A 72089-nucleotide genomic window follows, 5' to 3' on the forward strand; every position below is an offset into this window, starting at 1 on the left:
AAAAAAATATTAAAATTATTTTTATCATTTTATGAATCCTCTTCTATATTTATATTTTTAAATCATAGCCGCTATAATAGAGGATGCATAGGACTAAAAAAAAGAGTGTTTTTTTGTTATTAAATTTTTTTATAATTAATATTAATATTAACATTTTCTGAATCCTTTAAAGAGCTTACCATGATAAATGTTTAAAAAATAACGCATAATTAAAGAGAATACTAGGTGTATTTATTTTAGAATTTCATAATTTACCATTATTTTTTAAATTAAAAAAAAACATTTTCTAAATCAACTCGATAAGCTAAACACGATTCCTTATTAATATTATCATATTTATGCTTCTATAATATGGAATTGTATTTTAGGGTTCCCTGTCAATTCAACGAAACTTTTATGGCGAAACTTTTTTTGCGTCGTTTATAACGAATGAGTGTCATAGTGAAACTTTTATCCCGAATCTACATAAGCGAATACTTTTACGCGAAGACAATTTAGCGAATACTTTTACGCGAAGACAATTTAGCGAAAACTATTTCACGAAATATATCGCAAAGATATTGTAGTGAATTATATATCACGAGGTCAATATCGCTATAATTGTTAAGTGTTGATAGTTCGTAGTCGGAATAACTCGACCAAAAACTTTAGCTACTAAATTAGTCGACTAAGTTGATCAATTTTGTCGGCGTAATCGATCCATTTAGTCGACTAGATCTAATTTTTGAACCGAACTTGCATCATTGTATGGTCGGAGTGAAGTATAAATTGTAAACATGTAATATTGGGATCAGTGGAGATGAACCATAGAAAAGTGACAATTGTCGTATCGTTTTATTTAAAAAAGATTCTTGTCTCAAATGATTGAATATATTAATTCTAAACATGTATAATTGGGATTTCAGCAAATATGCACCATAGTAAAGTGACAATTGTCATAATCGTTATTTTTAAACTTTTTTGAAACACATTAGCAAAAAAAAAATTGTAAACATACTAAATTGAAATGTTAGGAAAGATAAAGCATAGAAAAGTGAAAATTTTTATGATCCGTATTTTTTAACTTTTTAGAATTTTTTTGTAGCAAATGGGTAAAAAATATATATTGTAAACATGTAAAATTAAAATTTAGATGAGGATGTACCATAAAAATTGACAATTGTCATAATTATTATTTTTAAACTTTTTTTGAAACAAATGGGTAAAAATATAAATTGTAAACATGTCCAATTTAAATTAGGATATACCATAGTTAAGTTACAAATATAAACTTTTTATTTATTTATAACAAATGGGTAGAAAATAATACTTAGCTGCTATGACTGACTAAAGATATTCGCATATAATATTATTAATTTTTTTTCTTTTTTGTGTTTTAAAAAATTATTAATAATAAAAGCAAAAAAGTACTGTGTAGAAATATATAAAGAATAAGAATAAAAATAAAGGTAATAAAATACTGTGTAGCGTATATATAAGAAATAAGAATAAAAATAAAGTAAGAAAGTATCGTGTCGAGATTATATTAAAAATTAAAGAATAATAAATTTATTAAATTATCGTAAGAACCACAACATATCCAAATAACTTTTCATATTTATTTAAACAAATAATTACTCTCTTTTATTGTATTAATTATCTTCAACCCTTATTTTTTTAAATTTCTCTCCAACTTAACAAATTATTTAATCAAACATCACCAGTTTCCTTCATCATGAAACATTTTTTTTTTAAATCCCCCAATTTTTACAAATTCTTTCCGTTAAATTCCAAATTAATTATTTTAACTTTTCTTTAAATTCAAAAATTCATTTCCTAACCCCCCTATTTTCTTTTACAACTCACAATAATTTAACCTCAACCCATATATTACCTTTTTTCTTCTCTTTACACTTTATTACTTAAATTCGGGGTATTCTAAACATTTTTTTTATTTCAACTGCAATTCATAATCGTATCCATTTATTCTCTTAATATTTTTATTTCAAATCAATTAAATTCACAACTTTTATATAAATATAATTCTATCCTTTAACCTTTTCACATCACATTATCACGACAAAACGCACTACAGATATCAACAACCGTTGAGCTTTCACTTGACCCCCATATCTCACTTATTTTATTCGCTTGATTTTATTTAACATCAATTAAATTCCTTATTTTTTTTAGATATATATATATAAATTTACCCCTCCTTGACTTTCTTTATACATTTACATAGTATAACACATAAAATATTAAAATGAATCGAAACGTAACCCAGTTATCTCCATTCAAAAGGCAACCTGCGCACTGCGCAATACTGTGGAACGTACCCTTCTTTTAAACTTATACCACCAAACATCCCAATTTTTTATCAAAAATTTTCCCATATTTATTATTCAAATCCGCCACTACTTTTTGCAAATCTGTCAAATTTTGATTTACTTTATTTTTATCCATTACTACATCGTCCTCAAATTTTTTTCCCTTACTAGTTTCGCTAACACCGGCCACTTATCTCTTTCAAATTTTATTTCTTCCTACTGATGATTATGCAAATATTTTCTTGCATCATTGTTTCCCTCCCCAGATATCTTCTCAATCTCCAAAATATTCTATATTTCATTATTAATCATTTTTTCAATATATTTATTTTCCATTTCCATATTTTCAGCAATCAAATCGCCCTTCCCAATACAACTCCTTTTACTTCACCTATCATCTTAATTTCTTCCTCCATATTTATCATCTTTAAAATTTTTGTCGAATCCTTTCACAATTCCATATTGGTATTATTTATACTGTCTACTATATCTTCCTTTTATACAAAAAATGATTCTATTAGGATAATTCCACAATTTATTATCTCTATATAAAAATGTCACATGATACAAATCTAAAAAAAAAACAAAAATAAAAAATGTTATATATCTCTTATTCAAAATCAATTGAAAAATGTCCATAAATGTCAATTATATATCAACAGATACAACACCTTTCATTTCCATACTTCATTTTTCCCAACGTATTCGTATAAATTTACTCTTGGTTATACATTTTTTTATTCTCTGTTGGCATTTATCACCACTGACAGATATCAAAACACCAATATCCCTCTTCTATCCTGATGCCATACCAACTTATACACCCCGTTCTTACCAATCTAATCCTCCCTATTGCTCATAAGGCCAAAATAGTTTCAAATAAAATGAATAGTCTAGTCTTAAGATAAACTCAGCCCTTTGTGCTATGACATTTGAAGACTCCTTAGCTCCCAATAATGAATCCACTCTAGAAGCTTTGTTTCTAAAACACCCTATATGTGATTCATTATTCGTCTACTCAAGCCAAAACAGTCATTTAGTTCCTGAAATTAACATTAGACAATTAAAACCGCTAGATATTTAAAAAAGACTCTTCATGAGGCCTTAATAGCATTAATGCTATCTTCACCCAAGACATTTTATATGCCAAGATTTCATGTAAGCTTTTTTACAGAACCTCAGGTTATAAAATATAATTCTCAATGGGCCCTTTCTATCACCTATCATTAATCTCTTTGGCGCCCGTCTCATAGCCCTCAAAAAAAAGGACGGAGGTATTCTTTTAATCGCTGTTGAGTTTTTCTTCCGAAGAACTGTCTCTAAGATCATTGCCTCGCGAATCAAAGAATCTCTTTCCTCATTCCTGTCGCAACCTCAATTAGAGTTTAGTGTTTCCAGAGGTACTGAAATTTTAGCTCAGCTCGCTAGCATAAAACTTGATTTTAATAATGCCTTTAATCCAATAAAACGTCAACACTTGATTCCTTTGTTTTGCAAAAAATATGGTTAATGATGCTTGGTACCTTAAGGTACCATCTATCAAATTTGAATTTTGTTCATTTTTCATTTGGATAGGCACTACCAAATATATTTATAATATATATTTGAAAAATCGTGATTTTTGGAAAGCCTCTATGGCCTAGTAGACAAGAGCTTGGCTTACTTATCCTATGCTCCTGGGTTCGAATCCCAGGATTTTTTCTTCTTATTCTAACTTGGTGGTTCCATCCTTGGGGGGATGATATATAGAAGGCCGGACTCGACCACGTGATTCCGTATTAATATATTAAATAATAAGGGTCTTATTACATTTTAATAAATTTTGGTCGGTATTTAGCAAATTAGTTTGATATTTAAAATATTTCCATACATTCACTTGGTAGTAAGCATCATTAACCAAAAAATCCAGAGGGCGAAAACGCTTTTATCACGTATCACGTAACCAAAAAATATCCAGTATACTCTTTTACATTCCACATAGTTATTCAAGCCATACTATTCTAAAATATAATAACAACATAACAATCAGGAGGGAATTCAACAAGGAGACCCCTTAGGCCCAACCTTTTTTTGCATTGGGATCGACAAAATAATCCATTAAATTCAATCTTAATCTATCCTTACCTTAAATTCCTGGTATCTAGATGATGGCATTGTCTCGGGCAATCTTTCCACCCATTATCGAGAATCTCACACATAATACAGGACTATCACTCAATCTCCCCAAATGATTTGCTTCCTATTTCCTACATCCATTCCGGATTCTGGGGTCACCGATAGGGAGTGAAAAGTCCATGAAAACCTTTTTAAACAAATCCTTTAACAATTTATCTAAATTAAACACATTATTTAATTATAACCTCCCTGCCCATCAATTATTTTTTTTATATAAAAAAACTATTTCAAAAAACCTATAATCCTCTACGTCCTGAAATCCTCACCGATCTTCAAATGCAGCGACTAATCAAGGGCCTTCTTGAAAAGATATTAAACTTAAAATTTTCCAATTCACTCTGGCTTCAGGTCACCCTCCCCAGCAAGTTATGTGGTATTGGTATCCGATACAACTTTTCAGCAATCAAAAAGACTGGGATGCTCCTCTGCTCTCCCGTTCCATTGGATTCCTAATTTAAAACAGGCTTTTTTAGGACAATACCAATAACATAGTTTTATATGCAAACTCAGGTAACGAATAGTTGGAAGCCATTCCCACAATCTTGGCCACTTTATGACTGGCGAACAGCTATGCATTTTCCCTCCGCCTTGGCTGTAATGTCCCTCCATTTGTCTCGACTGTGGTCAGCCCATTGAATCGAAATCTTATTATCCCCTGCACTGCAAGATCTCCCATGGATGACAACCTCGTCATAAATCAATCAACATTCTCCTAGCTGCCCTTAAAAAAGTTAATATTCCACCCACTCTCGAACCAGTGGGTCTGTCAAACGAAAATAGCTCCGATGGTTTATCCCTCATTCCCTGGACTAATGGTCTCTCGCTCGCGTGGGACTTTACCTGTGTCGATTTTGCAGCAAAGTCTAATTTCTCATTTTCTGCCATCGAAAAGGCAGAAATCCTAAAAAAACAAATAAACAGGCCTCACCAACTCAGTGTTCATACTAATCGTTCCCATTACCCTAGGTATGTTAGGAAGCGAGGCCCTCAATTTCATTAAAATCACAGGGAAAAAAAGAGACAGATTACAGGGGACCCCAATGAAGGATTTTACCTTAGTCAGCAGACTCCGTGGAAATCTGCTAGTCCAATTTTTTAAGTATTCACTCTCCTCTAGGGTGATATGTACCCTTTTTTAAATATTTTTGTTTCTCTTAATTCCTTTTTACGCTTTTCTTCATAGATTTATACATATAATTAAAATTTTAATATATCTTCATTTCTTTTTTAATATATATTTTTAATTCAATTGTGTTTATATCCTCTTTTAAAATAAAGTATTATCTATAAAAATAAAGTTTATTTATTAGTTTTTAATGTAAATATATTATTGCAGTAATAGCATTATCATTATTTTCTAATAATTGACATGTTTTTTTAAATTATTTTTCTTTCTCCCAATTACTGGAGATAATAGATGTATATAAATAGAGTGAATATTGAAAATAAAAATTATCTAACTGTTTCGTCGAAAAATTAATTTTGTTTTTAGGCCAATAAAGAAAAAAAGTTAAAGGAAAATTAAAATAAAGGTAAAATATAAAAATATTGTCAACGAAAATACCACCAAAACTAAAATAAAACCACTGATTCCCCTTTTTGTTAAATTCAATACTTATTACATTTCAAATTTTATTTTTTAGATTTTAAAATTTAACAAATATATATATATTAATAATGGAAAAATTATAATATCCATAAAAGGTGTTAAATGCATAAATATGAAAATATCATCTTAGGAAACCAGAATGATTATTGGTTAGTGTTTTTTTTTATATTTGTGTGTAAATACAAGTGGAAAACCTAAAAGTTAAAAAAAAAATGATAGGGTTTCTTTGATATTTAATTCATGAGTAGGTTTAGAATCGTAAAATAATAGAAAACTTGTGTACAATTGCCGGCATTATCCATGCAAAATTCTTTATTTTTGGTTTATAAGTATACATTTATGTGTTAAGTGTTATATATTTTTTAAAAGGTTATAATTTGAATATTATATTTGTAATAGAATATTATAACTTTCATACATTTAATATTATTATTGAGGTTTATCAAATTGCATATTATTAGAAGTTGATAATTATATAAAAGTATATTATATACAAAAGAATTACAAATAAAATTCATTGTTTTTAAACATAATCGATACAATAATAAGCATTATTCTAAAAAAATATTTTGAAAATAATATGATTTGACTATAGCTCAAAACCGACCACTCACTAAATATTCAATTCACCAAATTTACTAATAATATATATTGAAAAATGTCAATTTTTGTTTTATATTATAAATAAGTTGTGTTATTGTCACAATGAACAAATATGAATTCTCTTATATGTTCAAATATATTTACAAATGAGTTATGATTGATTATATATTTTTTTTATATGTTATAAATAGATACTTATAATAAAAATATTAGCTGAACTGAAACTTTTATTTTGGGGATATTGATCCAAAATCTTTTTACGGTTTCATATGGTATTAGAGCATTCCTCATTTCTTTATTTTAGTATGCAAAATAACTAAATAAGCAATTTGTAGATTTTTGATATATCACCACCTATCCATAAGTAGTATGATAAAAGGGACATTATTTATAAGGTTTTAGATTCTATATTATTTATAGAATTTTAGCATTTGAGTATATTAATTGCTGATTTAGTTGCAAATGTGATAAGTTTTTATATATTGGGAATCAAAGAAAATTGAATATCCAGAATTGTGTAAACCTACTCATATAATATTTATTTGCTAAGTTTCTGTTGAAAGGGGTTTTTGGGGATTTTAAGTTATGGTTAAAAAAATTAATACATACATCTTATAGATATTAAACAAATATTTTGATCATTTAACAATTATAAATAATAATGCAGATATGGTAAAATATGTAATCCACCACAAGGATAAAAATGTAAATTTATTTTTGTCAAAACTAATTCAAACTTTTTATAAAGGTTCTTTTTATTCCTTCAAAAAATAATTATATCGGTTTGGTTACGGTTTAGATATTTATAAAGGTTTAGCAGATCATAATGGTTCACTCCAGATACATGTGCTAGGTACATCATTTCTTCATTTTTAAATAATTTTATTAAAAAATTTTAATTCACCTATACAATTAAATTGGCCAATATGTTAAATGTATCATGCTCATCCATATTATTTCTTATTGTCACTATTTATACTATAAAAAAGAATAATAATTCCTTAGAATTTTGCGATTTGTATATTAAATTTATATTGATTGGTGAAATAAAAGAAAACAACTTGCTCTCATATATGCTATTTTCATCTTAACTAATTTCAAGAGTAAATTATAACTGATTCTCTAAAATAATGATTCATATTTTAAAATGCTTTTATTGCTAATTACAATATAAATTATGTAATTTTTTTAAAAATATGCTATAAAATATCTTGGTACATATTAAATCAAATCAGCATTTTATTAGTTTAATTGCATATATATATATATATGGATATAAAATTAATTATTAAGAGTTTGTTTGTATAAGTTTATTCATCTTTTTCTATAAAATATTTTAACTAGTTTTCTTCTGCCGAGGGTTGAGCCCCCGTAATTTCCATCAACTGAGTTATATTCCCTTCAAGTTCATCAATTTTGGTTCCCATCTGATCAATTCTTTGTATAATCTGATCTGACATACTTTCAAATTTATCTTGCATTTGTTTCAACAAATTTTGAACCTACAAATATTATATAAAGCATGCTACCATATATATTCTTAAGATTCAAACATAATTAGTAAGGTCTTGAGCAGTTTCAATTTTATCATTAGATTCTATACCATTTTCTAAACAAGATGAATTTTCAACTTTAAGATCACCCTCCATAATGTGAAAGACTAATATTAATATAGATAGTGAGTTACATTTACTGTCTTAAATGACAGCTGATTCGATTCTTCTTTACTTTTATTTTTTAATTGTCAAAAAGCTGTTCCAATAATCAATATAATATATCGTAGTGAACAGAAATGTATGTAAAATACGTTTCATACTCGTTTACTTTTTATACTAGTTGCATGGTTATTCTCTAAGATGTATGTTAAGTTTATTCCGTTTGTTTTATCCAGTATTAGGTACGAAATTCTCTAACTGAAAAAAAAATACAGCTTAAAGATATGCAATATTTTAAATTTCAATGATAATAATCTGCTCCAACATCTCGATATTATTCCAGAATCTGATCTAGAAATACTTGCTCTTAGTTTCTATATTTTTATATATAAAATTTATGTACGTGAATAGTAAGGTGTAGAGTATTTAATTAATATTTTTCTTCACTTAGTGAACAAAAATAAGATAATATAATATATTAAAAATTATTTTAATATTATAAATTCATGAAAAAAATTTGTAATTACTATATATAATATTATATTCATAGATTATATCAATTAAATATTTTTTAAGAAATTTCAAATCAGACGTCTAATCTAACATTTCCCAAAATTTTTGCAAAATTTTAATACAATTTCAAAAATAATATTCATGAAATTAACTGTAAAGACAGTAACTAATAAAGTATTTCATGTAGATGCGAATTCCGATGATACGGTAAGATATTTTAATATTTTTTAATTAATTTTAAAAAAGGTTGGTGAATTAAAATTAAAGATAGAGTCACAACAAGGTGATGACTACCCTGCAGCTGAGCAAAAACTTATATATTCTGGTACTTTATATAGATCTATTTATAAAACTTCTACTTTAATAGGTAAAATCTTAAAAGATGAAATAACAATTGGAGAATACAAAATTGACGAAAATGGGTTTTTAGTTATCATTGTTTCAAAACCCAAAACATCTAATCAACCAAAAACTATAACACAACCAGAAGTTAAAACTTCTTCATCAGATAGCAATAGCAGTAATAATCCATCCAGTCTATCATCAGCATCCTCTAAGTTGTCATAATAATTTTAAATTCTATTTTATATATAAGTATGCTATATGATCCTTATTGAATATTGTGACATTTTAATAAAAAATTTAAATTATACAATTCTTAGATTTATATATTTTTTTTCACATCCTAGGGGCAATATATCCGAAGAAACTCAAAAAACACCAAATATTACAGAATCAACTTCTACATCAGATCCTCCTTCAGCTATTGAATCAACATTTATCACTGGTAATTCTCAAATGCAAGCTGTAATTGACAATTTAATGAACATGGGTTTTGATAAAGACTCGTGTATTAAAGCCCTTAAAGCTTCTTTTAATAATCCTACCAGGGCTGTAGAATATCTAATCAATGTAAGTATAAACTAACTATATTTATAATATATTTTTAAAAAAATTGAAAGGATACAAAATTTGCTCCAAGGTTTTCCTTCTATCTTTAAACATTTAATATATCTTTTTTGGCACTAATAATCATTAAATATTTATTTTCTCTATTAATAAATTTTATAGTTTTTAATACATCTATTTTTATTTAAGTTTCTTTAATCCTTTTATGTGATCTAATCTAAAACTTGGTCACATACCTGCCTAAGTTGAGCAAATGTGAATACTGATTTATTTGCTCAAGGATACTAACAAACCTTGTAACACAGATGCATAGTTTAATTATATAAGAGTGGAACTACATTCTACCAAATTGAAGTATTGAAATGTGTATAGTTGTGAATAAGAAAGACCTACCAAATATACTTATAGCAATTAAATTTATATTTAAACCTAGTAAATTATTATTACATATTGTTAATTGTGTCATACATTCATTTACCACCCATCGCACTTAGCGTGAACACTGATAGATAACTGCCCCTATTAAAAGTCAGATAAGTGTAATAAAAAAATTGAAAAACCATAAGGCTTGTGGATTTCTAAATACTCACCTATCATTGTGTGTGGAGATTCCTTTCCTTATTATGACATGGCATGAAAGGACATACCCTATAAATTGGCTTACGATCATCCTAATTTTAACTTTCCAAAAACTAATGATTCCAAATATTTTAAAGACTGGAGGGATATTTCATTGAATCCAGTGTATAAGATATTATACATATTTTGAACAGATTAGAGCTAATAGTTGTACCAGACTATGTGGGATCACTTGTGTCATTCAGGAAGGGTCATAATACACTCGAAGCCCTTAAAAATTTAAATTGAGAGAGCAGCAATACAGAAAAGCCAATTATTTATTTTAACATTAGATTTTAGACCGTTGATTCCAATATTCATTCAAGTTTGAGGAAGGCACTGTAGTAGGGTTGGACGCCTAGTATATACAATAACTACTCGATACTGAGTATACATGCCAGTCAGAAATCCAAAATCCCTGTTAAATTGGGCTGAAACAGGGATGTTTTATCCCTGCTTCTATATAATTTCATTACAAACCATATAAAAACCTTGTGCTCTATCTAAACAGTTGGTACGGTATAAATATACTAGTGTTCGCAGATGACCTTTGTCTAATGGGGACATCAATGCCCTATCTTCAATACTTAGTGAATAGTATAATTGTGGAAGTTAGGATTTTTGGATTGAAAATAAATGCTGAAAGGATGAAGGTGATGATCTCAACTTCCACTTACCCCATAATGAGGAGAATATTGTGTAAGTCGAATACTTAAAATATATGAGAGTTATTTTTGACAGGAAAGGAAGAACTAAACAGGACTTGGTTGTAAAACTAAGCAAGGCCTGTGTTAAATATCGATCATTTATTAAGATATGGGCTTCAAATCAATTATCTACACTAAGACTCGACTATTTATTTTAGTACTCTCCTTGCCTCTTAATATAGCATTGAGATGTGGAATGACAAGAAAACACATCATTTATTAACAAATTTCTTTCCTTTCAATATATCCAAAGTATCATATGGTCTAGATGTAACACTCTTCCATTATATAGGTTGATAGAATATTGAAAGATAGTGTTTGCAGGTCATATCCTTAGGCAAGTCCCTAATAATCTAATCTATCAATCACTCTTAAAAGTATACCCGAAGATCACATCCCTCAAACTTTTCTTAGCATATAAAAATAGTTGGTTTGTCAGAATATCTAAATTAATAGCTGTGATAGGTCTTTCTTGGAATTCGTCAAACGGACTGCTGCAGATAGATGTACATTTAAAGGACTTCTGCTGAGGAGGAAGGTAAATGTTTGTTTTTATAGTGAGATCTCAAATACAATTGGCCTCTAATTCTTAGTTAATGTAATTTTAAATTAAAATTAAACATATTACTATTCATCATGTAAGGGTTATTGGTCTTTAAAACCAGTTTTTTTAGCCGCTGAGTTAAGTAGATTAAGGGAAATTAATGTACACATGTTCCCTGATTACACTAATAACAATACAATAATGTAATAATAATTTAATGGGTTTAATTATAAATTTAATTACTATAAGTTTATTTGGGAGGAATGCTTCTTGCTTCTTGTTTTCTCCTTCACAACTATACTCACTCTAATATTTCAATTTGGTAAGGTGTAATTCAACCCTTATATATTTAAACTATGCATCCGTGTTACAAGGTTTGATGGTATCCTTGAGCAAAAAAATAGGTATAATAATATGGAAGATGGACCTCCATATGACTTTCTTTAGCTCATCTTTGTCAGGAAGGTGATCACGTGTTAGATAAGATAAGATTTATAGATTTTTTTTAAAATAATAATTAGCAATTTTTATTTACATGATAAATTTTGAACCTGATATCTCCACATGTCATACTACACGAATCCAATAATTTTGTTGAAATAATATAGGAATGAATTAGTACAAAATGGCATATAATGGAAATCTTGTGGACACATTTTTATGTGTTATTGAGTTGCTTATTAACGATTTGAATAATTTAAAAAATACAGCATATTTATATAATAATATCTAAATTACAATCAAGGGAATCCCAGCTACATCTGAAATAGTTGCTAGCGGAGCTGAAGCTACTGCCGAACACTCAGATGATCCAGAGTCAATTGTTAGTGATCCATCCATCCTACCATCTACCGAAACAGATGCTCATCCAGCTGATTCACAATTACAACAAAACATATTGCCACCTAGAGGTAATTTGTTTATTAAAGTTTGTCTTGTATACTTTCCTTTTGAATTACATAAATTTTATTTCATTAAATCGTTTTTATTTTCTACATACTTTTAATGAATGTTTCTAGTAGGGATCTGAACTCTAACAAATATTGGTTTGGTTTAGGTTATTAAAACAACGGTTCAGGTGTTTGTAAAAAATAATAATAGCAGTTTGGCTTGAGCATCTAAAAATCGGTTTGAACAGTTTTCACACAAACATTTTAGAATGATAGAAATCAGTAATAGGCGGACTTTCAACCTAAATAACTCTCCTACCATCCATTTTTATAAGAAAAAACCTGTCTGGGCCTGCCAGCGGCTACTAATCCTGAATGGGAGTATGACAAGATCGTTATAAGAATTTAACGGGGGGTAGGTAGTTATGACAACACTATCGTCATTGGTAAAGATTGGAGTTGGGTATGGAGGTATTTTTTAAAATTTAATAGGAGCTACGAGGGGTAAAATTTTTGTGAAATGTAAAATCGTCATTAGCTTAGGGTGGCATAGAAGTCCTTGGGTTTGCTTGTTTTTCGCTAAAAATAGTTTTACCCACCTATCGCAGACAAAGGACACATTTTATCTTTTAAACTTGGAAATATACATTGAGCACGATTTATTAATGAATCACTATAATATAAACAATTAAACCACCCATGACTTAAAACAGGGTTAAAGGTTAGGGCAAAACCCGATGTATATTAATGATCTGCTTTGGACCTGGTATTTTTTCAAATTTTGTTTATTTTTATCGAGAGATGAAAAATTTTGTTTTTTTTTCATGGGAAAAAATAAACACTACTTAATATATATTATTTGTCACAGTTATTTAAATAAAATTTTAATAATAGACAATCAAGCAGGTTTGGAACCGTTAAGAGGTTTTGTTGCATTTTGTGGTTTAGAAGAAATTTATATTGGTTCCTTCCAGTGCTTATTCTTGATATTTCTTTCCTCGAGAAAACAATTTTTTTTAATAATTCATATTTTTTTTATTCTATCTCCCATTCTTTCATTTCTTTTGTAAGATTTTTTCTTTCTATATTTTTTAAAAATAAAATAATATATATATAGGCCAAGACTCTTCAGATCCTTTAGCTTTCTTGAGAAATCTTCCCCAGTTTCGGCAGATGAGAGAATTGGTTCAACAGAATCCCAACTTGCTTCAACTGTTTGTTCAACAACTAGGACAACAAAATCCTCAATTGTTACAAGTTTCCAATATTTATATTATGTATTGTGGCCTGATTAATTTCAAAATGTTACTTTACATCTTTACCCCGATTTTAGTGACACTTTGAGTTAAGATTCGATTCCCCTTTACTTCTAATACACTTCACCGTCTATCAGAATTAATTTATTAATATCTTGCTTCCACTATACAGTGAAATCTCTAAAAATACCCACTTTTAAATATTTCGATAGGAATGTTCATATAAAATGTTTTATGTTTAGCAGCACTTCTATATAGACATAAGCTTAACCATAACCTCCATCACGTTTAATTTTAAGGACTTAATCAGTATTTTTTATTGTATAATATTTAGTTAAAACATAACGTGTTGCCTGAGAAGTAAACGTCACAAAACGACCGTGACAAAGACCAAACCTTAAATTACAATATAAAAATTAAAGTTGGCTTAAAAAAAATCAATTTGATTTAAATAACTTAACTAAATTGTATTAGTAATCATTATTTTAGATGCGATTTATTTTAGTTTTTAATTATCTCAATTTTTTACATGATCTGTGAAATATTTATATGATTCTAATCTCTCAATCTATTGAGAAATTATCAAAATTCTAAATTTATAGTATAAAACTAAATAATATATAACATGCTTAATTTTTTTTATTATTTGTTAATGTAATACTATCTGTTTTCCTACACTAAAGAAATAATAAGTTAGCAATAAAGGGTCATTCCATGTCAAATCGATTAAAAAAGCCATATTTTTGGCCGATTCCTTTTAAAATTGTTTAAAAATTCAGGAATTGCCTTTTTCTTACGCTAAATTTCATATAGTTTTAATAGTTAAAATTTAAATATAATTTGCCAATCTCGATAAACTGAATTTTTTCAAAAAATGGTTCATTTTTCACATTTATCTTATTTCATAAATTAAATTTATTAAAGAGGATAACAGAGAACCAAGAACGCTTCATTCAAATGCTCAACGAACCAACTAACGCGGATTCAAATATTCCTTCTTCCGAAGCCGGGAATACAGGGGCCAATCCACCTATAGTGGAAAATCAGATTGTCGTGACTCCCGTGGAACGGGAGGCAATTGAGAGGGTAATTTAGCACTATTTATTATACTTACGAAAATTGAAATTGTGTTTATCAAAAACCATGGATCCGAACCGTAGCCGAAATTGATAGACAAAGCTAAATTGATGCACATCTTTTAAAATTAGATTAAGATATATACAATAAAAATCAGAGCCGTTAAAGTATCAAGATACATAAATATGGTATCTGTAAAAATTTGGAGAGACACCTAACACTTTCGACATCCCTGGGTAAATTGCTCCCTATTTGCTACATTTTATTGATATATCTTTTCTCATTTTCAATTTAAAAAAAAACAGCTGAAAGCCATGGGCTTCCCTGAGGGAATGGTTATTCAAGCCTATTTTGCCTGTGACAAGGACGAAAACTTGGCGGTCAATTTTTTGCTTACCCAGAACCTCGAAGAATTTGAATGAATCCATTTTGTCCTATCATCTCCTGACTTTAAAATAAATATGTTTTTATGGCAGAGATTTTTTCCGAGATGATTGAATTTTTTTAGAGGATAGTTTAGATAACAAGCATGCTTATATTATATATTATATTAAAGGTAATGCCAACTTAAAAATATTTTTAATCAGCTTTGAAATGCTATTTATAAATTATTGGTCCCGATTGTTAAAATTACAAATGTAAAAAAAAAATAAATTTTTTTTTTCAATAAAAATTGCGAAATTAATTTTATTTTGACTCTTCTCAAGACTGACTGCAATATTTCGAAATATGTTTAAGGTACTTTACATGGAAAAAGTTACATGGAAGTTAGGGAAACACATTTATTTTCTTCATTGGTTTTTATAAATAGCAGATGTAATATAATATATAGAAATAGATACCTTTGTTTTGTTTATTTGAACGATGAATAAAAGGGAAAAAATAAATTTTTGCACATATGATATGAAAACTTGATTCTAATTGACGAATTAGATAATAGCTATGAAAGTATGTAAAAATGGTTTAAATATTTATATATAATATTATATTAGCATTATATATTTTTTTTTAAATTTTATTTTACTTCAAAAAACGATATTTCCTAATAAAACACCTGTTGTTTTCTATATTTTTTAAATTTAAACTGTTTATATTTGATCGGAGTAATATTCCCACCTAAATCATTTTGTATTTAAAAAGTAATTGTATTATTTAACGTCCTCTATTTTATTCATCGCTTCCAAGCATTTGAAGAATACAACATGTAAAATACATCTAAATATTATACTGGTTTTTATATTATTTATATTCATTAATTTTATATTATTTGAAATGATACTAAAATATTATTTCTTGCATATCTTTAAATATCGGTATTTGATTTTAAATTTTATAATATTTTCTTAAATTGAAATATATATATATAATAAATTATACAATGTCGAGGTCATGTGTCTATTATAATTAAGATTACAAAGTTTAAATTGCAAGTATATTATAATTATTATCGTTGCTTATTTGTCTTAAATGATACATAAAATAATAGGTAAATATCTAACATTAAACCGGATGAATTGATCATATTTTAGGATTGATAGGTATGACTTCTTGTGAATGTAGGGCTAACCCATAGTTAAAATATAACATTATTATTTATCAACCGTCTTTGATTAAACCTTTATATAAATAATATACGTTTTATCTTTTCACATATTAATTTAAAAATGGGCAAAATGTTAGGATATGGGTCTAAAAGCATACTTTTCTACAAGTAATATAACATCTTTGAAAAAATTGCTAATTTTATAATTGTGCGGAAACAAAAAGAAATCATCACGTACTGCTAGTTTTAGATAGAGTTATAATGAAATTTGGGTTAGTTAATTATTTGTACCTTGGGCATGGTTTTGTTTTCTTATTACCGAGAAATATACTTGAGTTGAAGAATTTGAATAACATTATGCAAATTGAATAAGAATGATTTTTTACACCTATTATTTATTTGATAGAATTATGCGTATAGAATTATTTTATTATATTTGGAAATTATTCTTAAATTTAAAACTATTCCTATTTGAATGCAATTATAAGAAGAAAAATTTATTTAAAAAAAAATCAAGTAAGATATTAATTGGCAGATTTACATATCTTAGGATCTGATGATTTTGATCAAAGATTCGCCGACTAGCTTTCCCTTCTAAAAATTTATAGGAGAAAAGTACTTTAAAGAGTTATGATGGTAAAAAAAGGCATATACTCATGACATATATTTTATATAAGCTCGTTTATTCAGTTTGGCAATCCAATCGAAAAATATTCAATTAAAAAATTATTTGTCAGTATCTTTTTCTAGAAAAATTACATTTTGATGAATAAATTGTCATTCAAATTACTGCTATTTATATGCTTTTAACATTAATCGCACCAAAAAATTTGACCTTATAAGTTTTATTTACTTTTACCTATAAGTGAAAAACCCTCATTTACATTCTATATTGTGGTAAATCATAAAAATAATTCCTAAATACAATATATCCAATTAACAACAGGGCCAGATTGCATACAAACTCACCCAAGGCTCAAAAACTATTAGAAATTAAACTTCGATTAGAATTAAATAAATATTAAGGTTGGTTGGTGTAACATTCTTAAATTCAATTCTTAACTTTTTTTGAAAGAAAGGGCACTCATGGCCAGTCAATTCTTTGTCGATTCACTTAATAATTGCAAACTATATCGCTTAGATCTCATAAATAGAGTTATAGGAAAGTATAGACCCTATTTTTTAAAAAAAAATCTGATTCAGTTATGAAACATGGGTTAAAATAATTTTGAAATGATGTTTATAAAGTTATTGAGCTTGAGCTAGTTGGTCACACCGCTATTTTTAGCTCATTTAAGGTTATTACACAATACAAATGAAGGCATACCAAAATTTAAGGAAAGATAAGTTAATCTCAATCTTTATAATTAATAAATTTATTACGCATTAGAAGGTTTTATCATTTATTTTGACTATAAATTTGTTTATCATCTTGTCGTGTATAAATATATATATATTTAAAAAAAATATACAAGTAAAATAACCAAATTTTTTTTAAAAAAAAGATACATATTTTTATACAGCGTATGATGAAACCAAAAATTAAGTTGCTACATTGGGCCATTTTTTTTATTGTTCCTTTATAAAAGTAGGGCGATTACAAAATGCATTATTTGATCCGTATTCCCTATCGAATAATCACGGATATCGAATAATCACGGATATCGAATAATCACGGATATCGAATAATCACGGATATCGAATAATTCATATGTTGACTCGCATAGGGATATCAATTTTAGTTTTTGAAATTTAAAAAAAAAAATATGAAACCTACACAAAGATTAAAAATAAATTAATATAAAAAGGGAAAAAAAAGATTATTTAATTTTATATAAATATTTTACATTATAATTATGTTCTCGATTCATGATTTATTTATAATAACTAGTGATGTTAAAAACTCAATACTTCGTCCAGAAAAATATTACTCAAGCCTGAAGATTTTGCTTTGTAGAAGGAACAAATATCTAGACATATATTATCGAAATCTCCAGGATTAGGCAATATTTTTCTGGCTAAAATATTGACCTAGCCGTTTAACAACACTAACAATAACAATTTATTGACCAAAAATTATCAAGGTGATCCGTTTTTCATTTTTCTTTTTATTTTTTTTTAGCATGTTGTATGGATTGTATGGAATAAAAAAACAAAATATCCATCTTGTATTGAAGAGAGGATGCACAAACTGAGCCTTTATATTTACAATCATTCTACCCCAAAAAATAACACCGTATCTTCTCAGTTATTTTTTTTTTTTTTACAATATGATGCAGCATTCGAAATTATTGGATTTGTCATAATTTTTGCCCGTTTGGGTGTGATCTACAGTAACGTTATTAGCAGTGGAATTTGTTATGATAGGGCTTCTGGGAGGCTTAACAGTTCTCACACTCAAAGCGGGGTCGTTTTTGCTGAGGGTACCGTATGGACTCTTGGAATCTTCGTCTTCTTCTTTCTTGGACGATTCCTTGAAGTTCCCTTCTTTTCCGGCTTCAGGATTGCTATTACTATTATTACTATCATTCTTTTCTCCCTCTTCTTCGATACCGTCTTCGTAAAGTTGAAGCAGTGACCAAGAGGCTCGTTCGGTCTTGGAATCTCCTTCCTTCATAGCGCGCCTAGCTCTTTTCAGATCAGGCAATAACCTTTTTTCCGTACAATCACCGGCTCTAAGTATCTCCCCGTTAATCGCGGCCTCTTTACCGCAACTCGCTTCGTAATTATCGTAAACGCTGACCTTGGCTTCCGACAAACTATTAGTTTCGGTAGAGACTAAACCCGAAGCGGCACCGTGACGTTTCATCTTGGATACCAACCGGAGAGCTTGAAACATTATTTTCCCCTTCGAGGGCTCGGTTTTAGTTCCCCCTTCGCTATCGCCCTCCACATGGTTATTATTTTGCGCAGCCGTATTATTATCAGCAACTGTGGTCCCTTCTTTATTATTGTTGATTGACATGGTTAGATCTTCTGCATTCGAGTTCACAGGATCATTTGCCTTCGATTGTTGCACCAAAATGCCTGTCAAGTTTTTATTTATCGGATGTAAATATATTATTCTCACTGACTTTGAAATGATAAATACATATCAGAGACCTGCAGAGGTACCATTTGCAAGGCCCGGCTAGGATTTTGATAGCTAATAATGGCGATTTCAAATACTTGGTTTTAAAATATACGGGCCGGGCCGGATATCAGACCCGGCTCGGATCGGGTTTAACTACATTAAAGAGACTATTTCCAAAAGGTGCCCATAAACTGAACGAAATTTTAAAGAATTTATATTGTCATATTTTTTTTAAAATCAAATTTTTTTTGTCATCACGTTTCTTTTTAAAACAATTTTTATTGCAAAAAATATTTAATTAAAGAATCAATACGGTAAGGAATCAAATCGATACATTTACCTAGTGTTGCTAAACGGCACGTTTCGACCTGTCTTTTCCCAAAAACGGCTAACTCAATATTTTAGCCAAAAAAAAAATGTCGCCCATAAACCCTCAAGATTTAGCAAATTGATGTCTAGACTTTTGTGTCAACCAGGAGCAGAATCTTCGGCTCGCGCGATACTATTTTGGATAACATATGGGTCTAGCGGATAGGATTCCCGGGTTTCACCCAGGCGGCCCGGGTTCGATTAGCCGTTTTTTAAAAAACCGGCTCGAAATCGAGCCGTAAATCAACACTATATTTAACAAAAAAAAACTCTACTGAATCATGAAATACAAATAGATTCATTTAAGTATTCCTTCACTTCCTGATCAAAACTTTTCTCTTCTTGTTTTTTTGGCAAAAAAGGAAGTACAGAATAAAAAATATTTTAGGAACCAGGGGGGGGGGTTATTTTAGATGCTGACAAAAATTCGATCTTGAAGGAACAGCTTATTCTGCCTTCCTGTCAATCTCATTTCCAATTTTTATATATAAACGATGTAAGGTTAATAAATATGATTGATTTTTTTATTTAAAAAAAAGGTATACTTTTGTGGTTATTTTGATTTGATAAATAAGGATTATCGATGGAAGAATCTGGAATTTCGGTGGATGAATCTCTCAAGGGAGTTAACTTCTCCAGTTTAACAGGCTGTTCTTTTTCGTCCATTAAAGACTTTACTCGCCAATTTTAGTAAATATATATAAAAAATTATTTATAATTGTTATATAGCTTCTATTACTAGTAAAAAAATAACCTGTTACTGTCACCTAATTAAATTATTAATGTAAGAAAGTAAATTTAACTCTAGCGAAACTTAAGTGGTACCATAATCCGATCCAAACTATTGTAGATTTTTTTAAAAAAAAACTTTATAAAAATAAATATGTTGGTGATATAAAAAATTGTATCTATTTTCATGGAGTGCAGTGCTAATTAATCTAGGATTTAGCTATGAGTTAACGATATTTAAGTTTAATGAACATTAATGTAAGATATAAGCCTTTGATAGGACTAGCAATAACGAAAGCTAACTATACTTCATTTCCCTCTAATTCCATTTGAAAATAATTATATCAATAATCTGGCATTAATTTAAGAAAAATTAAAATTCTATTACTTAAAAGATTATCATGACCTTAAAATACTCAAATTCTAGTGGTTATATTCATAACCCAAGGCCTAAACCGATCTATAGTTACGAAATTGATATCATCTATGTATTTTTAAATTTCTTATAACCTACCTGTCTAAAAAAAATTTAATAACTAGGTTAAAACTAATAGAATAAAGATTTTATAATCTTATAATATGCTTGGATTGTCCAAAAATTTAAAATATATTTTGAACATAGTTTTATATTTATCATCGTATTTTTCTTAATTATACAAGTTAAAATGGCCATACATATCAATACTGGCTCCAATGAAAATGATGCTTTCTACTGGAACTAGAGACGTAAGTGAATGATTAGATATTGCGATTAAATCTTTATAAAAAAAAATCGTACATGATTAAATTGCCTAATCTTGGCTTCTTCTATTATTTCCCGTCTGGAGAGAGCGTTCTTATCTCGGATGCTGGATCTTCTAATAGAAGAGCTGTAAATTTATATAATAAACAACAAAAAAAAACACATTATCATATAAAAATGAAAAAGGTGTTTTATCTACGCTACTTTCTTCTATTGGAGATCCTATTGTTATTGGGATGGAGCCAGAAATTCTTGCTATTCAAGATTTTATTTTGTTCCATTTCCGCTTTGATATCCAGCAAACGTTCTTTGATCTCCGGATCCTCGCAAATATCTTTATTTTTTTACAAATATGATGTATATCCTAATTAGTGCCGTAACGTTAAAAAAGTAACGTCGTTACTAACTTCGTTACCTTCTTCTAGAGGTAACGAGTAACGGTTAGCACTAACCCTAATTCATATATTTCTGAAAACTTTTAAAATATGCTTTTTTTTAGATCGAAATATAAAAATAGGTCCTAACAAAAAGACCTGGCCAAAATTTTTATTTTAGTTAGAAATATGTCTGCAATCAGAACCTTTTTTTTTAACACCTCTATTATGTATAATTTTGTATTGGGGAAAAATGAAACCTATGGGAGTCTCTCCATCTTTATTTTTTGCTTCTATATCTGCATCTTTGTTGATAAGGCATTCTATGATTAAGGGCTAAAAAAATAAATAATTTAAATTTAATTCAAATGAAATGGGAAGAAAAATTTAAAAAAAAAGAAGAAATTAATATAAATAAAAAGAAAAGAAGAACTTAAAAAAGAATGAAATAAAAAATAAGGAATAAAAAATAAGATTATAACTTGTCCCCAAAAAGAGGCGGCGTGAAGGGGGGTCCACAAATCGTTGTCTTGACAATTGACGTGAACGTCATTCTCCAGCAGAAATTCCACCGCCGATAAGTAACCATTCGCGCTGGCTATATGGAGCTGGGTTAATATTGGAGATAGGACAATTTATTTTTAAAATCAGATTGGAATTATATTTTTTAAAGATACCGATACTTCTGATTACAATAGATAGCGCGGTTAAAAACGGGTCGAGTTGGGTCGATTTGCGAAAAAAGTCGAACTAAATATTTTATCCAGAAAATATTAACTGTCTGAACCTCTAGATCTTGATTAAAGAGATGTCCAGAAAAACTTTGAGACACGAGTCAATATTGTTTCGAATAAAATATCGAGTTTAGCCGTTTTTAGAAATGCGGTTCAAATCGAACCGGTTAAACAATACTAGTACTATAATATAAAAGAAAGAAAGAAAGAAAGAAAGAAAGAAAGAAAGAAAGAAAGAAAGAAAGAAAGAAAGGAAAAATTCTTTTTATTTCATTTGAATAAGGTATACAATATTAGATAAAAAATGAATTTATTGACTAAATTATTATTCAAATTCACAACAAGAATAATTTCTATTCTAATGGAGAATGCAGTTAAGAAGATCAAATGATTTTAAATCCAAAATCCAGAATTCTTATGTAGGATGGCACTGAATATAATAGAACACTAAGGCTAAATAATTTTTTTTAATGATTTATATATATACCGGAGATATTCCCCTGGAGTCCCTGACTTCTAGGGATAGGCCTGACTCTTTAGTTTGTATGAGATCGTTTAGCATGAGTTTTTCTGGAAATGTTCTGGCTATGTCTATATCTTCTTGAGTTATACCTTTTTTTTTAAAAAATAAATCGTTAATTACTCTCCTTTAATTCGTTTTATATATAAAAAAAAGGATGATAATATAATAATTAAGCGTAAAGAATTTTTTTATAAACTAGAATATAATAGAGCTTTAAAGAATAAACCTTTGTTAGACATTTCGGTCTCAAGTATATCTAAGGCAAGCTCTTCCTCGCACATGTCATAAGGCATGTTTCCGTCAGCATTTAGTGCTAACAAGTTGGCACCCCTAGTATTTATTTTTAATACAATAAGTTATACAAATAATAACTATGATAAATATTAAATGAGTAAAATAAAAATTCATTGACAATTCTACACTAACATTAAACCTTCTTTGTAAAAATGACTGAATCATCATTTCTTTAGATCAATTCTAGCCCCCTAGCAGACCCCAGCGATTTACATATAAACCTACCTTAGCTCAGATTAGGTTCTACGAACGTGTTCTTAGTAATATGCCTTATTTTTAACAATAAAAACCTATCGGCGAATAATTTGATGAGATTGGCGTGTCCGCAGGTAGCTGCAGCGTGTATCGGGGTCCACAATTCTGTATCGCAAGCGTTTATGTCGGCTCCATGGAGTAGCAAAAGCTCTACCATCTGGTAGTAATCGTCTATGCAACACTGTTAAAATAATTGTTAGTCCTATATACAATATTTTAAATAGTGTATTTACCCATTTTGTGATTTCGGGAACAGAACTTTGAATAAATTGAAAAAAAAAAGAAGATTAGAATGATGCTCCTGGAGATTTCTGGGATAGTTTGGGAAAAGGATATCTATACAACGCAAGTATCGATAAATACTTTAATAATTACGTCTAAGCAGAGGCGTTTAGGAATACAACATCAAGTGGAGGTCGAGGATACCCCCTAAAAATCTCTTTTAAGAGTAAAGGGACATTTTTACTGTAGACGTATTCTGTCATTTAGAAGTTTAACTTTATAATTCTGTTTAAAGAAGACTGGCATAAGTTCATATGGCGTAAATCGGCTATAAATCCGATCAGAAAATTATTGAAAAAAATATATATTGATAAGTCACGAGCCAATTTGACATTTTGTCAAATGAATATCCGACTTTCAATCAAAAATTCGATGATATGTGCTTTAAAATTTTTTTTTAGCTAGTAGATATCAGTTGAGCCGGAAAGAAAATCATTCCTTTTCTAAAAAGAATACTATATGAGTCATGAGCTACTTTGACATTTTGTCAATTGAAGATCCAACTTTCAATCAAAAAAATTCGATGCTTTGTGCTTAAAAATAATCGAAATACTATGATGAATAGCTTCAAAATAAATAAAAAAATTTATCCAATTTGTAAATGTCCAAGACCATCATCTTTTACAAATCTCTAATTCTAATGAGCCTTTCTATTCCATATCATTTAAACATTCAGAAAACGATAATATTTCCTTCATAAATTAATGAGAGACAGTGAAACGCGACAAGTTCATGTCCGTATTTTGACAGCCTTAATGACATTTTCTTCTTCTTTTATATATCAAAAATGTGGCAGTAGAGCCTTTCTTTGAGGCGTTTCAGCGAGCCATTTGTCACCAGTTATTACGATTATTTTTGGTTGTCATTTCTCCGGCATTGATAGAATGAATAAAAAGTTATTGGACAGACAAACACGGCTAAAATACCAAACTTTCTCCCTAATACCCTAAATTTACTGATATTACCTGGCTAACTCTAAGGTTGTAGTTCCACATTGATTGACTTAATCAACCCGAAGTCGCCCCGGATTATATTGCCCTTGTTTTTAATCTCATTAAACCGCTCGATTCGATTCGATTTTTAAAAACGGTCATAACTCGGTATTTTATACAGAAAAATCTAACACAAGTGACTGAAGATTTACGCTCATAGATGGACAGGAAGGTTCGTATCATCGATTTACCAAATAGAACAGGGTCTCTAACATCCATGGTAATTCTTCTGTACTCTTAGAAACGCTGCTCTGCTCTAAGTAAATAAAACGATTTCCTAACTAGTGTTGTAAACCATGCCAACTCGATATTTTATTCGAATGAATGTAGCGCGAAAACCTGAAGGAATATCTTCATAGAAGTCACAAAACTTTGGACACCCTTTAACGAAATCTCGATGCTTAGGACAAGTATTATTTTTCAAACTAAAATCGCGAGTTAGCCATTTTTTTTAAACATCGGCTCAAACCGGCCCGGCAATTTTTTTAAAAAATTTCAGGCCCGACCCGTGTATCCGGGCTGAGCCAGTCTGGGCTTGGGGTCGGGCCTGCAGGTCTTTGATTTATATATTTACATACTTATTCGTATTCATTTTTAAAAAGTGTGTTATCATTTATTTTATTTTTTACAAGGCTCCACCAATTATCCTAAAAGATGCCATTTTACATATAATATTTCTTTGTATTTGTTAAAATGTAAAAATTTATTTTTCAAAGAAAATTAAAATTTTTATATGTTTTAAGTTTGGTAACCGATATTTTGAAAAATTTCTTTTATTTTCATTATTTTTTCTTCAATTAAGAAATTTATTTTTGCCTTTTTATTTTTGAAATTAAAATTAAACAAATGAAAAATGAGTTACGTTAGCCTTCTTTGTGCAATTTTCGAAATAATTTGTATTTATAAAAAAGCCTAGAAAAGATATGTGAAAATGACTGTTATTGGTTCAAATTCTTTTTTAAAAAAAAAATCAGCAGCTAGATTTGAAGAGAAATTCCTGGCTAGCTCTAAAGATTAGGCACTAGTGCTGTTAAACGGCACTCAATATTTTAGCCAGAAATATAGCCTAAGCCTCGAGACATAATATAAGTTCTAGGAACCTTTGTTCCTTTCTATGAGCAAAATCTTTAGGCTTGCGTGATATTATTCTGGATGAAATATTGAGTTAGCCATTTTCAAAAAATAGGCTTAAAAAGGAGTCGTTTAGCGACACTACATAATTTATGTCCAAAAATTTTCGATTTGAATTTTTTGGAGCGTATATAAAAATTGTCTGGGCTTAGTTTGGGGGGAATAAAGAGAGACACATGTATAGGTAGTCCCATATGTTATTTACCGAGGACCCAAGGTATGGTTGTCATACCATCAGGTCTTAAGCCATCTACTTAGGCTACATTTGTGGGGTCAGAGATGGTTAGAACTGTGGGGCGACTGTTAAACCTCTTTTTACAAAATAAATCATTCATCCACTTATTAAATATTTTTAAAAAAAATAATTGATTATATATAAATAGACATATTTTCTATATAATTACTTGATGGAGAGCTGTCAAGCCGTCGGCGTTTGACACGTTAGGATCTATACCGCTTTCCAGTAATTCTCTAACTATTTGTAAATAATAATTAAATAATAAAAATAATAATGATACAAAAAAAAATGTTTTCTTTCTAATCTTTAATTTATTCTTCTTCTTTTTTTTTCTTTTGATTCCTTTTCTTCTTCTTCTCACATTTGGAATTCAATTTATATCGAATTATAAAAAGAAATTTGACTATTATTTTTTATAACCGGCTAAATATAGAAATTAATTTTTATAATTACTCAAAATAAATGATATATACGTTATTTATGACGTCTAATGTTTCTATAAATAAAATAAAATTTTATTTTATTTTTACATTAAAAATTCAACATAAAACTGGTTAAATTCGGATATATTGTAAAAAAAAAATTCCAAAACCGGTCCCGACCCGGCCCGAATTTTTATAAAAAATATTAGACCCGAGTCCGACCCGTAACCCGTTCGGGCCGGGTTTACTTTTGCAGATTTCTAGTCTATATCGAATATTTAATAAATTGGGGAACAGATTCACAAATTACGTTGCATGTGTGATGAATTGCAATTTAATCAAGAGATGTGTTGTATTTTAAGACAAACTTAGAGATTTTCATATTTTATTATCGCAAATTCTATAATTTTTTTTTTATGTAGTGTTGTCATTATATCTGTTAATTTTTTAAAAACTATCAACACCTTTTTGTAGCGTTATATTAAACGGCTGACTCAATATTTTAGCTAGAAAAATATTGCTCAAACTCTCGAGATTCGGATGATATATCTCTACTAGATCTTTGTTACTTCTTAGTAAAATCTTCAGACTAGTCTAGTATTTTCTGGATGGAATATTGAGTTAGCCGTTTTAAAAAATCTTGACAACACTTGCCTCTTGGAAATTAAAAAGACAAAAATAACTCATTACTTTTTTCAAGTTATTTTATAAAATAAAGGTTAAATTTTAAATATATATATGTAAATATATCTCATTCATAATATATATGTTTAGTATTATTATTTATTGAATTCCATCGTGAGCTACTGCAAAAGGTTTGCTTATTCTAGGAACTCTAAAAAGGTTTGCTTATTCTAGGAACTCTATTAATTAGTCTAGGAACCCTAAAAAGGTTTGCTTAGTCTATGAACTCTAAAAAGGTTTGCTTAGTCTATGAACTCTAAAAAAAGGTTTACTTAATCTAGGAATTCTAGGAAGTTAATTCTTGGAGGCCACACACTAAACCAATTTAGTAAATTGTTTATTCTTTAAAATAAAAAAGTCAAAGAAAAGTTCATTCGATATTGATATTTTTTTTATTCGGTTGCAAAAAAAAATATTTTATTTTGCGATATATCTTTATTATCTTTATTTAATATTTCATTTAAATTCCGTTGACTAAAAATTGGTAAATCGCAAGAATTTGAGTAATGTTTAAAAAAATGTGTAAATGTAACTAGTTACTTTGGAAATATGTAACTGATAACTCCCATCTCTTTGTGGTAACTAGGAATGTAAGACAGGGCAAATATTTTCCGGGGGAATCAGGGGAATCTCCCGGGAAATTTTTCCCCATTTGTCCCGATTTTAAATAATGGTTCTTATATGACAAAATAAAATACGTTTTTTAATTATATTTTATAAAAAAAACATTTTTATTTTTCCTCGTGGATCATAATGTCATAAGTTATAATTGTGTTTTGTTTTTGAATATATACATGTTTATTTTCCTTATCTCCATTAAATCCTAGAAAGATATACTCGTTAAAATTTAATAGCTAACTCTAATACAAGTTTAAGAGTTATTTTAAGCAGAAAATATTTATGAAGATTTTCTAAAAACAAATCTGGGCCTGGGCCGTATATTTTTAAAACCAAATATTTGAAATCACCATTTATAGGCTATAAAAATGAAAAATAAATATATTTCGAAAAAATCCGGTCCGGACCTGAAAATACCGGGCCGGGTCGGAAAATACCGGGCCGGGTCGAAAATTGTACCTCTGCAGGTCTCTCTAATTTATAGTAATCAATTTTCATAATTTTTTTATAATAAATATGATCAGTTTTTAGTTTTCATCAAATCATTATTAAATTAAAGTTTTTATCGTTCATGCTTGATTTTATAGATGCCTAGAAAGTATTCAGATGTTACGCAAAGCTTCTAGCATAAGAAGGGATTGCAGAAAGAAAGAAAGAAAGAAAGAAAGTGCAAATACTGCAATCAAGAATACAGCTTACCCAACTTCGACAAAGATGACGTATACTTAATTTCTAAATGCAATAAGGTATCTTAGAACCATGAGTATAGTAATATAATTAACAATAATGTAGATCCGGTAGGAAGCTAGAGTCGTAACCCCACCATATGATAATGCAGCTGATTTCAGTGACAGACCCAACTTACATCTTCCAATATTAATTCAATCAATACCTTTCAAGCAAAATAATTTAATGCTGAAGAAAGAAATGTTAAACCGGATATTGAATATCACACGACATCACTATGTCAAATTGTCCATTTTCAAATCACCCATTGTTTGTACTGGAACAAAACTACTTCAATCCTTAGAGACCTGCTTTTAGTAAATGCCATACCAGACATTTACTAAAAGCAAAAAACTTATCAGACAAGTGAATTTAAAAGGATCGAACATGTAGTAAATGAAAAATTAGACTCTCATTAGTGTTTGGGGAGGAGGGGGGGGCAAATATAAGAGGGGAATTGCATTATCAACTTTATTCTGGCAACCCATTGTCCCATTTTCTATAAATAGATTGAACACAGGAACAAACATGCATGCAGAGGATTGCATATCATACGAATTTATCAAAGTGCTCATGGACTAAATCTTCTTCTATAAGGATAGTATAGCGAATATGATATTATCGATTCAAATTTTAGTCACTCACAAAAGCCTGAAGGTATCCATCAAATATGTAAAAAGATCTAACAATATTCTTTTATCAACCTTATTAAAAGAAAAACCAACTCCTAAGAAATTCCCTAAAGTTATCTCTAGCACCATCTTGTTGGGTAGGTATAGTTTAGAGGATAAACAGCTTGCTTCTACAGGGAAATGGAAAATTCTTGATATATTTACTGAATGATGATAAGAGACTTACTCTTTGGGTTTTTAAAATGATCTAACGCAAGTTTAAATAAATGTCATATTTAAACAAATAGGGATAGTGGAAAGGGGATAAAGGCCAATTTATCTGAATGTCCCTTCAAGCATTTATTCGTATCAGGGGAAGACATTTAGCCATTATAAAACAATATCTTAGTGCGAAATAGCAGAAATTGAGCAGTTTATCTAAAGCAGAAATTTTTTTTATTACCCGGATATACATTATGCTGCTCATAGACCCTAAGGTTTTGCGGATTTAATTTAAGAGACAATATGTTGCAATCAATATATATCGACCCCCTAAGCCATACGGATTTTTTTATCGGTGCCACCGACAAGTGCAGCTTCCCGAAGAATATGGTCCTCGTTTGGAAATATTCACTCGAAATCTAGAAATAGGATTTTTTTTTAAAAAAAATGACAAGGTTCCTAAAATTAGCTTTTCATGAGAGGCGATCTCCATTTTAATGGCGGAAAAGAAATTTCTGCAAATTCTAGAATTTCGGGCTCTGGACCTGGAATCATTCTCTTCTTCGAACGAAGATGACTGACAGATTACTCAAAATCAAATCATATTTGTTTAATATATGATGTTCATAATCTATATATTTTTAAATGAAGCATGTAAAAGTATTACTAAAAAAAAATAGCTTCCAGTTTTTCCCCGCGGTTTCCTCCTTTTCCCGTTAATCTCCCGGGAAATTCCGTTAACATTAAAACAAAACTAGTAAAATAATAATATTTTAACTAACTTTATAAACAATGTACAAAGTTAATTGAAAATTTGTTTTTCAAATTTATATGGAAATTTTTCTTATTTTTAAAACAAAAAAAAAAAATATTTTAATCAAACGTTCATATAGATCCACAAAGAAAGAAAAAAAAATATTTTTAAAAATTTAATAATTTGACATTGTCCCCTACGGTTAATCGGCTAGGGATAAATTGGTCCGCTAAAAAGGGATACTCACATTTATCTTCCTGCTCAACCCCTTCTTTCTACCCCCCCCCCCCCTTGTTCCCGGAAATTGCAAAATGCAAATCTTTGCCAAAATAATCTTTAGTTTTAAGTTTCTCATTTAAGTTCTTTTATTTCAATTTAATTCATTTTTTTATATATATATATAAATTTTTTAATTTATATGTTAATAGCAATTATTGTCAAGTAAAGTAAACTGAATTTTCCAGAAATTAAATATTAACGTTACATGCTTTATTTTTTCCATTTGTATAAATAATTTTTTTTATTATAACAACATTCATCTAATAGGCCAGCCAGGGCAGTTAAATTTATATGTATATATATTTTGAATTTCAAAGTTAAAATTTATTCGAAAAACCAAATATATGATTATCAGAAACCTGTAGAGGTACCATTTGTACTGATGAATATACTTTGTATTTTAAGAGCTTGTCTTGTCTCAATAAATTACTAAATCTATGAATAATAGGTAGATTCGTAAATAATTAAAATAGCCTAAGACATTTTATCATTTCCGTTTCTTCATCTATTAAAAAACTTATTCGAAATTCTGATCTATAACTAAGCATACATCATGTAGTTATAACATATTTTTCCTCTAAAAATAAATGTTGTCCTGTTCTTAGGGCTCTTGGTAGAATAAATTTTTCTAATTTATGTTTCATTAGAATAACTTCATTTATTGAGCGGAAATGAATCTGCGCTCAAATTGCCAGAGCATTGAATATTGATAAAAAATGCATCTAACTCGCGTATGATGCTGATATCAATTGTGTGTGACTAATCTATTCAATTATTGCTTGCTAAGCAAAGTTGCATCTGTATTTCAGCATATTTATTTTTTTAAAGAACTCTGTATCATACAGAGTTCTATCTCCTTATAGCTGCAGATTGTTTAAAATATTATAAGTATAAGAGTTGAATTCTGAGCTAGCCTCATCTCATCTCAAGCAATTTGGAACAAAAAACCTATAAAAGTCTTTAAAGATAACTTGATGATGAGTTATCTATTTAATAGAAAACCTAATAGAGAGGTAGTATCCTATTTAATAGGGTTAGCTGAATTGTTATTGTTTTGAATCAGTTGACCATGAGAATATGCATACATTTATGAATAATTAAGTATGTGTTCAAGACTCTATACAATCATTATATGTAATATGTATATTTATTATATATCATTATGTGGTAAAATTCTGTATAATAAGGTCAGAATATACACTCAGACAATTGAGAGATTACAAACCAAAATTTAAATGACATATTTTTTTATTAAATACTTGATAATCTGAATGTAAAGGAGAGATTATTGTTATTTATACATATATACATATATTTATTAAATAATTATATATTGAGTAATAAAATATGTCAACATTAATAAAATTAATTTAAAAATATTAGATCAACTATACTTAATATATAAAAGTAAAATCAAGCAAGCAATTTTATTTATTTAATGACAATTTGTATTAAGTATTTTAGATTTGTAGGTAAATATGAGAAAATTAAGTTATTATGATGTTTAATCATCCTATAAATTTTATACTGATTGAGTGCAAACGATATATAGTAAAGATAAATGAAATTACAGCATATTTAAATTGAATTCATTTATTACCAAATTTCCCATTGCTGAATTTCATTAATTGCCAAATAATTCATTTAGAATCTTTTGCCTTTACTAATATTTTTTAGAGTAATAGTCTGCCCAACCCCTAAGTTTTTAGGGCTACAGCACTAATCTGGAATCTTCCCTTAGTGATTCAGAATCAATTCAATGAACTTTAGAATAGAATCAATAAACTCAGATTTGGAATCTCTCAATTGATTCTCCAGCACATGTATAGGGGGTCTAGCAGGAATTTCAGAAAAATTATGCCAACTTTTATACTTCTGAAATTCGCTATTCAAATCCCTAACACATATTCCAAATTTCATTAAGCCATAATTTATAGTCGCGCACAAATTTAGCGTTTTTCAAAAAACGCAAATAATACATTTTAAATGCGTTCATTTAAACATAGCGGCGTTTACGTTTTTCTTATTCGCGTTTTCAAACGCTGCGTTTGAAACGTTCAATTTGTGGGCACCATTTTAAGTTGTATTTTTCAAAAATTCTAAGCATTTTGAATTTCTTCTTGGACACCTGTTAGAATAATCTTCCTGAAGTTTAATTTAACTAATTTATGTATTATCCTAAGATAAAGATAGATACGCCAAAACCAATTTTCCTATTTGACATTAAATTTTATTTACATTACATGTCGAAGACGATGTTATATAGGTTGTTAGCTTTCGGCAATTATAAAGACCGCTTAAAAAGGTATGTAAAAATTTTATTTTCATTTTAATAGCGATTTGCCAAAATTAATATTTATTCTTGACTATAGAGATAATCAATTCTTTTTCTTTCTTTCTTTCTCTCTCTTTCTCTCTTCTCTCTTTCTTTCTTTCTTTCTTTCTTTCTTTCTTTCTTTCTTTCTTTCTTTCTTTCTTTCTTTCTTATTTATTTATTTATTTCTTTCTTTCTTTCTTTCTTTCTTTTCCTTTCTTTTCCTTTCTTTCTTTCATCGGGTCATTTGAACTTCTGTAAGGGTAAACTTGAGGAAATATATTTTTTCGCTTTGAAAAAATGTTAACATTTTTATTAAATTTTTTGATATAAAATTTATTATGAATTATTACTGAATAAATAATTTTTTTGTTATAAATAAGAAACGATATCGTCAAAAGCCAATCATATAATTTTGATAATAATTTAATTTAAGTTTTAAAGCCAATTAATAATGTTAAAAAAAAATACATTATAAATTTGCTATCTTTTTTTTATTATTAAGTTAGCCGAACCTTTGTATCATTCTAATTCACAAATCGATATTATTTATTGGTAAATATTAAAAAATGATTAATTTGGTTTTAAAGAATGACCTTAATTACTAGGCATTTGGAATGATACAAATTAGGTTTAAAATTATATTTTTAGGTTATAACTTTAATAATAAGCTCCAATTCCTCCGTTTTATCCTTATCTCCTCCAATCTTACTTCAATTCGACTTTTTTAAAAAAAAGACATATATATTTGATTTTTTAAATATATTTTATAAATGGTTTTAATATTTTTGTGAACGGGAAATTGTCGTAAAATTTGCGGACACTTTAGTGTTCGTGATAACTGTTGTTGCTAAATTACCCTGACTTTGGTCAACAGCCATGTTTTTAAAACCAAAAAATATTACGATCAATCTTCAAGTTGGGACTCAAGAGTCTAAATTCAATTTTTTTAGGCTAAAAAACTTGACTCCATAATCGAGATGGTCCAAAGTCAGGTATTTTAACAACGCTAGTTTGTGAAGACGTTCGTAAACTAACATATAACACTGCGATTAAAATGGTAAAAACAAGTTTATTAAAAAAAGAGAAAATATATAGGGGTAAATGTGCCATAAATGACCATGTGAAGACTGGCCACCCACCCTTTAAATTTTTCATGTATTGAGTGGCCAGCCAGAAAAACAACGGTAACATAACCTCATCTAGCTCACGTATACTATTAAAGATTAGTAATTGGGCTCCCATTGATATAAAACATTTCCCTCCCCCCTAAACAAAAGGTACATCGGAATAAGTAGCTGAAAATTTTATACATGTTAGATCTTTTTTTTTCTGAATCGGATTTCTACCTAGAAAATATATTCTTATCATGTTTGGAATACCTATCTTATGAAATTGTGTAAGACAAATTTTTTGCTACTAAACCTTGGAGTCTTTTATAATTTATATTAAAAAAAATTTTCTGAAATTCATAGAAGTAGGTATATTCCAAACATGATGGAAATATATTTCCGGTTAAAATCATAATAATTTTTAAATTTAAAAAAAAAAAACGCGCTTAAGTTGTTAAATCAGCTGTTTTAACCGAACTCTAAAAGGCCCTTAGCCAAGTATTTTTTACCCCCCAAAATAATTGACTCAATTTATAGTTGTATGAGCCTATATTTTAAGGCTAAAGGCTGGCTTAGTCGTATTAGGAGTTAGCCAAAGTGATGTGATTTACTAACCATATAGTATCTCAATTGTGTCTTTAAAACTTAGATATATAGGCCAGAGGCCTGCATACACGGGCCGGGCCGGGTCGGGCCTGAAATTTTTTTAAAAAAATATCCGGGCCGTACATTCAAAAACCAAATATTTGAAATCGCCATTATTAGCCATAAAAATCAAAAATAATCAACTATATTTTAAAAAAATCCGAGTGGGGACCGAAATTTTTTCTAAGAAAAAACCCGGGCCGGGCCCGAAAACTTTCTTTTAAGAAAAAACCCGGGCCGGGCCCGAAAACTTTTTTTTAAAAAAAAATATCCGGCCCGTAGTTTTTAAAGCCAAATATTTGAAATCGCCATTACTAGCTTTTAAAAATCGAAAATAAATCGAATATCATTTTTTTTTAAAAACCGGGCCGGGTCTGAAAAAATAAAGGCTAAGTTGGGCCGACCGTGCATGGTGCCTCTGCAGGTCTTAATCTCAAATTTAATGGGCGGGTATGGGGGGGTGGGTCGAAACCCCCCCCCCCCCCAATGCAGACCTCAGTGTGATGCCTCATGCTCACAAATAATAATCGTATTTTTTATCAGTAAATCTGGAATTTAAACAAATTTTTTTTTAAAAATATTATTAATACAATCTCATGTTTTTTTTTTTTGAAGAAGATAAAAATAAAAAATGAAAGGTCAACAATTCATTTATAATCGCGAAGCACAATAATTATAATTTCAAATTCATTTTATATCATGATATGATGAAATATTTTCAAAAATATACATATGAAAAGAAAGAAAGAAAGAAAGGAAGAAAGAAATTTTGAATAAGATGGAAAATTATTCGAAAAATTTCTAGATTCCCCAAACATAATTCTTTTTGGTTCCAAATTTGACAAATGTCCAAACATTTAAAAAAAAAAACATGATTATCAAGAATATAAATCAGGTGATTTTTTTTTAAAGATATTCTTCTGATTTAAATCATCCCCAAAAAAATCGAAAAACAGTGGGCATCGCTTAAAAGTTCATTACATTTTGAACCAAAATTTAATCATAACAAATCATATGGTTCTGGGTTATGAAAAGTATACCGTTTCCTATATTAATGGATATTAGAGGTCCGCGATTGGCCAGTTTTTAACCAAAAAGCCCGCCTACCCGAAAATTCATCCGCCCACTCATCCGCCAAAATGTTGGAAAAATTTAAAAAAAACCGACCACGCTTCAAAGTATAGGCGGGCGGGCGGAAAACCGCAACCAACGCAGGACCTCTAACGCGATATACGCATTTAATACCAAATTAATTATAATTTTAGTTTATCATTTTTTGTGTAAGAAGGCACCAGAGAATTTCTAACAATCGAGAAAATTAAACATTTTTAAACAAAAAAAATATCTTTTTTAAAACATGGAAATTGTTTGGAAATTTATTAACGAATAAGTATATTATAGGCAAACGATAAATATTTTTTAAAAAGAACGTTCAGAAAATATCTAAAAATTTTTTTTATACTGCATAGAATACTCTAGCATATTCCTAAGAAGAAAAAAATAACCAATATTTTATTTTTTTTTTTACCTTCATCCAAATCATTCCTAGAAGCCGCTTCTAATAAGATGATCCCTGGAACGAATTTGACATTCTTGCTTCTCCTATGGGCGCCCTTAGCAAATTTTTCCCCCGATATTCTTTCTTTCATATCCCTCTCTTCCTTGTGCGATTTGTAACGATTAATTTTTGCTGCGTTATTATTGTTATTATTTTTAACATTACTTTTGCCGATTATTTTATCAATAATATTTTTATCGGCTTTATGGCTACTCCCATTATCGTCTTTTACATTAATATTATTTTTATCGTGGAATTCGAAATTTTTGGCCTCCCCGTTGTCATTGTAATTTAATTTATTTTCGTTATCGTCATAGTTGAGGCCATTATGGATAATCATGTTGGAAGGGATATGGTGTTGGGAATCTTCATCTCCGCCCGTGCCAGTAGTGTTATGATTGTTATAGGCGTCTGTTATCGCGTGAGAAGCGGGCTCCGCGTTCGCGTAATCAAGAATTTGTGAGGGAGATTTGCTGCCGGCGGCTCTAAGCGTTATCGGTTTGGCGGCAGAGGGGGCAGATGTGCGTTGAGAATTGTGAAGAACGTTATGATGGCTAGAGGATTTAATCTTGACCGGGCTTTTGAGGATGTTTTCGAGGGAGAGCGAATAATTGGGAGAGGCGTCGTCGGTAGCGTCTTGGGCGAAGGAATTAAATAAGTTGGGGGGTAAAGAATAATCGTAATTTCCCCCGTTTCGAGAACTTTCGAGATGACCGCGCGAATCTTGGACCGCTGTACGTTCGTAATTTCCGTTATTATTTTCTTCGACCCTCGCTATTTGACCATTGCTCAGTTTCGGTTCATGATTGTTGTTTCCGGGAATATCGGATAATTTGGCCGAAGTTATTATGTCGGGATAGTATCTTTCTTCCATGTGCAATCCTCTCATATCGGAATATTCGTCCTCTCTATTTGGAGCGGGGGAGTGGGGATCGTGTTGCTCATCCTCGTAATAGTAAAAATAATTGCCATTTTGTTTGGCATCGGGGGGATTTGTTTCGGATTTGTGGGATTTTGGCGCGAGATTCTGCTTTTGATTACTGTCAGAGTCCATAGCTTTGAGATCTGCGATAGTGAGCTTCTTAAGATTTTCCGGGAAAAATCCGTTAAGCTCGTGCGGTTCTGCTCCGGAACAGCTTTCCGTATCGCTCCCGCAACTCTGCCAAGTTCGTAAGTTTTTGGGCGATTTCTTCTTAGAATTTTTATTGACGGGGGTAATGTGAACGACATTGTTTTCGTAGTCTAACCATTTTTGAATTTGTTGCATTCTGCGCTTGTGAGCAAGCTTCAGTCTTTCTTGGGCCGGAAGTTGCTCAAGCAGGAGCATTTCCGCTACCAATTCCTGGTGGTTCGCCATCGCGGACTTATTTTACGCGATTTATTATGATTCGAGGAAGTTTTATCCTTTAAAAAATAATAAATAAATAAAATATTTATTTTTTAATTTTTGTAATATTGATGACTGCCCAATAAATTTTGATATTAACTCGTTGCCAATATGGCGGGAAAGTTCTTATTTAATAATAATTTTCGCTCGTTTTCCTTACAGTTCTGCTTTTCTTTCTTTCTTTCTTTCTTTCCTATCGGGGAAAATAAAAAATTTTTTTTTTTCATAAAGAGATTCTTAATTGATCACGTGATCACTTAAGAATCTACGGTTCTCTGGAGAATATTAGGGAACATTATCGTCTTAGAAGAGTATAAACCCGCGAAAAAAAAGAGGAAAATTTAAATCATTCCAGTTAAGGAGATTTGAAAAGTTGCGGGAAGGTGTGAGAATTACTAAAAATAATCCCAAAAATGAATTTTTTTTTTATTGTAGAAAAAAAAATAAAATAATTAATATTCAAAGATTAATGCAACATAAAAAACATTTTTTTAAAAAAAACAGTTTTTTATTTTCAATTAGAAATTACGCTCGCTAAAACAAGAATTAACGTCATAATTCCCGCGGGGAAAAATCCTGTTTTTTATAAAGATTTTTTAAAGTTTCCTAGCCCTAACCCTACTCTAACCCTACGCTAACCCTAACCCTACGCTAACCCTAACCCTACGCTAACCCTACCCCTACGCTAACCCTAACCCTACTCTAAAACGCTAACCCTAACCCTACTCTAACCCTACGCTAACCCTAACCCTACTCTAAAACGCTAACCCTAACCCTACTCTAAAACGCTAACCCTAACGCTACTCTAAAACCCTAACCCGAAACTTATACCGGAGAAAAATAATGATTAGCCGGAAAGAAAGGTTTATGAAAAGGAAGATTTGTTTAAGCTTTGAATCCTCCATTCCTTCGATCTCTCAGATCACTTTCCTCCAATTCCATTTTCTAATCCTTCTCCCTTTTCTATTTCGAATCGTTTTTTTTTTCCGCGGGAGATTTCTCATTTTAAGAAAACTAGCTTAATATTTACGGCTTTTTTTTTTTTAAATCAATCAGATCAGTTCATATTTTATATACTCTTAAAATTTTAAAATGATCTCTATAAAATATATAATAAGGATAATAATATAATGTAAAAATGTCTATGTGTAATAAAAAAAATAATTAATTTTTCTATTTATTACATGATTTGGTGTCAAATTTAGCAATGGCGTGTTTTTTTGTCGTAGAAAGAAAGGAAAGAAAGACAAACAAATGCTTATTTGTGTATTAAATTTGTATTGTTTTTTTCGTTTGTTTTTTATTTTCCCAACAATGCGTTAGAAAGGCATACACTTTTCCTATCCCCTTTCCTTTCTATACGTTTTGTGCGTTAAAAATAATTTCACATTTTTATGAGTTTATTTACCAAAAAAAAATACAATAAAAATTTTTTTTTGGCTAAGCATAAATTGAAGGCATTTTTTTGATATTGAATTACAGGAAGTCGTTCCTACTTTTTTAGAGGAGTGTTACTAAACAGCTGCGAAGCCTCAAGATTGAGGAAGCCCGCTTCACCGCGATCGTTTCCTCTTCCGACCCATAATTCGTACTGTCTTAGATGCTCTTCCGCCCGAGTGTCTTAGGTGGAACAGAACTTTTACTTCGAAACAATTAGAATGCTCGAAGCAGTGCTCGACGCCTTGAATATCGGTGAGCCGGAATAATGGAATAGGACGTCGGTTTTATTTTTTCGGTTTTCGGAATCCGAGCTAATGATTAAGAGGTACGGACCGGCGTTATCCGTACTGTGGCGTGGCGCTAGAGGTGAAATTCTTGGACCGCCGTAAGACGGCTCATAGGTTGCTTAAATGCTTGGAACATCTTTCAAAGAAATCTCGAGGCTTAGGAATTTTCTGGATTAAAATGCTCAAATTCTAGCAATTTAACAGCACTGCTTTGGAGTTTTCTAAGCTAAACTTTGTCCCCTCACCCCCTCCTACTCAAGGATTTTATAAAAATATATAAAAGTAAATTTTAATTTTATTTTTGCTTTTTTTTTAAAAAAATGGAATGAAATATTTACTTTCAAAAACATGAATTGCCATTTTGTAACTGTAATTTAAAAATAATAAATATATAAATGTATCGTCACTGATCACCTAATAGGATCTAAATTATTTCGAGTCAATTTGTCGATCGCGACATAATATGATAATAAAATACAATTTTCGAGTCATAAAAATTCTCCCTTTGTTTTTTTTTGTGACCAATAAATCAGAAACCTAAGGGCCGGGTTGTAATTTAAGTCTTTTAAAATATATCCGGGCCGAGCTCGATAATACACCCGGACCGGGTCGAGCCGAAAAATATTTTTGAACAAATAATCCGGGTTAGACCCGTGCAAATTCTGCAAGTTTCTGGCGATGAATAAAAATGGCAGGTGATCATGATATAATCAAAGTTTAGAACCTAACCTAAAAAAGGAGTCGTAGATCTGCTATTTTAGCCGTTTGTTCTATCAAGGTTTCCCAGAATTTTTTTAAAAAAAAAATGGTTTCTGGTTCTTAATCAGGGTTCGTATAAAGTCTAATACCCCTCTCCCGATGAAAAAAAAATAACAATTCTGCTTATATTGTTCTGATTACACATACATTACTAGTGTGCAAGTGGGGGACCTCCATAAATGATCTATTCTCTTCACTTCTCTTAAGAAAGTAAAGATATAAAGAAAGAAAGAAAGAAAGAAAGAAAGAAAGAAAGAAAGAAAGAAAGAAAGAAAGAAAGAAAGAAAGAAAGAAAGAAAGAAAGAAAGAAAGAAAGAAAAAATATATGACAATTCATAAATTTTTCACTATCTCACCAAAAAAAAAATGGGTGGTGGAGGTAAGAGATCTAACACGGAGTGACGAATATCCATCGTATCATTAAAATATTGGCGGGAGAATGAGTGGAAGGGGGGGGGTATAGTCTTTTAATCAACGTACATAAGTCAGTAATCCATTTTAAAAATTGAATCCTCCGTGTCCATTTGGCTTAGAGAAATTCTAGTCGGGATTGGAGGTTGGAGATTTCGAACCCTGAATTCGTTTGTATTTAATTATTTTTTTTAAAGTCCAATTTATTGACCAATCATTCGAGAGTTCTCGAAACTGTCTATCATTTTTATTTATTCTAATCACATCCCTGACCCCCTTATTTTTTTTTACTTTTAATAAATATTTATTTTTATTTTTTAAAATAAATATTTTTATTTTTTTTTGCTATTTATTTTAACCTAATTATTTCTTTACTTTTTCCTACCTGTTTTAATAAATAAATCATTTTTAAAAAAAAAATAATTATTTTATTTTGTCGAAATAATAAAATGACACTCCCATTTTAAATATTTTTTATTTCCATTTCCATTTATTTTTTATATTTTTTTTAGTTCTATTTAGTTATTTATTTATTTTTTTTTGATTTCTCCCTTATTTCATTTTTTTAAAATCTCTTTTCTCTCTTTTTATTTTTTTTTAAGTTATTTATTTATTTTTATTTTGACTTCTCCCTTATTTCATTTTTTTTTAAAAATGTCTTTTCATTTTTTTTAAATTTTTTTTTGGTCCTATTTACTTATTTATTTTTTTTTTTTTAAATTTTCTCCCTTACATTTCATGAATTTTTCTTCTTTCTTTCGATATCAAAAATTTTGGAATTATTAATTATAAAAAAAAAAAATTTCAAAATTCCCAAATGTTGTTGTTCCTGTTGTTCCCTCATAAAATTATTTACCTCCTCTTCCTAGTGACTCAACATTTCATCCAGAATAATATTACGCAAAACCGAAGATTTTGTTTGCAGAAGGAACAGAGGTTTAGACATCTATTAGCGTGAAATTTAGAGGCTTAGGCAATATTCCTGGCTCTAATTGAGTTGCCGTTACACTATCCTCGTCCCTCCTCTAAATCCACCATCTACTATTTATGCTACTAAAATAAATTCAGCGCTGAGATGAATCAGAACCAAAAACCGAACCCTCCTTTAAAATTTAAGGTTCATGGGGTTCAATTAAAAAATATATTAAATTATAACATATATATGTTAGAGTCATATCCCCATCTTTATGAATTGTAGATAATCTTACCGATTTGTGAATAAAAAATCGATAGAAAGACTATCGATAAATTGTATCAAGTTCGAAAATTCGCGACAAAATTATGCTAGATTCATAGGGTAGGTAATTCCATACATGAATGAAATGCATTTCCGGAAAAATCTGATTTTTAAATTAAAAAAAAAGCACGAATTTAAAGTTGAAAAAAAAAACAAACAATGTAACATAATATAAAACTATAAAAAAAACATGCAAATTATTTTAAAAAAAACACGTATAATTGTTTTTTATTTTGGGATATAAAACATATTTTCTGGTGAAATTTGTAAGGAATCCTTTTTTATTGTATTTTTATTTAAGAGTAATACTCCATTTTATGTTCAAATTTTGAAATTTTACAAGCACATTTTGTAACTTATTTTTTAAATAATAGGGTTAGGGGTTTAGAGTTAGGGTTAGAATTGTTAGGGTTAGTTTGTCAGTGTTAGAGTAGGATTAGGGTTAGCGTAGGGTTAGGATTGTTAGGGTTAGTTTGTCAGTGTTAGAGTAGGATTAGGGTTAGAGTAGGGTTAGGGTTAGCGTAGGGTTAGGATTGTTAGAGTTAGTTTGTCAGTGTTAGAGTAGTAGGGTTAGAGTTGGGTTAGCTTAGGGTTAGGATTGTTAGGGTTAGTTTGTCAGTGTTAGAGTAGGATTAGGGTTAGCGTAGGGTTAGGATTGTTAGGGTTAGTTTGTCAGTGTTAGAGTAGGATTAGGGTTAGAGTAGGGTTAGGGTTAGCGTAGGGTTAGGATTGTTAGAGTTAGTTTGTCAGTGTTAGAGTAGTAGGGTTAGAGTTGGGTTAGCTTAGGGTTAGGATTGTTAGGGTTAGAGTAGGATTAGGGTTAGGAAACCTTAAAAAAATTTTTTTTTTATATATAGAATTGTTCGAAGGCACAAAAATTAATTTATATGATTTATCATGAGATATAAGCTATTTTTTCTTTATTTATTTCAGGGACCTGCCTGCAGAACTGGGATAAATAGCCTGGGCACACGGGTTCGGACCGTAAAATTTTTTTTTAAAAAAATAAACCCGGGCTGGCCCTAGACCGGCCAAAAAATTTCTTGCCCATAAATCCGACCCAGACCGATCGCGACTCTTGTATATATAAATATATATATAATTAAATAGATTAAATAAAATGAAATAAAAATGTATATTTTTAAAAATTGTTTGTTTTAATTGAATAAATATATCACTTCCGCCTTCTCATATTCCCTTGAACATTTCGAAAAACAATTTTAAAAAACCCGCCTGTCCGAAAATAAATATTTGAGTCGGGCCGAACCGGGTCCGACCGGGTCGTGCAATTGGAACCTTATGCGATTCAAAACAAAAAAACTACAAAAAAAAAGAAGAAAAAAAGAAATGAAAAGAAAAGAAAGAAATGGAAATAAAGAGTCATGTTTATAATCAACGAATCCCTAAATGAAGAAACTCTTAAGTCCTCGTATTATTACATTTTTTTATAAAAAAACAATTGTATCGCATCTCGAAAAAAACGAAAAAAACGAAGATGACATAAGGAAGAAGAAAAATAAATTACGTTAATGATTAGATAATTATGGTAGATAGTGTGGTGGATTATTAACCTTTATTTTATCAATTTAATTTATTTTAATAAAAGATATAGTTTCTTTTGACGTGAGGCAATTAAAATTTTCATAAAAATCCCATTAATATTGTTTTACATCAGAATTACCCATTTTTTTCTTTATTTTATTCTCTCTATTCTTTTTATTTTTCATTTCTTATTTATTTTTTTTCTCTTATTCTTATCTTTTTCAAAATAATTTTTATTTTCAGATAAGTGTGGAGTGTATTGCGATAACGAGGTTTGTTTTTATGATAACTTCAAATTTTCTTGCATTCCCCCCTCCCCCAAAAAAATAAAGCTTTTAGTAAGCGCATGCGCAACAACAAAGATTTTTAAAATAATCGATAAAAATTATTAATGTCCGGGTTTAAAATTACATAAAATAAATGAATTATCAATTACAATTACTTTTTTAAAAAAAAATTGATAATGCAATAATATATATCATTAAAACAAATGCCAAATTTTAAATTTATGGCTTAGAAATTAATAGCCTTTTTATACTCCCTTTTATATAGCTTCATTTATTATTTTATTAAAACATTAGCTGGTCAATGGTTATGATTGGTCCATTAATATATTTTGGGGTACGTTGGTCCCTCGAGAAAAATTGGTTTATTTTTTTAGCCTATCGCGCATCCATCTTTCCAAAAAAAGAGAGAGATTTATAACCAGTTAGCTTACTGTTCTAGTGTATAAAATAGCAATTTAACTATTGGTTGTTTTTTTTATTGGACCAGGATTGGTTATTTGTTTAGATACGTTAGTCTACAACCAGTGAATTATGTTGCCCTTTCACATAATCGCGCCAAATTTTTTTTTTTAAATGGAGCATGGAAACAGACGAAATACTCGGATTGGCTAATTTTTGTTTAAAAAAAAAATCATTTTTTATACCTAGGAAAATAAAAGATTCAAATTAATTCTGATCCTCTTATAGATTGTGATATTTCAAGGAAGATGAAATATCGGCCCGATCCGATACAAAAATATTGGCACATCCCTTAGGCGCCATATTTTAGCTGGCATCCATTTTGGATTCACGGATTATATTCCTTGCAAATATTCCTAAAGAATACTAGAAACATTTAGGAATATTCCTCAGTTAATAATTACTATTACCTTTTCTTTCTTCAATTTGTAAGAACAAGTTCAAAATTTCAGACACGACAGGGATTAGCTTCAGCTCTTCTAACCTAATTCACTCTTTTTCATATAATATAAAAAAAAAAATGGGAATGATCACGTGACAAAAATGCGTCTCAATTAATTTGATATCCATTTATATCATTTAAATAATTTATATTAAATATAAAATAAGAGAGAATAATTCAAATATCTGGATAGTGGTGGCAAATTTTCCTATTGGTTGGTGGAATATGATATTCTTCCACGATCTTATCTCCCGCTAAAGTCATGACCCCCTTCTCTCCCCCCAAGAATTCAACGCTACCAGCTGGAAGAGGATTTGGCGAAAGTGTGATTAGCGCCTTCTCACCTCAAAAATATAAGCCGTACCCGGTGAATAAGAATGGCGACATTTTACAATTTTCTGATATTATTGATTTACGGTATAATATTAATTGATTTTTAAATGGGTGATGTTAATATTTTTTTTTTTCTCCGTGTAATACCATGTTAAAAGTAATACTAATGTGCAGGTTATATTTATTTAATTATTCGTTGAATATGTAATCCTTGTTTAAATATATCCGCATTATATTACAATATATATTCAGTGGATTAGCAAGGATTTTCCAATGTGGAAGGGGGGGGGTTGATCTTTCGGGAGATTTTTATATAATTCTCGTTAAAGTTGGCTAAAAAAAAAGCCTTAACTCTGAAATATAGCATTTTTTTGTGAATTTATTAATGTTTTCTGACTTTAACCAGTATAGTACATAATTATTGGCAAGATTTTAGACTAACTTAATACTAAAAATCGGCCCTATGAAAACCAGGAGAAGAAACTGGGTTATGAAAAAAAATGTAATACTTATAACATCACGCTCTAGCTGCTGGAAACACCAATTCTGAAAACATAGCCCTAAACCATTAAGTAGGGCTTTATTAGTATATATTTTATCGCTTAAGTTCTCTTTGATAGTTGGTTTATGTAATTACCATCCAGAACAGGGAATATAGAAAGTTCTAACAATCTGGTTTGAGAGTTTAATATTTACTGTCTTTGATTAATTCTTTTCATCAATTTAAACCGTTAAAAAAAAATAAGCGAATTATGAACCAAAAATCTATGATATCTCAAGTCTTAAATCCTAAAGTTAGCCAAACATCTGGAAGCATTATCTTGGGAAATTTGTATCAGTGCGTATTTCATATTTCTTCACTACTTCATCATGCTAGAAGAAGGAAAATTCTAGAAACATGCATGATTAGTACTTATTACCGTCTTGTTAACTCAGTATTTAACCAAAAGAATATTACCCAAGCCTAGTCGATTTCACTAACAGATGTTCCAAACCCTTGTGCCATCTTTGAACAAAGTGTTCAGGCCTGCGTAATATTTTTTTCTGGATGAAATAAGGAATTAGCCTCTTAACAACACTACTTACTAAGTCCATAGATGACCTTTTTTTTCTTCTTCTTCAGCCAATAAAATAAAAACCAGTTTATTAAGCAAAATAAAAATTAGGGCTTTAGGCTGATTCTTAAATATAGAATTCTAAATTATCGAAGATCAAATTGATCCAGCTGCTGAATAGGATTAAGGTCTCTCTCTCTCTTTGCTCCGCCCAGATTCAAGATTTTGGATCTTCGTAGAAGTTTTTTTAAATTCTCATTCAAGCCAGAACGAAGATTCTAGAAGCACAAAAGCTATTTTTTTTTTATAAAATAAAATTAAAATAAACGATTATGATAAATACTATCTATCGTCTTTTAAAATATAAGAACTTAAATATGGTTGTACAACTTTCATACTTTTATATTTAAATAGCGGTATAAAAAGGAGGCCGGGCCGGGTTTTAAAAAAAATCGGGTTCGGGCCGGGTCGAGCTTAATATTTTTTTAAAAACGGGTCGAGTCGGACTTTGGAATTTTTTTTTTTTTAAATATATCGAAATTTATCAATTTTATGTCGAATTTTTAATGTAAAAATTAAAAAATATTTTGATTTTATATATATAGAAACTAGATGCCATAATATAACATACATCTTTTTATTTTGAGTAATTATAAAAAAAAAATTAATTTCTACATTCAAATAAATTCGGGCCGAGTCTGGCCATGTTTGAAAAAATTAGGCCCGATGCAGATTACTAATTCTAATAGACTTGTGGGCAGATCTGTGCTGAACATTTGTTTGAAATAGGAATAATGAAATTTAACCTTTTTTTCCCAAATGGAATATGAACAAACTAGACAAAAGTTTATATATATATATATATAATTAAAATTTAAAATTAATTTTTAAAAAAAAATTTATATATAAATAATCAAACGCAATTTTAAAAGCCTTTTTATAACATAAATTAAAGTATAAAATTTTTTTCCCCATAACCCCCCCCCCCCCTCTTTTCCAGCCTACGTTACTCCACTGTAATATATTAATTATAAATATCTATGATAGTAACAATCATAGATAATTAAATTAATTTATAACGCTGGCGACAAAATTTTGGCCTGACGACAAATATATAATCCTACAAATGTTTGTGCATTTTTACCTAGTGTTGCTAAAAGGGATCGTTTTCAGGCCATTTTTTTTTTAATAACAGCTGACTCGATATATTATTCCAGAAAAAAATATTACGTAGGTCCTGAGGATTTTTCTCATAGATGGCACTGGCACAAAGGTTTGGACACAGCTGTTAGCGAAATCTCTAACGCGATATTATTCGAGCTGAAATATCGAGTTTAGCAGAGTTGTTAATAGATACTTTTTATACGAATCTAGATACGATACAGATACATTGTCTAAAATAGTATCTAGATACAGATATTTTAGTCAAAAAATCTATCTAGATAGAGATACCACATTTTTATATCTAGATCCTTTAACAACTCTGGAGTTTAAAGACTTTTAACAATACTGCACCCCATAATTTAAGGTTTGGATTGATCGTAAGATATATTTATAATTTATATACAAAATGTTTATTTACATTTTTTTTACCCCAAAATTTAAGGATTGGATATAGTTATCTTTCTGCAAGATTCATCTAGAAGATCACGTTTTTGAAATGCTTTGTCGTTTCTCTTCCCAAATTTATATATATATATATTAGAATAAAATATACTCTAAATTATCGGAATTTTTTTTTGAAGCATATTCAAGATGTCTAATTTTTATGTTTGAAATCGTTTAGAAAATTTTATGTTTTTAAAAAAAAACTATAATTTTGATGAGGGGGGGGGGAAGATTTAACAGGAATTAGGAATTTTATCACATTTTTCGGCCATTTGGAATGTAGGATTTAATGAATGGGTTATAGAAGAGAATAAGAACATCAAAATCCACTTTTATCCAAAAAATGACGAATTTTTAATAATAATATAAGATTTTACTCAAAACAAAAAGCATGTTCTTCAAATTTTATTAACTATTTTACATAATAATTCATCAAAAAAATTATTTTTAAATATTATTTTTTAAAAAATAAATTTTTAATTATTTAATTTTTATATAATTTTTAAATAAATATATTTTATTTTTACTAGTGGAAATAAAAAAAAAATTTTTTTTTTTAAATATATTTTACAGGTAAATAAAATAAATGATTACGATGCACCTGTTTACCTTTACACTATGAAAAATAAATAATAATAATATTTTTTTTAATATTTATTAATTTTTGTTTTCATTTATTTTTTATTTCTTTTCTTTTCTTTTCTTTAAAATTCATTTCATTTCATTTCCTTTTATTTTATTTTTTTTCTTTTCTTGTTCACCGTCTTTTTTCCTGCTCTTTTTTAAAGATCCTTAATATTTTAAAATAATTATGAAAAATATTAAAACAACAAACAAGCTATGTTTACTTTTTTTTTATAAAATATATTTAAATATAATAAAATATAAGTTAATGTTATTTTTTGAAGAAAAAAAAAATAACCTTGTGCAAACACTTCACCACTTCTGAATGGATGGATGGATGGAATGAAAGAATGGAAAAAATAAAAAAAATTTCCCCTTCCATTTTGGATTAATTAAATATGTCCGAAAAAAATTTAAGTGATCGACATCCTTGTTGGCTTTATGTTTTATTCGAATTAAAAAAAATAAAACCAGGCGTCCGCGCAAACGGAAGAGCGGGTAGCGGTCTCAAAAATCAGGTGATTTTAAGGACCGCTAAATTTCGGTTTTCTGAGCTATGATTCTGGGTTTTCTGGTCCCTTTAAAAATCTTTGCACCGTTCTGAAAAGCAAATCAAAGGAAATAGGTATCAATCATTTTATTTATAACTCCGGTTATAACCCCCTTTTAAATTGTAACTCGCTAAATTTAACTTGTTTAATTTCATTCAAAGCGTAAATAATTTTTACGATTATATGACCTTTTTAATCATTAATAAAACGAATCGAATTTAAAATTTATGACAAAAAAATCCCAATATAAATTTGGCGGGGATATTCTATAAATAATTACTTCCGTTTTGATTTTTGGCCGGGGTCTCCAAAAGGTTTCATATGATCAATTTTTTGTGCTGGTTTTGGAATTAGAATCCTTTTCCCCTCCACTCTCATTTGCTCATTTTTTTTACTAAAAAGCAGAGTACGTTTCTCATTCTAAGGAAGAATGGCATTGTTAGCTCAACCGCACCACACATTTTTGAAACAGGGTGTACTATGAAATACGTTTTTAGGTTAAACCCTATCTAAAATAGAAGCACACACTGCGAAGTCGGTTCCTAAGCCAGTTCCAGGCATAAAAATTTAAACAATTCCGGTCACAATGGGCTTCCGGCCCGATTTTTTTTTATAAACCGGACCTAGTCGGGTTAAGGTCAAATGATGTTTTCACTTTTTGTAATTTTTCTATGATGAGGGAACAAAAGCATTTAGCGATTTTTTTTTTTACATCAGTTAACTTTCATAATTTTCTAAATTAAATATCTCGGGTTGAGTCGGGCTCGTAAAATAAGCGGTTGGGGCCTGACTGGGGTCTTCCATAATAAAAATTCAGGGGGTAGGAATTAGGATCGAGCTTAAAGATCGATCAAAATGACGGGCTAAGGCTTAGCTCGGGTAGGATGTTTTTTTTATTAATTTGCTGGGTTCAAGCTCACAACCTTATAAGCGTAATAGAATATAACATTGGTAGAGCCGTTTGATAACTAGTAATCTTCATTTTTTGGTTCCAGGTCATGTTATTAAGTTAGGGTTAGGGTTAAGGTTAGGGATGATATTCAATAATACTATATTACATCAATTATTCTTTTTAAATTTTTTTTATAAACTTTTTAATTTGAAAAAAATATTAAGGAAAACAGTTGTAAATTATAGGATGTTTTAGAAAACCAATCGAAAACGGTTTGGAATAAAAAATACAGCAGTTCAGCGTTTCTAATCAACCGAACCACCAAACCGGAATTAACCGTTATAAATTTCTGAACCGTAACCAACCCCTAATATGAAAATATAAAAAGAGCGAACCAAACTGACATAAATATTTTGAACCGGTTTAAACCGGCTCAAAACGGTTTTAACCGAACCGATATGAAATTTTTAAAAAACCGAAATGTAACAAAACCTTTATAAAATTTTAAACTAAAAACCGAAACGAACCGAACCGCTATACCGCTATAACTTAACGATTCGAAACCCTCGTAGTGAAACACTAATTATATATATATCGGAGACTACCCGGGCCGGGCCTCGCCATATATTTTTAAAACCAAATATTTGAAATCGCCATTATTAGCTCTAAAAATCAAAAATAAATAAAATATATTTTTGAAAAAATCCGGGCCGGGCCTGAAATTTTTTTTAAAAAAACCCGGGCTGAAACCGGGCCGGGCCCGGTTGTACAAATGGTAACATCTACTGCAATTTATTTTATATGTTGTATTCTCATTGAAAATTAATGGCACCTAAGTGGTAAATTTTTTTCCTAAAAAAATAAGGAAAAGATTGTTGAAAGAATTAGGATATGATATGTGGAACAATAAAAAAAATATTTGGTAATTTTTATTTTAAAATACAATCACTTTTTTTGTATTTATATTTATCTCTTTCCATTCTTTTATTTTATTTTACTTTCCTCTTTTTTTACAATCTATTCATTTTAAAAAAATTCTTCTGTTAATATATATCGTATTTTTGGAACCCCCCCAGAAATCTAAAAAATTTTTCAATCTTTATTAAGTTTTAACCGTTTTCCGCCTTTTGTTCGTAACCTTAGCGGTAATATTTATTTTCATAACGAGCTTCGATTCGCGTGACAAAATGCGATTATTTTTTCCAGGGAAATCTCTATTTAAAATATGATGTATTGAATAACTATGTCCCACACAAAATGGCCTCACCGAAACATAGTCATCTTAAACATGGGGGTATACTAGAATTTCTAAGGACAGGTAAGGCTCCATATCCGGGTTCTTCTGAACTGGGGTCCACGGCTCTAAGGAAGAACTTTCTAAAACTAATTATCTGAAAAAGATTAGAATCAATTTCTTTTCATTGAATATATAAAATTTCGATACAAACTTTATTACATAAGTCGTTATAATTTTGTTTCAATTTTTTTTAAAATATTAAATAAAAATTTTTTCACCCCCTCAAGGATATATTTCACAAAATTTAATTTTTTTTATTTTTTTTTTTATATAGAAAGATAAAATTATTTTTTATTTATTTAAATTATTTAATAATTTTGTTATTCTTTTATAAATTCCTGGAAAATTCCTCAAAAATATCATTTGTGACGATCTTTAAAGAGTGGGTCAGCTTGCTATTTTATTTCCCCCAAAAATGTGGTAGTTTTAAAAGCAGGTAAATGTCAAAAGCCGGCTTCTTTAGAATGATCAGTAGCGATGATCACTCTCCGTTTCTTAGGGTCCAGACCAAGGTTCTCAGCTGAAGACCGGTCCAGATCATAATATTCTAAATTAAAAAATAATTACTTACCTAATTTAAATATCAATATGAATAATTATAATAATGCAAATATTTAATTTAAATAAGTGTTAATTAGTTTTGCTAAACGGGTCGATTTGAGCCGATTTCTAAAAACCGTCAACTCGATATTTTTATCCGGAAAACTATTACGCAACCCTGAAGATTTCGGTCATAGAAGGAACAGAGGTTTAGACATCAATTAGCCAAATGTCGACTTCTAAAGTATTGTATTGTTCGCTTCACTCAAAGGAACTAGAAAGGTGGTGGGGGGGGGGGATTGAATAGTGGGGGGTAGATCTGTTCCATTTTGTCAAATTAATTTCTAATATTATTCGGCTCGTATGCTCAGCTTGATATTTATCAGATGGTTATCGATAGAAGGGAATCTGCGCAGGTGGAATGGCATGTTAAAATTAAGAAGTGGATTAGATTTAAAAATTTTTTTATCAGGTATCTTTTTAAGAACCTAATAATATAGAATAAATAGAAATTATTTGTTACTGACGATACATCAAATTTGGTACTGCAGTGAATAGATATTATATATGTTATTGGTTTAAATCTGGCTTTCGTTTTCATAGTATATCGCAAAGAGGGTCATATACAAAATTAAATGTACACAAAAAATTTACATTTAAAATATTAATTAAAAAACCGATCCGAGCCGTGGTCTGCAATGGAAAAAACGAAAAACCGGTCTCCACCGGTTTTGGTTTAAGACCGCTAGGAACGGAGAGTTGGCCTTTGCTAATATTAAAAGAGAGATGCACCTAAGTATCAATTTACAAATTAATTTTATTGAATTTAAAAAAATGTAGAATCACGTATAATATATAAAAAATATAAAAATAGATTATCTTTCTTATGGCAAAAAAGATCTCCTAGTCAGGTCTTCAGCCGGACCGGGGTTGGTTGTGGCCTTAGAATCACTACTCAGTAATTGTGATGAATCAGTGCTAAATAAAAATATATAATATAGGTTTGGGGGTAGAGGAGGTAAATTTAAACAAAAATATTGCAGGAATATGTGAACACCCCATTTGTAATTTAGTTTTCTCCAAAATATGACCTCAACACGTGACACTTATATTATTTTGTTTTAACCCTAACCCTAACCCTAACCCACCCTAACCTCCCACGTATTCATTCATTGTGTATTGCCAGGGTACATTTCTAAATGAGAAATGATAAAAATGGCGGGCAATGTGGTAAGTGGTATATATGGGACATGGTAGAATTCTTTACAGATTTACTGTATACGGTTACATTCGTCAATTATGCCCAATAATCTCAGTAGTGAAGCAGGAATAGAAGAGATTATAGTTTAGGAATATCAATTGGCTCCTTAAAAGAATAGATATAAAAATCTTATTTAAAATAATGATAATAGCGTATAACTTGTATATCGTCCTTTCATCAGTTATGCAAAATATTCCACAGGGAATAACGAATAGTCTGGGAAACTATATTAGGTTCAAATAATTCATCTTAACGCCCCCCCCCTCCCATGTGTACATTATAATTCATTGTCTCTACCCTATCTTCGAATTTTGTACCCTTTGCCTGATATTCCATCGAAAGTTTTGTGCTCTTCTATGGATAGCTGCTACTAAATGGAAAGGCCACCAAGAAATACACTTCCAAAAAACGCTTACATTTTACAAATTCTCCTATTTTTTTTATATAAAGATATTAAATATGGCGTACCATATATTTAAGTACTTTATAAGGTAAGGGAAGGACCAGTTGATTCTGCACTTTGGAACTCACAGAGCCAATAACTCTAAACCCTGTTAATAGTTTAATATAAATTAATCGAAATGTAAATGAATGTTATAAGATGTCTAGAAAATACATATATTTATACAATATATAATTATTTTTAATATTTTATTCTTTCCAATCTTTTTGGTATTTAAATGTTAAACAGATTTATCCCCACAATGGATGCATGATCTGACCGTATTTCATAGCTTTAGATATATGCGATATTAGACCTGAAAAAAAAATTATTTTAAATTTTAATCGCAATTATTCTCAGAGATATGCAGGTCCGACCCGGCCCCGGTACCCGGCCCGGGTCGGATTTTAATCTTATCAAATTGCCAAGGCCGGGCTGGGACTGAATTTTTTTTTAAAAAAACCGGGCCGGGTAGTGCGAATGAAATCATCACGATTTTTATCCAATATTTCCTCGTTATTATTTTTTTTTACCAATTTTTCCACCTAACAAATTTAGCAGGAATATGTGAACACCCCATTCCTCAACACGTGACACTTATATTATTTTGTTTTAACCCTAACCCTAACCCTAACCTCCCATGTATTCATTCATTCCCAATTTATACTAATTTTTATACTTTTTAGCTAATATTAGCAAATTATTACCCTCCAAATAGGGTTAGAGTTATTATCGCCGTTCAAATCAGATGTTTTTATTAACACTAGTGTCTTCCAGAATACTGATTTTTTCAAAAATCAACCATTTCTTTTTATTTTAGGTACTTTACCGGGTTTCATATTTTTTTATCAACATTTTGCGACACTTAAAATTTCTATGCCAATCATTATTTATTTCGAAATTAAAAACCCTCTACATTTCCCGGGAATCTCGTTCAAATTTTTGAACCTCTCCAGAAAGGTAGGTGCGGGTCGTGAAATTACGCGTGGCACGATGCGGGTTACGGCGTGAGGGCGAATAAATGAAGGCGCCTTCCCAAAAATTTTTGCCGGGAGACTGAGCGTGAACCTAAATTTCCCGTCAATCACTTGAACGAAAAATAATTTAAAATATCTCAACTTAGCGTTGTTAACCGGCTCGATTTGAGACCGATTTTTAAAACCGTCTAACTCATTATTATAGCCGAAAAAGCTGATAGATGCCCAAAGCTGTTGTGCTATCCGTTGTAGCTGTTGAAGAAAAGAAGGATAAATTTAATATAATACATCAAATGTCAGTTATTTTCTGACAGGGGAATTAGTCTATTCTGGTGGATGGGAAGGAAACGAAAGGATCACATGGGGTTATTGTTAAAGAAAGGTCTTTTGTTGGAGATTTGGAGTGAAGATATTGGATTAATTGGAGAAGATGTCAGCTGGGAGGAACAAAGAATGGACCTGTGGAGATGAAGAATATGAAGCTGGATAATTATTATTTATAATCTTTATATTTTTTTTAATGGATAGATAAATATAATTATGAATAAATATGGATCGTTTTACTATCTTTGAGCAAAAAATCTTCAGGATTGAGTAATATTTTTTCTGGATAAAATGTTGAGTTAGCCGGTTTTAAAAAATCGGTTAACAACACTACTCTCAACTCTCTCGTTCAGTAATAGAAATCCGGTAAATATAAATTTAATTGGAATATGTTTTATTTATCTTTACATATTAATGACATAAATATTACCTAGACTGACGATTCATTCATTCATTGTGTACATCAATGCAAATCAGCTGGGGACTTAAAATCGATCAAAATTAAAAGGTAAAATTAAAACGTCTCAATAACTTATTGGTTAAATTTTCTTATATTTACCTTAAAAAAAAAATCTAAAAGATAATCAGCTGTTTAAAATATAATAAATATAAATTGCATTCAAAGATGGTCAAAGGATGGATACCATGTTCATGCTATATATTAAATAACATAATGCATTTTGATAATGGCTGACCTAAATGGTGTAAAAAAAATAGAAAGTGCTGTATTTTTTAAGCAATCGGCAGCAAATAGAGAGCTAAAACATTCTTCCATTAAGCAAGATATATTAACGAGATGGAACTATGTATGTATCATGATACAAAGTCACTTAAAATCATATGATGAAATGAATTACAAGTTTACCTGCTGTAACAAACGAGAAGTGAATAGATTATTGGCGGCCATTAATATAAATTTCAAGCGCCAGTTAAATAATTTTTTTAAACAATATTCAAAGAATGCATCTGAGCTCGGATTTACATCCTTATTGAAGTTTCTACCATAAAATTTTAACAACCTTTAGAATCAGAACCGTAAAAAAAAATATTCTCTTTAAAAGAAGAGATTCATTATACAGCTACTACCGAAGGATCTAATTAGAAAGTCTCGTTTTTAACAAGGCGATGGAAAGGAAAGATATATTGCTAAATGATTTAAAATTCTAAGATATGCATAAGACAATGCCAACAACTATCATATTTAACTTTTTATAACTAATCCTGCCACACATAGAAAAAAACCGAATATTCTGAAATGAAACATCTAGAAAATTTCGAGCTTATTTCGTTGAGGCGACAACTACCGATGAAGTTGTTGAAGATGAACTTGAAAGATGTCGAGTTTTGAAAGAATGAAAAATCATTTTCCTTCTTAGAAAATTTTGCTAGTTAAGTTTTAACACTCTCGGCAAGTTCGGTTTCCAGGGAAAGATTATTTTTTTCTAGAGCCAATCGCTTATTAGAGTTTCGTTTTTTTTTAAAAATTAATATGGAATAAAGAAAATCAAAAAAAAAAAACGATGATAGAATAAATTAAAGAAATAAAGTTTTGGGTGTTTTGAAGAAGAAAAAAAAAGTTTAAAAAAAAACACCGCTAATTCTTCGGGCGAGGACGGGTGTGGTTCAAAATTGAGCGGGCGGGTCAGGTTAAAATCTTTTTAGCGGCTAGCGTGAGCCACCGTGAGCAAAGAATTAGGTCTGCGCCCACCTCTAGGTTCGATCCTTTATTGATGTTTCTAGTGCCTCATCGTAAGTTTCCTTATTTTTTTTTCCTACCATATTTTTTTTTTATCAATATTCACTAATATACTTACATTTTCCATGATTCCATCTCTAAATCCATCATCTTTATATTTTTCCAAGAATCTTAAAAGATGTGAGCATTTTCAGTAATTTCGCTTTATCTAGTCACAAAATCTCTGATTCTTCTCGCGATTTCCTGATATTTTACACATTCCTTCTAACTTCAAGATTAGTGTGTTCCTATCGGGTCTGAATTCATAGTGGCGCGGATTGCGATAACGATTTAACAGCTGATCGATTTTTTTTTAAATTTACGAGTTCAATTATTATTTATTAATATTCAATTCATAAATAATAATGATAATCTAAGAAATAATGATTTTATATAAAAAAAAATTGATCTCACATAAAAACAGATTTTTTTTTTTAAATCTATCAGCTGTTAAATCGCTATCGCGCCACTAGGAATTCATTGTTAGTTTTAAATTACCATATGTTTAATATCCGTAATCCTTGTTTTTTTCCTTTTCGTCACCCATAGAGTCATTTATCTGGAGAATTTACCGCACAATGTTCAATATATCGAATTTTAAAACATGTCATATCCTATCTATGTATTTTTTCTATCATGCTTTGTTCCCTTCATTATCTCTTATTTTGAATAAATTTCTTATATTCATTTCCTGGTTGCCATGCACTTACATCTGTCCTGCTGGGTATGTCACCTATCCCCCATTTTTCACCATATACTATTTTAGTTATATCTTCTGCTAATTTATACGCCGTAAACATGTATTCCTCTAAATTATGGCCTCTATTGCCAAATCTTTTACAGGCACTCGGTGGCACTGTCTGATATTACTACACCCTCTATTTATGTGTCTATGTTCACCACAATTAAAATATGGTCCACTTTACCCCATTTTGATTCACCAACCCCTTTTATTTTCTCCTCCACACATATTCCCTAAGTCATTTTCTCCACGTTTTCTATTATTATTCAGTTTATGCCTCTGGTGGGTATACGAATCTATATTTTTATTTCCTGACTCATAAACTATTAGACTCTCATGTAATCCTTTAACCTGGATTTTCAGTTCCTCCATCACTTTTCTTTCTAAGTTCTAATCATTCTCTTTCAATTTTTTCTTTCAGTTTCATCTCTTTTTCTTCCATTTAATTATTTTCTTATCAATTCTTATCCATTCTTACCAATTCCATTCCTTCCTTTATTTTTAATTTCACTTCTTCCATATCCTTTTTCCTTGATTCAATTTTTTCAAATTTTATTTTTTCAATTTCCATTTCTTCCCAATTTTATTTTCTCCAATTTTTCCAATCCCACTTTTTCCAATTTTATTTTTTTTCATTTCATTTTTTTTTTCAATTTTATTTTTTTCCATTTCATTTTTTTTCCAAATTTATTTTTCCCAAAATTTATTTTATTCTTTTATTTTACGCTTTAATGCACATATAATCCACATAAATAAAACTAATAATACCACTAGGCAAACATTTATTAAATTTTTTATTTCCAATTGTAATTATGTTTCTATGTTATGTTTTTTGAACATTTTGAGTTTTTTCCTTCCTATTTTTTAATTCCAATTTGGGATTTATACTCATTTCCATATGTAACCTAACCCCTTAACCCCCCATCCCCCATCACTTCCCATCCACCCTCTAATGTTTTTTTATTAATTTTCGAATTTCTAGCCATTGACATATATTAATACCTAAACTTACGATGCATTCATTAAAAGTGCGCATCAACGAAAAACAGCTGGGAACGCCATCTTGGTTACCCATATCCATATTTTAAAAAAAATTTTAAACGAGATGCCAATTTAATTTCTTATGTCTGAACAACTCAAACTTTGTTAAAGAATTCCCCTGATCAACAGAGATAATGAGAAAGTGAGTTATCGATTTTGTTAGTAGTTTCTTTTAACATGAGAATAATTTACTATATGTGCCATACCAAAATGGCGGGTATAGCTGATTTGCATTCATCGACGCTTTCGGTTTATAGCAAACTTATTAGTAACTTCTATTTAAGAAAGAAAGAAAGAAAGAAAGAAAGAAAGAAAGAAAGAAAGAAAGAAAGAAAGAAAGAAAGAAAGAAAGAAAGAAAGAAAGAAAGAAAGAAAGAAAGAAAGAAAGAAAGAAAGAATACATACTCAACTTGATAAAGTATATGCAAAAAATACATTATAAAAATGATTGATAAAAATTTTGAATTTGGAATATTAAATACTTTCCTTTCTATATTTTGATTATTATAGCTCGTAATTGGGTAGGGTTGTATACATTGGTTTTTAATCGCGTTAGCTTTCGCGTATCTCGTCACGTCCAATTAAAAGGCACCGCTTGGCTGGAAGCGCGATTTTGATTTTTCCATTTAGAATACATTCTATACTATAGGCGTAGCTAAAATATTAGTTAGGCGTTGATGGGGGGGGGGGGGGCTAGGCATAATTATGCGAGTTTTTCTGCATAATTTTACTTGGAAGTCTTTGGGTGAACTCGTTGTTGGCCTTTGTCTATATTAGATTTTATTGATAATTTAGAGTTATGGTCGGTTGTTTTTAAAAAGTTATTAAACTTTTATACTAATTTTTTTTTTAATTTATTTCCTTATAAGTGATATAGTGTATACATTTTCGGGAGAGAGGGGTTGGACTGTTTAAATTTTTTTATAAGCTTAAAATGAATATTAATGAAAACAGGTAAATTTCCGTTTCCGTTTGCGTCCCCCCCCCACCCTGGCTACACCTTATGATATATTCAGTATTTTTATGTATTTCGTTAAAATATTAGAAATGAAATTTTATATAATAACTTGATTTTTATATTCCCAAAATTTATTTTATTTTCTCTTAAACATAGACAATAAAAATAAAAAAAAATTATAATAATATATATTATGAATTAATAAAAAATAATCAAAAAAGAAGAGAAGAGAAGCTGGAACCTATTCTAGCTTTAAAAATAATGATACAGATGTGTTGGAAATATAAAATTCCAGCTTTCTTCACTTTCGTAGATTTTAGCAGAGCTTTTGATAGCGTAAATCATTATGCCCTGTGGAGAACACTTTTGGAATGCGGGATTGAATCTAATGTTATCTACATTCTAAAGAATCACTATTCTAATTTATCTGCTTGTTTTAAAATAAACAATAAAGTATCCCCCTCTTTCAAAATTAAAAAAGGTGTAAAACAAGGATGCACACTTTCACCTTTTTTGTTTAATATCATAATGTATAAAATCATAAAAGAAGCCCTGGGAGCTGCAAATCTAATAGATATAGGTTCAAATCTTATAATAAGTGTGCAAAATTGAATAATATCTTATGCTGATTGTTAATTGTGTTCAATTAACATAATTTATTGTAATGTTAATTTAAATTTGTGATCAGTTGAAATAATTTATTTTAATGTTAATTGAGTATTAATTTGAATATCTATTGAAATGTTTCATATTATATACCAGTTGATTGTTATACATATTATTATAATTATTTGATTTTTTAAAGTAGAAATAAAATTAATTTAAAACTCAAAAAATAACTTGTTTCCTTCACTAATGATATAGCCATTGTGTCTACAAGTGTTGAAGAAACAAAAAATATGTTATACTTATTAGAAACATTAAGTTTGAGATTGGGTCTAAAAATAAACTTTAATAAAACTTTTATTCTTCCTTCCCCAAATGCTACTCAAAATTTAAATTTTACAATTATAGGAAATGTGATTAAGATTGTAGATAAAATAAAATATTTAGGAGTTATGCTTGACAATAAAGGATGCTGTAAAGAAGAACTGAAAATTAGAATAGAAAAAGCGAGAGGGGCGTTTTATAAATATATGAAAATATGGAAAATGAAAGAGATTTCTGTACACACCAGACTAATAATTTTCAATTCTACTATAATTCCTATATTAATATTTGGTGGAGATTTATGGGAAATTAATAAAACAGAAAATGGAAGATTACAATCATTCCTAAATAACTGCCTCCCAACTATAAATGGTATCTTTTACCCAAAAGTAGTATCTAAGAATAATTAATGGAGAATATCAAAACACACTCCAATTGATATTACATTAAAGAAACATGGCATTCAATTCCTAGCTCACATTATAAGGAACTTAGACCATAATCTAGTTCATGACGCCATTACATGGCTCTACAGTTATAATAGGAAAGAATACACAAAATATAAATCTTTATGGTATTATAAAACCATAAAAAATATTATGGAACTAAACTTAAACATGAAACAATTTATCAAGTTAAACAACTGCAAAAATTCCATAAAGAAGCTCTTCAGAATTATAGACAAATATTTTAAATAAAAAATATCTGGGCTTGTTTTTTTTAATGTTAATTAATCTCAATTAGTATTTTCCAAACCTTTTCAGGACAAACCGAAATGGAATTGGTATGCTCTTTAATTTTTTTTTTAAAATGAATTCACAGCTTTAATTTTAAAAAAATTAAATTAAAAATCAGCCACAACCCACCTTTAAAGTAATTAACTTATACTGCAGTTCTTGGGCATAGGCTTTTTTTTTTGCCCCGCTCTTATTCTTAAAGCCTATGGACCTCTGTAACATTTTTCGAAATGTTGCATGTACAAGTACGTGCGGCTTGACGCGTAGAGAGCTCCTCATATTTTTTTAAACTTTCACCCCAATTAACTCATGTTCCAATTCAGCGTCTACATGACAGGATTTTCAATGGATGCAAACCCCCTTCAAAAACCTTTGCCTACCCCCTAAAAAATCGTCGCCTTCGGCGGCGGTGTCTCTTTCTCATTATTTTCACCTATTTATTTATTGATACTCTTTTCAAGAATTTATAATGGATAACATAAATTAATCTATCTCTACTAACAACTATCTATATTTTGTGAATATAAAGAATTTATTTTTTATATAATAAATTCAATTAAAACCTCCATATTTACAATGAATTAATTATTATGGCATCATAAGCTTGCTAAAATATCTAAACCTTTTAAATTACATTTAAAAAGATAGTTTATTTAAAAAACAATGTGTATGATTGTTTTCAATATATAGATTTGGTCGATGAATTGTATTATAATAATACTATAATAAAAGTATAATTTTTACAGCAAAAAATTTTGTCCTATTTCATCTCAAAATTTAATAGATAACCCCCAAAAAAATTTATCCTACCCCCAATAAAGCAGCTTACCCCCTACCCACTCAAAAAAATAGGATGCAAACTGTTTCTACCCCTCCCGCTCATGTAGACGTCCAATTAGATGGAAATGAGGAATACCTAGCGTAGTTCTGTTGTTTATTCAACGTCAGAGGGCATATGCGCTATATATCAAGAATAGATAATTAAAATTTTTCATATTATATTTTTATAAATTAGTATAACTCATACTCACTACCTCTTGACCTTAGAAATTGAAAATCCATGCAAATCAAACTTGATTTGGCGTCGTTATTTATCCACTTGCACCTTTTATAAAAAGGTTAACTAACCCTCAACCCATATGGTTATTTAAAAAATGAGTGAAAACAGTAATATTTAAATATATTTTTGCGTTATTCTTTTTTCTCTTTTAGTTTATAATCTTTTAGATTCAAATATTCTTAATAGTAAAGATATAAAATTGGAGGTAATAAATATATATTTTTTTATACATTATAATTCAATTGAATTTTGATAATTTTATAAGCTCTTATTTTTCTCTAATCTTAATATTTTATTAACTTAAGCCAATACCTTTAGCCTATTTAGATCAAAAAGATGCAAATATTCAACCAGGGATTGTCAAAAAGTTTTTACAAAAACATTGTGGCTCTAAAACAAAATCTAAAGATATACATTCTACATCCTACATGATATTTAATTTAAGAAAACATGTTATCACCAAAAAACGCAAAAATATCTCAAAAATAAATTCTGATAAAGATATTATAACATTTAGGCCACATAAAAATAAGAAAAAGTATCCACCCATATCTGCCAAATACTCCAGAAAATTTAATATATATAAAATTCCCTCAAATTTAAAGTAAGTAGATAATTGCGTTAGTTCATTTATCTTAAAATTTTTTTTTTTTACAAAATATGATAATATAAATAAAATAATTTTTAAGATATGAAACATTTGCTTTGCTGCATCAACTATGGAAAGAATATGCATCAAAATTGCTTGACATAGACAGGTTAATTGAATAATTTTATTTGATATATTTAATTTTTTTAAAATCTACATTTTCACAACTAAATTTTATGCATAAAAGACATATAATCAATCATAATTGTTAATGCTCAAGTTAAAATCAGCAGATGGAGAAAGAATACCATATATATATATCTTCTAGATTTTATTAAGAAATTTTGAATTTATTATGATTAAGAAGATTCAAAACTACACTTTATCTTTTAGGAAATAAAAATATCATTTTCTAAGATCATAATTAAACTAATACAAAATTTAAAAAAATGTATATTCTATATATTCAAAGTTGTTAAAGGATTGAAATCCTTAATTCAATCCCAATTTTTGCAAATTGTTTGAATCGAGAATCTTTTTAAAATGTGGATCATGATCAAGATCCTTTTTTTTATTGGACTTCAACTTTTTTTTTGAATCGAGAAGGAAAAAAAATATCTTTTTCTAAAGTTATAATTGTACTAATACAAAATTTTAAAAAAATGTAAATTCTATATATTCAAAGTTGTTTAAGGATTTGGATTAAATGATTGACAATCCTGGATTTGATCCTAATTTTGACAAATTGCCCAAATCAATGATCTTTTTAAAAAGGATCATGATAAAAATCCTTTTTTAATGGACAATCTTTCATTCCTTAAAAATTTATTCATTACTTTTCATAAAATACATAAATAAAATAGAATTAAATACAAAATTTTAAAATAAAGAAATCTATTTCCATCATATTTTCACGTCACAATTTATATTAATTTCTCACCAATTTTTATTTACATCTTAATCAAGACCATATTTACTCATGGCAGGAGTTTTTTAAGAAAACAAATTTGGCAAAGAAAATAATGAAGAGTTCAAATCAGTAGATCTGAATATTCTTTCTGCAGACATCCCCTATAATTTTATCATCATTAACCTACAAAGTATTAACGTCACTCCTGCCATAATCTAAATCTTAATGCAAACCAATGCAGATAATGTTTAAAATGATAAAATAACATTTCTAAAGTATATAAAAGTAGAGGTTATCACAGCCCGGCCAAAAAACCTTGCCCGCAGACCCAGGGAAAAGATTTGTAGACTGAACTAGCTGAAGAAGATTACCTTGCAAATTAGGATTTTATAAAATAAGCAATCCAGATTGCAGAAAAATGTATCATGGGAAAAAATATGTGTTACATAAAAAGGATAATAATCTCAATGATTCCTTTGTTTAATAAGATTAGGATTCAATCCATTTAAAGAATCGATGAAGGTCAAATTTTTTAAAATATTCAATCTTTAATTTATAGATATAATTTAACCCTTTAGGCATTTTTTTTCTTCCCTTCTTAGCCACTATAACTTCCTTTTTATCACGAACAAGTTAGAGAGATCTTCAAGTACCCTTTTCTTCTCTGGAATGAAGACCAGTCTCCCTTTAAAAAAAGGGCATTCCATGAAATGATAAGTCCTGAAAGTAAAACGGATGGAATCAGTGTTAGCTTAATAAGCGGAAATGAGAACAATCTTGCCAATTAAGAGAAAAAATGGTAGGTAAATGATATATCATAAATCATTCTTTATTTATTCATTTTATTAAAATAAAAAGATACGATCAAATAGCCACACCTAACAAAATCAACAATGAATATTTGCAAATCAAAATACTGAAGATGGATTTACACGGCGCCATTTTGAAAGTTATCGTGAGCGAGAAATGCAAAACTCTCAAGGGATTGATCGGAATCATGATCAAAGAAACCAAAAACACTTTCAAAATCATCTGTAAAGACCATAGAGTGAAAAGTAAATGATAATCGAAATATTTTGTCCCTGAAGAAGCCGTTGACTATCGAAGTCTAATTTTTTTTGGTGGATCTTTTTTTTAGTATCCTTAAACTAGCTATTACATCTTGATCTATTATTTTTTAAAATTTTTTTTCGATAATAATCATGTTTTCGATTAATTGAGTAACTACATTAACCCCCCCCCCCCCCATTTTTCTTTAGATTATCGTTGAGATAAGGATGTCTTAACTCAATAGCTTGTACATATACACACTCTCGCCTTAATATATTTAAAGCTATCCCAAAATACGCAAACCATTTTGCCATGCAAGTCCGGAATCACCTGATAACTTTTGACGGGAACAACCTTATAACTAGACCTTACCAGAGAATAACCAGGAAATTTAAAGCGAAATTTTAATCTCTTAATATATATAGTCTTATGTAGAGTTGTTAAACGGCTCGTTTTGAGCTTATATTTTTTTAAAAACGGCAAACTCAATATTTTAGCCAGAAAAATATTGTTTCTAAGCCTCGAAATTTCGGTAATATATGTAAAGACCCATGTTCCTTCTATGAACAAAATCTTTAGGCTCGCGTAATATTTTTCTGGATAAAATATTGAGTTTCCCGTTTTTAAAACTAGCCATTTAACAATATTAGTCTTATGATTATTATTGTAATGTAAATATATATAATTTTATATCATTTTTTTGCTCAAAATGAAATTTTTACACAAAAAAAATTTTATAAAAACGCTAAGTATTTATTAAAATTAATTTTTATATTGGAGTTATTTTAAGTACGAGAAATACAAATTAAAAATATTCAAAAAGAACACGAAAGAGAAATTTTAAATTGAATTTTCTATTTAAAATACAAATAAAATATTACGAAAGAACGGTTTCGACCTCGAAGCCGAATAAAACTCAGCTAAGCCATTTTGGGGTATGATTGAGTTGGGCCATTTCGCATTACTATTTGGGAAGTTTTTTCTTCTAACAAATTAACATCAAGGCATCGTCTTAACTGACAAGGTTGGCAAAATTTGTGATTTTTTTTTTGAAAAAAATGCCAATTTATTTGATTTAAATCGCGATTAAATTAGAGAGGTTACAGATTTAGATTGAAAAATATCATACATCATAATTTTTTTTAAACCTTATTATAATATTTCTTTGTGAGTAAAAAGTTAATGCTTCGTGAGATCCTATCAGGAAGTTATCGCAAAAAAAATAATATTGGTAAGTCATGAGTTAATTAGATATTTTGTCAAATGGAAAGCCGACTATCAATCAAAAATTAGACGATATGCGCAGACTGTTTAAAAAAAAGATTAACTAGTCGATATGAGTGAGTTGGAAAGAAAGGCGTTCATTTTCTAACACGAAATAACTATTACGAATATCTAAACTTGTTACACCAAATTTAAATTTTTTTTTTTTGACTCTAATAAAATAATGGTAATTTTTTTATTTTAGCTACTACTGTTATTTCCCAATTGGGTCATTATGATAGAGAACAATTTCTTGGGAAATTTTCTATAAAATATTTATTTTACAGGTCAATTATTGATTTCTTTTTCATGTTTTACCAAAAATTATATAGACGACTATTAATGTGTTATTTAAAACGGTCAATTTGTTGGCTTAACAGAATTGTTGTTATATAATCACATGATCAGCCATACAGATTATTTAATAAAAATGATTAAATTTTATTGGTCATTTTTTTAAATAAATTTGATTTTGTTAATTAATCAAATTCACAATTTAAAAAAAACCATATAAAAAAAATTAATATTAAAAACGGCCATTCTATAAAAGTGGAATTGGGGATACAAGTTATTAAAAATACGAATAATTATATTTAAAATAGTTATTCAAATTTTTTTTGTTCCAAAATTTCTTAGGTTTTGATATAAGGAAAAGCTCATTTTGCCACCTATAAGTTTTTATTAAAGTTCTAATAAACATAATGATAAAGGGAAGAGATTATGATTGGTAAAAAACAGAATTTGTTAATTTTTATTTTCAAGACTATATTAAACATTAGATCTTGCATTTTATAGAAATTAAGATACATATGTGAAGTTCCTAATTAAGGATTTACTTAAAAAAAATGAAATAACTAACTGATTTCAAATGCACTTTATGTAGCTTACAAAGAAATAATAAAATTAAAAAAATTTATATCACAGAATCAGTGGTTATAAAATTATACTGACTAGGTCTACATTATCATCTATATCAATAAAGTTAAAATAATATTTGTAGATATCTCTTATCCTTAATGCTTCCTCATCCAATATATCGATGTTAGCTGGGTCAACAAATTTTTCATTAGAAAACTGTACAGCATCATTCATAGTGCATCCTTCCAAATCCAATATAACATTGTGTAATGTCATTATGGCTTTAACTATGTTTGTCACCTTTGAGATGGAGACAGCAAAATTTGTTGTAAGAACTTTGAACTTATTCAATAACATTCCAAAAGTATATTGCGAACATAATTTTGATTTGGCAAATCGTAAATTAAAGTTACTCTCTTCTTGATTTATCATATCTCCAGGGTAAGGTGTCAAAATATATTTGGTAAGTTCTAGATTTTCATTTCCAAGAAAAACATAAGGAGTTGCTAGATTAGATTTAGGTAAATTATCAGGCTCTGGTATATTTAGAGCATCATCCTCTAAATCTGTTTTAAAAAATATGTACATAATTTGTAATTGAAAATAGAAATAATTAATGACCTCTAAAAAATTTACAATTTTGGAATAATTTCTCATCCGTGACTTTGTTAAATGTAATAAGGTCTGAATATATAAATTTAAAAGATGGATCAACAATTCCGAATAAAAATGTCTCTAGATCAAAGCAGGTTGAAGCCTTAACTTGCAATTTTTTTATATCTATACTTCCTAAACAATGAGGAAAACCAAATCTTTGATAGTATTCATTAGAAATCTTAAAACAAAGATTACCATAAATAATATATTATTATAAATTACTCTTTCCCAATCTTTTTTTTCAAACTTTGGCATATGTAAGGGACCAAGTTTATCATATATAACTTTACAAACCCTCTCAATAAGTTTTGGCACAAAACGTCTGTTTAGTTTCTGAGTTTGAGAAATTCTTAACATTGATCCACCTGTGATCAAATATCTAAATAAACATTGGTTTAACATGTCAGTGTGAATATATACTCAAGAGTGATTTGAAGTATTTCTCGGGGACTTACTTCAGTTCTATTTTTGGACCTTTTTAAACCATTTTCTATATTTTTAAAGATATAATCAAATGTGGATTTATGGATTTGCAAGCGGTCATAAAATTCATCATCAGAAAGATTCTGGCATATATTTTCATAGTTTCTGTATATTTTCTTTCTACATTTTTTAGGTTTTATCACTTTGACTGTGTCTGACTCTTTTATACGGTTTTGATTATCATAGATATCAGCTGCTAAAGCTAATTTTAACGCTAACAACATTTTACTGTAAACACAAATAATACGAATACATAGATGGCGTAAATGAAAAGATATAATGTTAATTTTTTTACCATATGATTAAAAAGGTCTATTTCAAATGATAAAGTTACACTTATAATTCAAGCATAATAAAAATAAAATACAAATAATATATAATTTATGCTAAAATAATATTCAAATATATTCAACTTTCAGATATAACATTATTCTTTTCCTGGAGAGATTCTTTCCGGGGTCTTCAGGTCCTCTTCGGATGATGTGAAGAATTTTCTTTTAGTTTATGTTCATTAGTTATAGGCAATTTATTTTCTTTTGGAAGGTCAACACACTTTTCTTTTAGTTTTCCTGGTTAGTAGTATTCTCCTTATTAATGGTAAACTTAATCAATTTAAATCTCTTTTCTGGCGATTGTCAAATGTCATTTAGATTCCCTCGATTTCTTATTTCTTTGGGTATCCAACTGGTTGATTTCTTTGGTCACTTTCTTTAACCATATAGTATCATTATCTTAAAGAAAAGTTTATAGTTCGTCATTTTTTAAATTATCTTTAAACCGTTTTAATTTTGATGGTCCTAATGGCTCCCGTTTTAATAAAACGAAGCTGGAGTAAACATGGTTGCCACATGTGGAATTTTGCGATATACTAATAAAATTTCTTGAATTTTTTTTGCATATAATTTTTAAACTTTGTACTAATCTCCATACTTCCCTATTGGAGTGGATGATAAAGTGCTAGGTGGTGTATTATGTTGTATCATTTGCACCAATTTAAAATTGCATTCATTTCATTGAAAAGAGGATTGTTTGACAATATAAAGCGGATAACCAAAACAGGCAAATATTTTATTAAAATATTTTCGAGCTTAGCATTGTTAATCGAAATCGGTTCTTATTCCGCCCATTAAATAAACTGTCTATGAGGAGTTACGATAATTGTTCATTTACGTGCATCGCAAAATCGATATATATTCTGGTAAAAGGTTGGCTTAGGTAATTCCATTTTCTTTTTATTAGTTGTGTCGGTAATTTTGTATTCTGTTGATACGCGATACATTTAGACTATATTTTAAAATATCATAATTTATATTGGTACACCATATATACAAATATTCCAATTATTGCATTCAAATGAGTCAGGGATGTCCTACGTGCAATATGTTTACTGAATCTTTTATTAATGACCTGGGAATTACAATTCGATTGAGCTAGAAAATATATCCTGTTGCATATGTTAATAGATGATATTTTATTATTTATTTTGGCAATTGATTTATTTTTTATATATCAATTTGTATTTAAATTTAATCGGTCAAAATTTTATATTAACATTTTTTTTTATACATCAATTTGTATTAGTTATTTTTTTTTATTATTGTTTAAAAAAAAGGTAAAGATATAAAAAAAATGTAATTGATCTGAAAAATAAAAATGTAATATATCATTGAAAAATAAATTGTAAATTATTATAAGAAAATAAAATAAAATTATAACCAATATTAAAATGTGATAAAATTATATATCAAATAAAAAATGTGGAAATAATTCAAATTCAACATGTAGGCCAATCTACGTCCGAACTTTGCGTAAGTACTATCTCAAAATTTGATCTTGATTTTGCAATGTACATTTATTCTATTTCACGCCTTTATCGATTATAATTCTATTACGATGGATGCTTTGAACAATTCCACATATATGACGAAATTTGTCAAGCTGGATTTCCCCAAATTTAATAGCGATGACAGCGCCTACATAGGGAAATTGCAGAATTTCTTCAACACCAGCAAGATCTCCAACTGAGAAAAGGCCGCTTATTTCTCCGAAGTCCTCCTGATGACGAATTTAATAATATTGGGGCAATTTGCCCTGAGGAAGACTTCCAGGACCCAATCGCCCTCTTGGCAAATTCAAGTTACAACATCCATCGAAGACCGAGAACGCTAAACTATCATTACTTTATGCTGCAACTCAAGGCAAGGATGAGACATTCTTGGCTTGGGTCACGCGTGTAGCACGACTCAACAAAGAATGTAAATTTAATGGCATTTAGAGAATTATTGAGAAAGTGAGCCGTATTCCAAAAATGTCAGAAAAGCGGTCAAGAGCTCTATAACCATAGAAGACATTTACAATCTAGGTCTAGAGGAGACACCGCAGACCCAAGTGGCATCAAGGGCGAGATGAAATTGTTACATTTGAATGAATCTCCTGGTGTACAGAGGTTAATCACATGGGCAGAGTCAAAAATAGTTACGTAACAACCAAACCCATTCAGGACTCTCACGCACATGGTCGCACCCCAGCATCAATGACAATCGCCCCGCATAGCATTTCGATGAACGTTACGATTTACGCTGCGACTATTGCCGTGACAAACGATTTGATGAACGTTACGATATATGCTACGACAACGACCGCGACAAACGATTCAGCGGACGGCATAGCAACTTCCACGACAATCGTTTTGATCAAAGCTACGATAATTGACACTATAACCGCAACCGTTTCGATAATCGCAACGACAACTACTACGAAGATCGATACAACAATAGCGGGTACAACGTCCATGGCAATCGTCACGACTATCATTGTGACCATTATCAAAGCCCTGATCGACGGGATGACTGCTATATAGGTGATAACAGAACCAACTATCCCCGTCCTGGTCAGCACAGACACAACCCTCAAAATTTTAATGTTTTCCGAAATATTCGTCGAGGCCCAACCAGTACAAAAATGACAATAATACTTACAATAGATCTTCTGATTACAAAGATCGTGATTGTCAATTGAATACGAACCATGCTAGGAATATCGAAATAATAGATGATGACGACAACTCAAACACAGCCCTTAAAGAATATGATCTGCAGAATTTGGAAGTGTACAATATGGGGGTCAAGGATACCACATATGACGCATACAACATAACAGTGAGCATCAACGACATACCCACGTTGATGCAAGTTGACACCGGTACCAAGTACAATATACTTCCGAAGCTGACAGCTAAGATTGTAGGCATAACCGCGATACGTAAGACGGACATGAGACTCACTGGTTATGACGGCAGCGCTATCAAGATATTAGGTCTTGCCAATGTGAACGTTAAGTATGAAGGAAACTCACATACACTGGAGGCCATTGTAGTGGATAGTGATAAGATTCCCCTGCTAGGACGTATGTGGCTCCACATCTTCAACAACATTTTAAAAACGTTCTTAGTGGGTAATGTAGAGAATGATCTCGAGAAGATAATCTCGACAACAAAAAAAGACCTCGAATCAACTTACTCCTACAAACCCAAAATGGTCAGACAAGATAAAGTTCACGTGAAGCCCGATGCTGTGCCTAAGATAATATCTTCAAGAAGAATTCCGTGCGCCAAGATAGATGCAACGACTCAGAAATTGGCTTACTGGCTGAAGCACGACAAAATAAACCTTGCTCGAAAGGAATCTAGATGTCCGATGCCATGCACAAGCGATCCTGTTTGGAAATTAGCTAGGGGTTGTCTTTACTTTACCAAGCCATCGTTCGGTTTGAAAAGAAGACTGCACCATGAACATGGGTGGCGTATTGCATGGTGATCATGAGTGTTAATGACGTTACCACTCAACTTATCCAATGAAATCATAAGTCGAATTTCTTTAGAGGGTGGAATGTTGAATATGTTGATCGATGTTATTTTATGATTTATTTTGGAAATTGATTTATTTTTTATATATCAATTTGTATTTAAATTTAATCGGTCAAAATTTTATATTGACATTTTTTTTTCAATTTGTGTTAGTTATTTTTTATTATTGTTTAAAAAAAAGATATATATAAAGAGATTAAAAAAAATGTAATTGATCTATAAAAATGTAATATATCATTGAATAATAAAATGTAAATTATTATAAGAAAATAAAATAAAATTATAACCAATATTAAAATGTGATAAAATTATATATCAAATAAAAAACGTGAAGATTCAAATTCAACATATCCATTATTTATTGATAATTGTTATCACCCACAATTATAAAAATGTGTGGACATATTATTCACTTTTGAATTCTATGTATTTCCTAAAATTCTCACAATTAGAATTAACACTGGGTTTATATTTGTCTAACTTATCTTTACTTTTGTTAACCAATTTTTCACTGTTCATTCATTCTTTTTTTTTCATTTATTCTTTCTTTTCATTCATTCCATTTTTTATTTTTTCGTTTGTTTTCATACATTCTTTATTATTATTCATTCTTTCTTTTTATTATTTCCTTTCATTTATTCCTTTCGTCTTTTTATTATTTCTTTTTAGTCATTCATTCTTTTCATTCTTCATAATTTATTACTTTTCATTTATTATTTATTGCTTTTCATTTATCTTTTTTTTTCATTCATTCATTCATTCTTTATTACTTTTCATTTATTCTTTATTATTTATTCATTCATTCTTTTTTTTCATTTATCCTTCTTTCTTTTCATTCATTCTATCTTTTGATCTATTAATTCATATTTTCTTGTCATTCATTCATTGATTCGCTGTTTCTCCTCATTCATTCTTTCTTTTCATTCATTTTTTCTATTCACCGATTCTATTTTCATTCATTCATTCT

At 29.4% G+C, this 72089-nt stretch overlaps 4 protein-coding genes across 4 annotated transcripts; 2 read left to right on the top strand and 2 right to left on the bottom strand.

Annotated features, from left to right (window-relative positions):
• The first annotated feature begins 8930 nt into the window (after positions 1-8930).
• LOC135923173 (UV excision repair protein RAD23 homolog A-like) lies at positions 8931-16115 on the top strand. The gene is made up of 8 exons (XM_065457775.1): positions 8931-9071; positions 9111-9189; positions 9232-9421; positions 9554-9776; positions 12388-12553; positions 13650-13789; positions 14713-14874; positions 15171-16115. The coding sequence occupies exons 1-8, from the start codon at positions 9006-9008 to the stop codon at positions 15285-15287; spliced, it is 1143 nt and encodes a 380-aa protein (XP_065313847.1). The 5' UTR covers positions 8931-9005; the 3' UTR covers positions 15288-16115.
• A 1726-nt stretch (positions 16116-17841) lies between these two features.
• Positions 17842-47460, bottom strand: LOC135925580 (protein phosphatase 1 regulatory subunit 12B-like). The gene is made up of 12 exons (XM_065460981.1): positions 47322-47460; positions 36060-37493; positions 26311-26381; positions 23537-23682; positions 23179-23282; positions 22917-23041; positions 22178-22303; positions 21956-22031; positions 21526-21655; positions 21358-21448; positions 20396-20522; positions 17842-19435 (listed from the first exon to the last, which is right to left on the bottom strand). The coding sequence occupies exons 2-12, from the start codon at positions 37444-37446 to the stop codon at positions 18672-18674; spliced, it is 3147 nt and encodes a 1048-aa protein (XP_065317053.1). The 5' UTR covers positions 37447-37493; positions 47322-47460; the 3' UTR covers positions 17842-18671.
• A 13888-nt stretch (positions 47461-61348) lies between these two features.
• On the top strand, positions 61349-64713 carry LOC135924577 (uncharacterized). The gene is made up of 6 exons (XM_065459650.1): positions 61349-61554; positions 61600-61652; positions 61753-62051; positions 62137-62205; positions 63805-64001; positions 64280-64713. Exons 1-6 carry the CDS (start codon positions 61542-61544, stop codon positions 64402-64404), a joined length of 756 nt encoding a protein of 251 aa, XP_065315722.1. The 5' UTR covers positions 61349-61541; the 3' UTR covers positions 64405-64713.
• A 1086-nt stretch (positions 64714-65799) lies between these two features.
• LOC135924730 (uncharacterized) lies at positions 65800-67481 on the bottom strand. The gene is made up of 4 exons (XM_065459835.1): positions 67195-67481; positions 66997-67153; positions 66739-66952; positions 65800-66683 (listed from the first exon to the last, which is right to left on the bottom strand). Exons 1-4 carry the CDS (start codon positions 67479-67481, stop codon positions 66193-66195), a joined length of 1149 nt encoding a protein of 382 aa, XP_065315907.1. The 3' UTR covers positions 65800-66192.
• Positions 67482-72089: the final 4608 nt, after the last annotated feature.

The sequence above is a fragment of the Gordionus sp. m RMFG-2023 genome, chromosome 2 (assembly GCF_954871325.1).
Source record: "Gordionus sp. m RMFG-2023 chromosome 2, tfGorSpeb1-WG-v2, whole genome shotgun sequence".
Taxonomy (NCBI): Eukaryota; Metazoa; Nematomorpha; class Gordioida; order Chordodea; family Parachordodidae; genus Gordionus; species Gordionus sp. m RMFG-2023.

Excerpts from the sequence above, each read along its gene's own strand:
- LOC135923173 (XM_065457775.1), top strand. The coding sequence starts at position 9,006 with ATGAAATTAACTGTAAAGACAGTAACTAATAAAGTATTTCATGTAGAT. Across the intron at positions 9,422-9,553 it reads CTATCATCAGCATCCTCTAA|GGGCAATATATCCGAAGAAA; the intron begins GTTGTCATAATA and ends TTCACATCCTAG. Across the intron at positions 12,554-13,649 it reads AAACATATTGCCACCTAGAG|GCCAAGACTCTTCAGATCCT; the intron begins GTAATTTGTTTA and ends ATATATATATAG.
- LOC135924730 (XM_065459835.1), bottom strand. The coding sequence starts at position 67,481 with ATGTTGTTAGCGTTAAAATTAGCTTTAGCAGCTGATATCTATGATAAT. Across the intron at positions 67,154-67,194 it reads ATACTTCAAATCACTCTTGA|ATATTTGATCACAGGTGGAT; the intron begins GTATATATTCAC and ends ATGTTTATTTAG. Across the intron at positions 66,953-66,996 it reads AAAAAAAAGATTGGGAAAGA|ATTTCTAATGAATACTATCA; the intron begins GTAATTTATAAT and ends CTTTGTTTTAAG.
- LOC135924577 (XM_065459650.1), top strand. Across the intron at positions 62,052-62,136 it reads AAAATTCCCTCAAATTTAAA|ATATGAAACATTTGCTTTGC; the intron begins GTAAGTAGATAA and ends ATAATTTTTAAG. Across the intron at positions 64,002-64,279 it reads TAAAGACCATAGAGTGAAAA|CTATCCCAAAATACGCAAAC; the intron begins GTAAATGATAAT and ends ATATATTTAAAG.
- LOC135925580 (XM_065460981.1), bottom strand. The coding sequence starts at position 37,446 with ATGGCGAACCACCAGGAATTGGTAGCGGAAATGCTCCTGCTTGAGCAA. Across the intron at positions 22,304-22,916 it reads ACTCCAGGGGAATATCTCCG|CTCCATATAGCCAGCGCGAA; the intron begins GTATATATATAA and ends ATATTAACCCAG. Across the intron at positions 21,656-21,955 it reads AGATGGAGAGACTCCCATAG|ATATTTGCGAGGATCCGGAG; the intron begins GTTTCATTTTTC and ends AAAAAAATAAAG.